The sequence below is a fragment of the Solanum stenotomum genome, chromosome 10 (assembly GCF_019186545.1).
Source record: "Solanum stenotomum isolate F172 chromosome 10, ASM1918654v1, whole genome shotgun sequence".
Taxonomy (NCBI): Eukaryota; Viridiplantae; Streptophyta; class Magnoliopsida; order Solanales; family Solanaceae; genus Solanum; species Solanum stenotomum.
In genome coordinates, this window is record NC_064291.1 from 24,557,037 (window position 1) to 24,627,988 (window position 70,952).

At 34.6% G+C, this 70,952-nt stretch overlaps 4 protein-coding genes and 1 pseudogene across 6 annotated transcripts; 4 read left to right on the plus strand and 1 right to left on the minus strand.

The window, feature by feature from the left end:
- The first annotated feature begins 6,378 nt into the window (after nt 1-6,378).
- LOC125842249 (solanesyl diphosphate synthase 3, chloroplastic/mitochondrial) lies at nt 6,379-18,957 on the plus strand. Of its 2 annotated transcripts, XM_049521507.1 has the most exons (12): nt 6,379-6,590; nt 8,234-8,326; nt 8,916-8,996; nt 9,073-9,144; nt 9,963-10,094; nt 11,245-11,331; nt 12,131-12,202; nt 13,847-13,932; nt 15,798-15,930; nt 16,644-16,733; nt 17,461-17,559; nt 18,591-18,957. In XM_049521507.1, exons 1-12 carry the CDS (start codon nt 6,468-6,470, stop codon nt 18,768-18,770), a joined length of 1,248 nt encoding a protein of 415 aa, XP_049377464.1. In that variant the 5' UTR covers nt 6,379-6,467; the 3' UTR covers nt 18,771-18,957. The 2 variants fall into 2 exon arrangements, with proteins under 2 accessions (XP_049377464.1, XP_049377465.1); XM_049521508.1 differs by lacking the exon at nt 17,461-17,559.
- A 6,088-nt stretch (nt 18,958-25,045) lies between these two features.
- On the plus strand, nt 25,046-25,922 carry LOC125842837 (protein FAR1-RELATED SEQUENCE 5-like; annotated as a pseudogene).
- Nucleotides 25,923-33,660: 7,738 nt separating this feature from the next.
- LOC125842244 (pentatricopeptide repeat-containing protein At1g09900) lies at nt 33,661-38,424 on the minus strand. 2 transcript variants are annotated; one of them, XM_049521501.1, is made up of 4 exons: nt 35,477-38,424; nt 34,743-34,856; nt 34,314-34,555; nt 33,661-34,225 (listed from the first exon to the last, which is right to left on the minus strand). In XM_049521501.1, the coding sequence occupies exon 1, from the start codon at nt 38,361-38,363 to the stop codon at nt 35,832-35,834; it is 2,532 nt and encodes an 843-aa protein (XP_049377458.1). In that variant the 5' UTR covers nt 38,364-38,424; the 3' UTR covers nt 33,661-34,225; nt 34,314-34,555; nt 34,743-34,856; nt 35,477-35,831. The 2 variants fall into 2 exon arrangements, with proteins under 2 accessions (XP_049377458.1, XP_049377459.1); XM_049521502.1 differs by lacking the exon at nt 34,743-34,856 and having other exon boundaries at nt 33,662-34,225.
- Nucleotides 38,425-40,792: 2,368 nt separating this feature from the next.
- LOC125842330 (putative hydrolase C777.06c) lies at nt 40,793-52,904 on the plus strand. Its single transcript, XM_049521607.1, has 10 exons — nt 40,793-41,119; nt 41,919-42,054; nt 45,235-45,362; nt 45,985-46,132; nt 46,221-46,326; nt 46,536-46,594; nt 51,504-51,539; nt 51,628-51,737; nt 51,835-51,896; nt 52,674-52,904. Exons 1-9 carry the CDS (start codon nt 40,947-40,949, stop codon nt 51,890-51,892), a joined length of 954 nt encoding a protein of 317 aa, XP_049377564.1. The 5' UTR covers nt 40,793-40,946; the 3' UTR covers nt 51,893-51,896; nt 52,674-52,904.
- A 2,469-nt stretch (nt 52,905-55,373) lies between these two features.
- On the plus strand, nt 55,374-58,971 carry LOC125842331 (uncharacterized). The gene is made up of 3 exons (XM_049521608.1): nt 55,374-55,704; nt 57,416-57,481; nt 58,335-58,971. Exons 1-3 carry the CDS (start codon nt 55,531-55,533, stop codon nt 58,848-58,850), a joined length of 756 nt encoding a protein of 251 aa, XP_049377565.1. The 5' UTR covers nt 55,374-55,530; the 3' UTR covers nt 58,851-58,971.
- The last annotated feature ends 11,981 nt before the right edge of the window (nt 58,972-70,952 follow it).

Sequence of the window (70,952 nt, forward strand, 5' to 3'; positions counted from 1 at the left end):
CGCTGAGATGACAAACAACTACCTCACAAATCTCCACATAAAGCCTCGGGAAAGAAGAGAATTGAAAGTATCACGACGATCCCGGCTCGTAACCTACAAAAATGTATGAGCAAGGGGTGAGTACCAAACCACACGGTACTCATCAAGTAAACTTCTAAACACAAGCTAAGGGAATAAAATACGGGTACTCCTTACACCCCAACCAAACCTCCACAACTACAACCTGCATAAAAACCAGTCCAACTTAACAATTCACAATTTACATAGCCCACAGCTCAACAACAACAATCTAACAATTACATATCCTCAACAACAAGCTCAGTATTCATCAATCATAAGTTCCACAGAAGGCACTCACAAGATCAGCAACACACAAGATCAAGTTCACCAATGATAAAGATGTACAAGACAATGAAATGCAATGTCAAGTACATAGTGATGCATGTCTGACCTAACAATACAAACCCGTTGTCTCACAGTCCGGGACCCATAGGGGACATATTTGTCTATGCATCCATCGCGGCGTGTGACACGACCCTCGATAATAAAATCCATTGTGTCGTGCGACACGTTCCACAATAATAGAATTTGTCGCGACGTGTGACACGTCCCTCGAAATATAGTATCAATTGTAGCACGCGACACGTCCTTCGAAATGGTGCATCCTCTTTAATTTCTTATTCTTCCTCAATTCACATAAAATTTGTCACAACCATATCTCAAAACCAATATAAATGACATGTTCACACAAATAATGCGGAGATGACTATTTTCATAACAATGCATAATTCACAACAACACAATCGTAATACAATATCAACAATGAATCAATTAGCCTTTCAACCTATTCTTAACACATCACACACCAATAATTAATCACATTGCCTTTTATTACCCCTTTTTCATCATTAGAATTATTCAATATGGACAAGTCACCCATCACCAAGTCCCATTACTTCCCAACAGATACCACAAGGAAATACACGATTATATACACTTAACAAGGGTTTAGAAATCCACTTGCCTCAAACAATCAAACAATTATTTCGGGACTTGAGTCTTCTCCTTTCGTTGAACTTCCAAATGAATGCAATCTATTCACCTAATAATAACATTAAGATTTTGAAACTGACAACACTCATATTACTATACGTCCAGCCTAGACCCAAAAACTCACTCAAATCTATAATCAAGTTTCTAATCTTGGCGCCAATTAATATTTCAACTCTCATATTTCTCAAATTCATGCCTAGGGTTAGGTCTTAATTGCTCCAAATATCATAAATGTAATAGACTTCATGTAATATAATACACCGAATATTTAATTACATATCTCAATATATCATAACCTAATTTATAACGTGATAATAATAATAAGGAAATTAACCATTTACGAAACATTAACTAAAACCAAATCTGAAAACCTCCAAAATACACATGCATTTTTGTCTCTCGTGTTACTTCAACCAAAAAGGACCCTACTCATCACTTACCATCAATTCCTTACTACAACCACTTCAGCCATCAATTTATATCACCCACGTTGCCTCTTTTCCAATCCAAATTCAGGTGCAGTGAATACTACTCCCATAATCATCTAAGCTTCCTCCAATGGGCCCTAATGATAGCCATACAATATCACATCTAATATGCTAATAATATTTTGCCTTAATTATCAAACCAACATCTACGTATACCAGCATAAAAAAATGGTTAAGGATTTCTCCGTACTTGGAGGCCTTCTTTTCTATGTTTCTCTTCGTGCACCTGTGTCGTTTGCACAAGTGTGGTTCTTTTCTCGCTTCTAATTCTTTAGGAAAAATAATTATGGACTACTAAATAAATAAATATTAATTCCTAATAATTTCTTCATACACATGGGCCATGTGGTAAGGATATTAAATAAAGAAAAAACTACATAATTAGGCATACTTAACTATCATATATATATACTAGTTAACATGTTCGCGCTTCGCGTGATCATAACAACTATTTTAGAGACAAAAATTTCTTATAAAGTAGCACATATTGAAAAAGAAGAAATATGATCAATACTTAGGTAAAAACTTTTAAATGTTTATCATAATTGTTTTAATTTATAAGATACAATTTTCTTTTTATTTTGTTGGGGGTGAAAAAAACATGTTTTATATTTTGAAAAAAAAATACTAACTTTATTTTTTGCTTAATTTTCTATTTGCCGTTGATCATCAAATGGAAAGTAAATAATTCGTCCTCCTCATTTTTTAAAAGAAGGGATGCTTATTTTTTATGAGAAACTATTGAACTTAGACATTTTTTAAATCATTCCTCAATATGATTTATTTAACAAAATATCATACTTGTTAGATATGGAATATTTTTTAAAAGTCTTTATTTTTGTGCAAGTTAAAATATGAAAAACAACAAAAGGCATGTCAATAGTAATACAAAGGAAAGAACGAATAACTATTTTCTAATCAAATAAAAGATAAATATATAAAATCCTAATAATAAAATTGAAAAGCAATTAATATTAATGTTTCAACAAACAACTCGATACAAAATTATATCGTCATTTTTATTTATTTTAATTATCAAAGAATTATTAGAAAAATAATAAATAATTAATATTTTAACTCTTGAGGAGTTAAAAAAACTCACTAAATGTGTAATTATTTAGAGAAAATCAAATTTTAAAAATAATGACAAAAAGCAAAAAATGAAAGAAAAGAAAAGGAGAAAAAGAATAAGTAGGACTCTTACTATATAATAGTTTTTGCTATTGTCTGTTTTTATACCATATCAAAATTATTTATAATTTCTTTTCCATCTTCACACAAATAAAAAAGTTTATCTTTATAACTCAATATATTTCACTAAAATAGTACGTCAATTCATTTTAGTGTGGATTTTGTATGTTTCGTTGTGGTCGTTTTATTTAATTACTAAAAAGTTAGAAAATAGAAAAATATATTTCATTATTTTAGTACAAACTTTAAAAATCTTGAGTGTTAATAAATAATATATACTCCCTCTATTTCAAAATAAGTGAATTGTTGAGCCATTTTTCATAGTTCAAAATAAGGAATTGTTCAAAGTTTAAGGGAGATGTTGAAAAATTCTTTCATTTTTGCCCCTCATTTACAATATTAAATAATTATAAATGAAATAATTTTTTGAATACGGAATATGTACACAACGACAGCATCATCAAAAAAATAAATCATTAATTTTTAAAGTTATTTAGAGCGCTCATATATGTAATAGATAAATGACTTAATTTTAAGTAATTTTAATATATGTTGTAAATGAAAGAAAAATGGGAAGAAGTCTTAAAAAGAGAGAGAAAGAATTAGGTAAAAGGGAATGGAGGAGACATGTTATTTAGGTAAAAAATATAAATAGATAAAGATTTTGTAAGTCATGAGATGGATCAACCAACTAATAAAAAGAACAACGCAACACAGTAGTATTTTCCTATTTTTTTTATAAAAAAAACAAAGTTAGAGTATGTCTTGTTACCAAAAGCTTACAATCACAAATAGAGAAAAAACATATGCATCTGTGAAAATGTTCTTACATGTAAACCTTGAATAGCTGATATGCAAATGATAGACTAAAATTTAAAGCCATTATATTTTGGGAAAACTAAATGTAGAGGTAATGAAGAGAATCATATAGAAAGGAGTTGAGGAGATTTTTCATTTAAATAGAAAATGTGAATAGATGGAGATTTTTGTAATTTATGAGATGTAATAAATATTATAATTTTTTTAATTATCAAACAAATTAATTAATGAAGAGAGTAAACTTATCTTTACAGTTTCATAATCAACTTAATTAAACAAATATCAATTTTCTCTATGTATAATTATTTTTCTACTTTTAGTATTTCTTAACTCAAGAAAATATGTTCATTGTAATTGGATATTGGCAGAACAAACTTGGTTCATTCGGACAAATTTTATTAAATTAAAAGAATTATATGTTATGTGAAAATTGAATCCAACAATCATATATATAGACTAATTTTACATAAGTGTTAACAAATACGAAACAAAAACTTAATGGAGGGGATCTCATCTCTTTTTTTGGTCAATTCAAATTTCACAAAAGAAAAAAATGTATTATATCATCTAAATTAGAATGAAAAGAAGCGGATGAAACTAAACAAAAGATGATGGAATCTTGATCGAGAAATTATGTCATATTAACATGTTATATACATAATATATATCGATAGAGTATGGATAGTATTTTCAAAAGACAAAAGTTTGTATGATGAAAATATCAAAAAAAAATTATTTAAGCAACAAAATAGTCAGTTGAAGATCATGTTGCCCTTGATACAAAAAGTGTTTTGTAATATAATCTTGTTCTTGAAGGGTACATATCTTGATGGATAAATAATTAATTGAAAAATTATATAACCAACAATAAGTGCATCTATATATTTGTAAAGTATTGAAACTTCTACTTTTTCAAATTATAATCTGACCAACTCTTGATGAATCTTCCACCGCCATTAAACTTTCTTCTTCATTTTGATGACTTGTAGCAAATTAATTTTTGATCATCTCTTTTGACGAATCTTACATCGGCTTCAAACTTTCTTGTTCATCTTGACAAACTTTTGTTTGGCTATTGTAATACAAGAAGAAATTTTAAAAAATATATCTATAATCTTCATAGAGCTGAAAAACAAAAAAAAAATAATAGTAACAATATGAAGTTGGAGAAAATATAAATGAACATGCAACAGCACCATAGATGATTGCTATTTATAGATGATTTAAATCATAAGAATTAAGTAGAAGGAAGTTGAGGAGACATGTTATTTAATTAGAGAATACAAATAGGTGGAGGTTTTTTTGTAACTTTCATATGTATAATTATATGTAATGAATATGATTGGTTTTTTTAATTATTTAATAAATTGATTAATGAAAAAACTCAGCAAAAAAAAAAATAGGATCCTAGGCCATTGAGAGGTGCCACATCACTTCTTTTTTATCTAGCTTTATATATATATATATATATATGATTTTACCTATAGTTTAAAAATATTACTCATAATACCACTTTTTTTTGATAATTATACCATATATTTTAAAAGGTTAAATCAGATACACAAATCCTTAAATATGATATTGAATAATTATCTTAAAATTCAAATTCCTTAATTAAAGGTACTTTAACAATTCAACCTCACTCAATCTCCTCCCCCACCCCCACGTTATCCACCATTTTTTCTCTCTTCCTTCATTCTTTCACCATATAATTTCTTCAGAATATCTATCAAAAATGATTTTTGTTCATCCTCTCAACAAAGACATGAGGATTACTCCTATTCAAACATTAATTATATTTAAACTAAACAATTTCACAGCCAAAACTTGCAAATTCTATACACAAAAAAAAAACCAACAAGGAGAGCGAAATCTTAGTAACTAGAATCATTATCACTGTTATACCTAGACTCGGCATTGGCACTACTACTTTCTTGACTATAACAGCTGCCGCTGCCGACACTGTCATCTTTGTTCAGCCAATTTCCTTCGCTTTCACCATCGACGACTATGAATTGTGTTTGATTTTAAATATCCTATGTATCTAGTTTCTTTTTTTCATGTATCTGATGTAATGTTTTTATGTATTTGATCTTTTATGTTAATGTATCTAAGCTTTCAATGTCTTGTATCTGCTTTCTTTTAATGTATCTAAGTTGTTAATGTATTGAATCTAATTTTCCTGTTAATGTATCTAGTATGTATATGAATCTGACTATTGTGAAAAAACAGGTTTACCGTCATAGTTTTGAAATGGAATAAAATGGCTATTGTGAAAAAAAATATAGATCAAGATTCGAAGAAATAAAATTGAATTAATGGAAAGAAGAAGATTTTATACACTTTTTATGTTTCTAAAAAAAGGATGAATGAAATTCTATATTTTTGAATTTTTTTTTGAAGTTGTTATGTTGCAGATCCTCAAAGGTCGTTAACAGTAGTGAATTGCTCTATTGATCGAGCAAATCAGTACAATCATTTAATTCAAACGCTTTAAAACATGTATCTAGCTTCAATTGTATCCCATAATTTACTCCGTTAATCAAGGCATTAAGTTACAACATTTAATTCAAAAGTATTTCAAACACGTATCTCAACCTTATACACCTTACTGATACACACGTATCTGACGTATCTCGACACATGTATCCAACAACTAAAAATGATATAAAATGTAATATCAAAACTATGAACTAGTGAGATTTATGTAGTTTAGCCAAAAAAAAAAAAAATCTCTTGAATTCGTCGTGTTCCAATTTGAAGGACAAATTAGGAATTTCCTAAATGGTTGCTTTTTGCTCACAACCCTGGGCCTGTGCACCGCTTTACATTGACCATTCTCCTCTTTCTTCTTCGCAACTCAAATTATATTCTCAAAACTCAGCACACACACAAATTAGAAATTGAAAACGAACGATGATATTTTCAAAGGGTTTATCTCAGATTTCCAGAAACCGCTTCAGTAGATGCCGATGGTTGTTTTCATCGCGTCCCATCCAACAATTACATCAATCCAATCACATCCACGATCCTTCAAAGGTGAAATAAATCTCTTTTGGTTTCGGAGTTGTAGTTTTATTAATTACTGTTGCTTCTTTTTTTTTTAGCTCTAACGGGGGAATGGGTATTCTGAACGAGTTGAGTTTGCGGCTTTTCATGTTTTATTATCATTGTTTTTGCTGATTGTTAGCTCCTGTTGCTTTTCTTTATCTGTAACTGGGAATGCTTCTTGTTTTTAGTCGGGATTATGCAATTTTTTAATTGGAGATGTCGGGGTTTGAGTTTTTCCATTTTTCCAATCGATCAAGGACTCGTCAATTCCACTATATTATTGGTTTCTGCTATGCTGAAGTCCATTTCATTCTACGAATTTAGAATTTAGAAGGGCACAATGAAAGTATACAATCTGTGTAGGCGAGATCAATTAGTTGTGTGTTTTAATCATGCTAATACATTTTCTTTAGGTCCTAAGCTTTTTAGGAGTCTTTTAGACCTCACTTGTTTTCATTAACATTAAGATGTCTCAATCTAAATGCACATTTGAATGATTAAGATGTTGTCTTGGATCTAAACACTGGATGATTAAAATGATTTTTTTTTTGCAATATGTGAATGTGCATAATTTATTTATTTGTAAACATAATAAATATGAAATTCAAATTAAAAAGTAATTAAAGTATTAATTTAATAAAATAAAATATTCATGTTTGCTAGTGATCATAGAAATGGTTTTTTAGTGGTGGTGGTGATAATGGTTGGTATTAGTGATTAGTAATGATGGCGAGGATAGTTGTGATGGTGGAGGTGGTTGGTGTTGTAGTCTAGCCTGATGGTGGCGGTTGGTAGTGGTGGTGGTTGTGATGGTTAAGTTGGTTGATGCTAGTTGTTGGTGCTGTTGATGGTGGTGATGATGAAGAATGTGTGCTGGTTGACAATGTATTCGCCGCAGTTGGCGGCACTGCTAGTTATGATGGTGGAGGTGGTTGGTAGCAGGAATTGGCCTCAATAGTGGTAGCGGTTGATAGTGATGTGGCAGTGATGGTGGTGTCTATGAATACAATTATAATGATGGAGGTCATAGGTGTGGTATTGTCTGACAGCTAGTAGTAATTGCCGGTGATGGTTGTGATACAAAGATGGTTGCTGGTGGTGGTGGCTAGTAGTTGGCGACTGTAATGATGTTTGTGATGACAAAGGTGGTTAGTGGTATGATTGATTATTGCAGATATAGTGGTGCTGAAAATTATCCACACAAAAATAAATGATATTAAGACTTTGTTTGAGATCTTAATGATTAAGACCTGTTCAGACCAAATAACTTCAAACAAATTGTATGATTGATTATTGCAGATATAGTGGTGCTGAAAATTATCCACACAAAAATGAATGATATTAAGACTTTGTTTGAGATCTTAATGATTAAGACCTGTTCAGACCATTCAAACAAATAAGGTTTCTTCATATTTACCAACAGAAAATTATAGAGAACTCCAGGTACTTTTTATTTTATATTTTGTAAAATATCAGGCTGGATGAGCTCAAATGGAGCTACCCATTGATATAGCCAATCCCGCTTGTAGCTATTTTTTAAAGACTGCATAGTTTAATTGCTGAATTTATTGTTATTGTTGCTAATTTGGGACTTTTCATGCTTTATCATCATTGTTTTTGGTGGTTATTAGGTTTTGGGTTGCAGAGTAATTCATTCATGGGTTTCTAATGCTCTTAGTGGTATTGGGCAACAAATTCATCAGCAAAGCACTGCTGTAGCAGAGGTTTGTATAGCATTTTCATTTCATAAATCTACATTACTTCCTGTCTTTTTGCTAACATCATATGTTCACTGGTGGATCTTATGGTTTATATTTCGTGTAATATGTTGTGATCAAGTAATTCAAGAAAAGACACCACAGCACCTACTCAGTGCTGTTATTTACTAATAAACTGATCTTTTACAGATAAAAAAAAAGTATTTCAAGAAGAAAAAGGTGATTATATGGTCTAGGCAATTATAGAAATATTCACAGTTGCTTCTCCATATTCTAATCAAGAGTATATGGGAATGAAGGCCCCTTCTCTTTATTCCTCTCCAGTTGTCTTAGTCTGCAAATCAAAATCAAAATACTTAAAGCTTCGAGGAAGTAGATGAATTTTCTTGGGATCGAAAATGACTTCGTCTGTGTCATTATTGTAGAGCTGCCATTTTAAGGTGTTTTCTGAGTAGTTCGAGTTTCTTTCTGATGCAAATCATCAAGTCTTTTATTTTCCTATCTTATTCGTCGTCGGGTTTTCTTTTTACATCTCCTTGCTTTATATAATTGTGGGTAATGTAGTTCACACTGTTCCACATTCTCTTTTTCTCAGGAGCAAGTAGACCCATTTTCCCTTGTTGCGGATGAATTATCCCTTCTGACAAACAGGCTGAGATCAATGGTAGTTGCTGAGGTATATAACTTGTTCTGTGGTTTGGCAGTTGCTACATTCATGATGATAGATGAGAGCCTGTTTCATTTGTATACAGGTCCCAAAGCTGGCTTCAGCTGCTGAATATTTCTTCAAACTGGGAGTTGAAGGAAAGAGGTTTCGACCCACAGTATGATTTGTGACTCCTAAGCTGAATTTCTATGCGTACTGTACATTTATCATTTTTTGGTGCATAGGCTTTTGCGGATAGTTCAAAGAGAGAAACTTTCACCTTCATCAAGTAATTGTTGGATAAGCAAAATCCACATTTCCATTGATGAAGGCTGCATAGCTTCCAAAAAAAAGTCTCGATTCTCTTACATCACTGAGTTCCTTTTAAATGCTGATGAAAACTAAGTGCTTGGTGTTACTGTTTAGTGAAGTTTAGAGGCACACATTTCACACATTTCTTTCAGAAGGCTTGAAACACGTTTTCCTATAAACTAAGGAAGAAAACGAATTTCCCTTAGTTGCACTTGTAGGTTCAAGCATGATGCTCCAAGAGAGGTGACTGAAAGCAAAACAAAGAATGTGAATAAAACAGGGGGAAACATGAAAAGACTAAAGAAACAAAAAAAGTTGGCAAACAAAATAGAACTGAGTTCTATTACTTTTAACAACTTGGGTCTCCTTTTTTATTTTAGTAGAACATAAAGTTTCATTTTATATATAAAAACAACACTTAGAGGAAATAATTCCTTTTTTATTAGATATGCAATTTCAAAGCAAGTACATGTGTGGTATCGATAGTACCCTCTTGAAACATTGTACTTTGGTGGTGCTTCTTATTTGCATTAAAGGTTATTGACTTATAGTGCAGTTGCTTGGGCAGATCCATCACAACATAGATTTGTCAAGTTTGTATCATGTCAATGTAACATCCATTTTCAACTCATGGTTTCCTACATTCTCCCTCGAAAAATAAATAGACTGGTGTACTTCTTGTAGGTTTTGCTGTTGATGGCAACTGCATTGAACGTACAGATTCCTAGATCTGCTCCCCAGGTGGATGTTGATTCCTTGTCCGGGGATTTGCGTACAAGGCAGCAGTGTATAGCTGAGATCACTGAGATGATCCATGTAAGTATTCCGTCTCTTCATTCTTATAGGATGGGAAGACCATCATGTTGATTGTAAATACAGCTAATATTGACTTTGATGACAAGATTTTAATATATTACGTTACCTGGACTTTGGTACGTGTGTTGGATACAACACAGATACCAAATATGAATACATTTAACTTAATCCATGTTTTACGTGTAATTTGAAGGTTCCATACAAAAGTACCTGACCGATGTCATAACTATTTGATACGAGCACCTGATTTAAAAAACCTTTTTGATACGAGCACATGAAAGGCAAAATGAACAAGTCAAGTGACATAGATGAACTACGCTTTCAGGTGGATTTTTGTACACAGGGATAGAAGATAAATTCATGAAAAGAATCTCATATATAAACCTGATTGGTAAGGAAGCAACAGAGAAACACAGGATTTAACTGATATATCTCACCTTATTGGTAAGGAAGCAACAGGAGGACGGAGCAATCTATAAGAGAATTTCCATATGGTATGATAAGTACTAATCTACCCATAACCATGCATGAAAAATTGCGTTCACTGGGAAAAGTTTGTGGAGTTCTGTTCTGAATTTTTTGGACAGCAGTTGGATGTTAAATTTTAAAGGGTGGCTGATCATTCCTTTCATTGGGAACGGTAGAGATGCAGAGTTGTTTGTTTTGGTCCAGTTGGTTGGTTTGGTGATTGTTGCTTTCTTGGTTTTATAAGGGTGACCTCTCTAGTTTTTTACTTTTCCAACAGAAAAGGCAGCTGCAGCTGTTGCCAGATTGTTTGATATAATTTCGTATTTAAGGCGAGTAAGACCGGAACACGTTTCTACGCCTTACTTCATCAAAAAGAAGAAAAAGAAGACCATAATACATTGCTATACCTCATAAAAAAAAAAAGGACCTAGACGCGTTTCTCTTCCTTATTTGGTATTTTTTCCTTAATGTATCATGTATTCCTTCATCCCTGATGCTCAATGAGCCAACCGCATGGCATTGTTGGCGCAAATTATATGAATGGGCCTGCATTCAGAAACACCAGCATGACCATTTAGTTGATATTTCATATTCTCTCTTCCTCTAGTTTATTAATTGATCTTAAAATGCCATTTCCTTACAACTTTCTTTAAGTCAGGTTTCTTTTTTCACTCTATCATAGGTTGCCAGCCTACTTCATGATGATGTACTGGATGATGCTGACACAAGACGTGGGATAGGTTCTTTAAACTTTGTGATGGGAAATAAGGTACTTAGTACTTCACTTTCCTTTTCTGAAATATGTTATTTCCTGTTAGTGTCTTCCATATAATGCAAGCAAACAGATGTTGTAGTGAGATTGCATTGTGTTTTTCTTAAACCATCTGATATCTGGATTTCACTGGCCCAAATAATCCAAATTAATGCCAGGTAGGTCCCATTACGAGAGAAGTGCCCTCTACCAGGAATTTCTCCATTTCCAAGGAGCTTAAGGTGTTATTTGACTTGTTAACTATTTTAATGGTCGTGGAAGAAAATATTCATCTAATGATGAAAAGTTAACATGATAGAAAAAATATCATTTGAAAGTATAAACTATTTATTGTTAAAAGATTCAAATTCTTGAAACTTGTGAAAGAGGTGTAGAAAAATACTATTAATGGAATAATGTCAAACATTTTGAGCTTGCCGTAATGAAAAAAATAAGGTGTTATATAAATTGAATCAAGACGGAGTATCTTATATTACCAAGTAGAACATTGGATATGACATGCTAACTGGAGATAGTGGTATCACTTTTTAATTATTAGATTATACGGAAGCAGTCATTTTTAGAACTAGAGCAGGCTGAGCGATAAAGGGGCATCAGGACCTATGCTCTCCTCTTGGTGGAAGAGCAATTGTATTGAAATGGATATTTTAATTTTTTTAAAAATGGATGGGTAGTAGAGCAATTTTCACGAATGGGGTTTATATTTAAACCAAAGTAACTCTTTGTAAAGTACATCGTTAAATCATGTTATCTTGGTATCTGCTGACCCTATTATCTCTTCTCCTATTTGATGCAGCTAGCTGTACTAGCCGGAGACTTTTTGCTTTCCCGAGCATGTGTGGCACTTGCCTCCTTGAAGAACACAGAGGTATACTTTGCCTTCTCCTCTTGGCTCTAGTAAACATTTAATAGTTTTGCACAATTGACAAGAGTTGGAACCATGCTGCTCGTAGTATTCTTACTAGTCTCTGGGTTCCCATGCGTTGCATGTTTATTCCAAAATACATAATATAAATTGTGTTGCAATTGGAAAATTTAAATGGTATATAACTATATATATTATTTGACTTTCTCTGAACAATAAAATAGAAATCAAACCATATAAAAAAGTAAGAACCCATATAAGTTAAGGCTAAAAATTCTTGCAAACTTGATGATACTTTAGATGACATATATAATACTTTAATTAAAGATAAATGCATACTCGAACATATATATAAAAAATCTTCAACAAAAACAATGGAAACTAAAATTCAAATGATGAATCATTTGGAAGGGAAAGTCACATGAGAGATATTTATATTAATGTGTGAAGACATGATGTTGGGAAAATTACATAGTAATAAAGAAAATTTCTAACGGAAAAAAGGAAGAAGACGATATAGTTATTTGATAGTACTTTTGCTGTGCGGCCATGTGTTTTTTTTTTTTTTGATGACAAGGGAAATCCGCAGCCGCTACCCTTTGGGTGCGCATAGGATAAAACTCCCGCTCCTATGCAATAGCTCGCAAACCACATAGGAGAGGTAACCCGCACTAGGCAAGCCCGGTGCGACGAGCTCGACCCAGAAGGCGTTACCCCTTGCTTTCGCTGGCAAGGGGTTTCGAACTTGAGACCTCCAACATGGAAGTTCCGAGCCCAAACCACTGGGCCACCCCAAAGGGTATGTGCGGCCACATTTAAATAATGCACTGAAGATGTAAAACAGTTCCATACATTAATTGTTATTAGTGTTGGAAGCTAAACCTTCAAATTGAATAGAGATAATTAAATGTGAGGGCTTTAATTTAAGCACTGAAATGTGAAAGAGCTAGGTGTTAAATATAAGGAGTGAGAAGAATATAAAGGGACGTCATATAGTTATATGTGTATTATAATTTAATATGATAAAATTAATTAATTAATTATATTAGATATTTTATTATTTTTTTATTTAGTGTAGGGGTAAAATGGTTCCAACTTTGCACTTTGGAGCTTCCTACTTTTAGTAGTATATGATGATTATTAAGGCTTGTTCTATTCCTACTTATCCAGAGTATTCTTTTCTGGGGATGTATTATCATTGTGCATTATTTCTTTCTATAAACTTCTTTACGGTCAACAATAAATAATTTTAATTTGTCCAGGATTATTGTTTTTACACACTTTAAACTAGTTAACCCATGTACTTTCATGCAAATTAATCTCTTATGGTTGGTGATTCAGTGATTCCTTTGTACCTTATACATTGTATCGCAAAACTAAGGTTTTTGCTCTTGTTTATTTCCAGCCGTACAACTATATATAAGTTCTTTTTCTCCTATTTAAAAATGTTCACACTTAATTTTCTGCCTGTTCCGTTCATGCATGAATTTTGATTCTCCTCCATTAAAAGAAAAGTAGAGAAATGGCAATACCAGCTAACAGGGATAGGAGTTAGCTAGAAGGTTGATATTAGCTAACCCTTCTGTTGCTTTATTTTAGTTAACCTCTTGTCATCCTCTCTTCAGTTCTGTCGCTCTGATCTTGTAGGTTGTATCTCTTCTGGCAACTGTTGTGGAACATCTTGTTACTGGAGAGACAATGCAAATGACGACTTCTTCTGATGAACGTTGTAGGTATGCTGGTAGAGTGCGGATTAGATTTTTATGGACCCTAATTGAAATTAAGTCAACTAAAAGACATCTATATCTCGAGATATTATAAAACTTCGTGAGTTCTTAAGTAGATTGTTACGTCTTCCCAAATTTGATCATATAAATTAGATCACCTTGCTCACTTAACTTCTTTTTAAAGGTAGTGGGTAGTGCAGATGCCGCAGCAGATAGGAAGAGACTCATGTATTAACAAGACTAGAACCTGTTCCCAACTAGTAGGTATCATCTCCTTAATGCTGAAGAATACAGTACTTGACAGTTTTTAAAAAAAAACAAAACTTATTTGTATCATCTCCTTAATGCTGAAGAATACAATACTTGTTTCAAAAAAAAAACTAGTAGGTATCATCTATATGGATATATTTCCTCCACTATGCCCTTTTTTAGGCAAGTCTGCAAAACTCTATATTTAACTAAAGATAAAACCATGTAGCTATAGATTAGACCTTGTTTTCAACTAGAAGAACAAATAAAGTCGGTGATGATGACAAGAAAGTAGTCAATTATCGAAGAGAAAAATGATATAAGGTTGTCAGAATATCTTTTGTGATCTACATTAGCTTCTTCCTCCTGGCGCATTAGCTTCTTCCTCCTGGCGCATTAAGTATAATCCAGCTTAGTAATTTATTCTCTATGTAGACTAGTCACTTAGACAAAAACTGGCTACAATATGCAAGCAGTTCTAATCTTCTTTCCCAATTACGTGTCCCACTTCCCTACAACTTCATGAATCCCATATTTGGCCTCCTGAAAGGCTGAAAACACTTCTCTTATAAACTTGCTGATAATATTAACAAAACAGTGTACAATAAAAGAAATCAAGAAGATGTGGAAGATGAGAAAATTAATGAATAATTTTTTTTCCTTCTCTCTTCATCATCTTTTGTAGAATTCTAGATATTTCTTATTATATTTCATTTATTTAAACCTGTTGTATCAGTTTGGTAGAAGAAGGGGATCTGGAGCGAGCTATGCATAAGAGCGGGGGTTTATCCTGTGCGCACCCAAAGGGTAGCGGCTGCAGGTTTTCCTTGTCATAAAAAAAACAAAGAAGGGGATCCGGAGTTAAAATTCTGGCTACATAATAATATTAGAACATTGGAACAGAGAATGGGATATCATTAAACCACATTTCTGTAGGAACAACACCTCTTTTCAAAATGCTAACCCTATGAATCAACTCAACAAAGAAAATGCTGCAAACAGATAAATATGAATGAACTACTGAATCATAATTATTTGTTTGAAAAATTAAAATGTTCTGATACTATGAGCAAAATGATGCTTACAGTCAGGAAATAAGACCTAGCTTATATATCTTTCAAGGACACAACATTGTGTTTAACTTTCAGGGTGTTAGGTGTTATGGCTCCAATAAATGGGGAATCTTGTGTCAGCTGATGCATACTAAACATGCACTTTTGCCTAGCCTTCTCACCTGATACCTTAGCTGGCGAGGATGTCAACTAACTTTAGCCATATCATCTCTGTTTTAGAACACCAAGTGTTTTTACTCAGTTGTCCCAGATGCAGATCCAAGATTTGAAGTTTGTGGGTTCCTATAACAATCTCAAATCAATATACCATAATAACTAGGTTCACAATTAAACATTTATAGATATTTATTGGGACACAGAGAATAGTTAGCTCTCTGCTGCGTAAGTAGTTTGATCAGTGAATACATGTGTTAATGACAAGTAAAATTAGTCATGTATGCGTTGCGCTAAAGGTTGCTTACAATCTGATTTATTATCTGCATCTATTTGTTTGTTAGACATTTTGACCAACACTTCTCTGAAATTAATGTTCTTAGTCATCTGTTGCAGCATGGAGTATTATATGCAGAAAACATATTACAAGACTGCATCATTGATTTCAAACAGTTGCAAAGCGATTGCACTACTTGCTGGGCATACTGCTGAAGTCTCCGTGCTGGCTTTTGACTACGGAAAAAATCTGGTCTGTATAATCTTCTGCTGCAAGTCCTACTTGACTTAATATATTCACTTTTAGGTTATAATGGTTCAGTAAAAATAGTTCTATGTTCTGACCTTTTCTCCATTGTTGCTGTCTGGGTGGAAATCTAGTATATAATACTCGTAAGTTGTTGATATGCGTCTTATAACATGACCCTTGTTAGAAATTTCAGTTCGGCAGATATGGTTTTCCTTGTGATTGGACAAATAAAGACCTGTTTAAGTAGTTCACCATAAGGAGTCGTTTAGTTTGAATACAAGTTATGATGGGATTAGTTATGATGGAATAACTTATGCTGAAATTAGTTATGATGGGATGATTTCTTATTGAGTGTTTGGTTTGTTGTATCCAAAACAATATGCATTGTATAAATTTTAAGAACAAATTATTTGTTTACAAAAGTACCCTTCATGAATGTGGAAAGTGATATATAAAAAGGGCTTAAAGGGATATCTTTGTCATTTACCTATTTTATATCGGGATAAGTTATCCTGGGATTACTATACCACCCGGATAACTTATCCCGGTACTAATTATTAATCCCGGGATAAGTTATCCCGGACTTGCCAACCAAACAACAAATTAAGTGGCACTATAATTTAATCCCATGACTATTTGGTGTTATCCTTCACACCAAATGACCCCTAAGAGTTCTCCTAGTTCTGATTTCTTGCTTTCTATGTCTGTTTATGCAGGGATTGGCATTTCAATTAATAGATGACGTTCTTGACTTCACGGGCACATCTGCAACCCTTGGCAAGGGTTCATTGTCTGATATTCGTCATGTAACTTCTCTGGCCTTGTCAGTTGTTTCTCATATTCGTTTACCTCAATTTTAGTTGACCTAAAAGAATGGCTACACAGTTTAGGATGTTGGGAGCATTGGCTTACCAACAGATTTACTCATTTTTCTAATGGATTTCAATTTTCATATCCTGGTCAGATATATGTTTATAAGTTAAGAATAGCAAGCAATTGTCACTCTATGGTTTTAATATCTTATTACCATTACTTTTGTTGTTACTATACTATTACTTTTTACTGCTACTACTACTACTACTGTTATTACCACGACCGTTACCACTGTCAACACGACTGCTCTACTACTGTTATTATATGAGAATTGAATTCAACTACTGCAATTGAAGAATTGAGAGTTTGGATCTTCTACTAGAATATTTGAACTCTTTAGAATTGTTTTCATTAGTGTAGAAGTGAGGCATATACTCTTCTAAGGCTTCCTTTCTCTCTTTATTTTTGTTCCAACAATGATTAGTGCTCAAGTGATTTTTTCATCTTATATTTCCAATTAAACTTTTCATCTGTGTGCCGTTCTTAGTTTCTCACTGGCTAGTGCTTCCAGATGCCATATGATGAAAACTAGTTTCATACTCTTTAGATAACCCTTTACATGATGTGCTCATTCACGAATTCAAGAGTCTTGTCTTAAGAAGCTATTCTCAATCACTTTTCCATATGTAGTGAATTTCTCTGGAATACTTGTGTTTGTAGGGGATTGTAACTGCCCCAATATTGTATGCCATGGAGGAATTTCCTCAATTGCGTACGCTGGTGGACCGAGGTTTTGATGATCCTGTCAATGTGGAGATCGTAAGCATTTTTGTGTTCATTTTCTCCTAGCATGTCCATAATCACCTTTGTATTCTTATAAACTTTGTGGTTGAATGTCCTTTATACCTTTTAATTTGGCGCTTTAATGAAAATGATGATAATGACTTTACTTATCCAAATGATAGAGGTGTGTTTACCCTCTAAATATGCCACAATTTTCTATCAAGTCTATAGCTTTAGTTCTATATAGGGGTGGTAATTGGGTGGGTCAAAATGGGTCAAGACAATAAACGGGTCAAGACCCAACGGAGTCCAAATTTGTTTGGGCCAAAATGGATTGGGTCAAAACGGGTTAGTAACGGGTCATAACCCAACCCGCCAATTTTTACTAAGTTTTAATTGCTTTATTTGTTATTTTATAAGCTTTTAGTACCTAATATTTTTTTTCTTTATTATAACTATATATAACATATAGAATCAAAAAAAAAAAAAAATTGACAAAATTTCTCAAAAATCAATTTGGGTTACATATCATCCCCATTTTTAACGGGTTGAGCTAACAAATGGGTGGGTCAATAACCAACCCAAACTTAAATGAGTTGAGTCGGGGTTGGGTTTGATTTTGCCACCCCTAGTTCTATATGAACCCTCATTTTCATTGAGTGTTTCCATCAACAGAATGCAGTGGTTGAGTGAATTGGTTATTCTGAGATCGTCCTTTCAATGTTCAATATTGGACTAATTTGTGATACAACCATTTGTTCCAAGTCTATTACCGCTCTGGGATTTGAGTTTTAGTAATGACTATTGTGGTGCGCATATTTCTAGTTCTCGACTTTTAAAAATGTTGGAACCGATGTCCTGTGATAGATTAATGCTCGGATCTTCTGGATAGCTGGATTTATTTTTATTAGGAGTACTAGTTTTTGCTAATGACTATCATGTTGTAAATGTGGTGTTGGTGACGCATCCTTTTGCATTCCACGTCCTGATTGACTATTGGTTTTCTCATATAATGTGTGAAATTTAGTTGTGATCACTCTACCAAAATCTGCTGATGAAAATTGTAGGCTCTAGACTACCTTGGGAAAAGCAGAGGGATACAGAGAACAAGAGAACTTGCCAGAAAGCATGCTAGCCTTGCGTCAGCGGCAATTGACTCTCTTCCAGAAAGCGATGACGAGGAAGTTCAGAGATCAAGACGAGCACTTGTAGAACTTACTCACAGAGTCATCACAAGAACAAAATAGGGGGAATAAAGGGAATCTATCTGGTGCAGCCACACATTCAATTAGCGTATGTTTTTTTTTCTCAACTCAACACGAAATCCTGTATTTCTAGGGACAACATACCCTAATTTTACATTATGATTTTGTTATAGATAGATAATTTATGATTCTTCTCATCCAATAATAATTTGTTAAGACCTTTGTTTTTGCTCGCTCTGTACTGGAAAGAATTGTGTAGATTAAATGTGATACACTTTGATGTTGTACAATCCAGTTGAAACTAAGTGGATACATAAGGTTGAAAAGGCTAATGGATATCTTACTAGGTATGCGAGTTGCGTTCAGTTTTGTATTTGTATTTTATTTTTCGATTTTGAGAAATTGTAATCTAGTCAAGGCAGGGGTGATGTGCTATGTCTTTTTTCTTCTTCAGTCTGTACTTATATTGTGAGTGGTGATTATTTGCAGTTTGTTTGTAATATATGTGGATAACAGAATCTACTTTGCAGAGGTGAAATTTGGTTTGAATGGGTGGAAAGAAATAGAAATGTGATGCGCAGGAGAAGTAAAGCATGGAATGGGGCTACGGAGGAAGCTAAATCCAACTTGTTTTGTTTCAGGAAGAAATAAAGGTGTCATTTTAGAAATTAAATTAAATGCAGGATGGCAGTTGGCATATGCTAAACTACCAAAGAAAAGCAATTAGAGGCTTGAAAATCTTATCTTTAAAAGTTTGGAGATTGAAGCTAGCACACCCACCTATCCCTATGTATTTTGAGTGATTATGAATAATTTATGATCATATTAAAGTGCAACTAAAAGGAAGGACCAAATTACATCTTTATCTCTACTATTTTTCAATTTACAAAAATTCCCTAAAATTGTTGTCATTTGGATACATCACATTATACAACTAATTTATGGAGATTAAATGTCAGTTCCCCAAATCATGCAAATCAAATTAATGTCGATCTCTCCAAACAACTCAAGTTTCAATTTTTCTTCTCTCAAATCTCTCCAAATTGTAACAAATTCAAAAAAAGAAGTCGCCAATTATATATAATTATGTATCATATACAAAAAAAACTATGAATATGATATACACTGATTTACATATAAAACAGTGTTGCAGATGCTTAATAGCATGTGATACATAACTATGTTATATACATAACAAAGTTATATGTCTCATATACATAACTATGAATATGATACAAATTGATTTTGTTATATAACATTAGTGTTTATGTATCAACAATAATATTTGATTGTGTCTACAGATGCCTAGCCTTCTAGTTGAACAAGGCTGGGTATATGTATTTGATAGTAAAAGATAACGAAATTTGTAATAGTTGTGTATCTAATACATTACTATAAACATGATACATTGTAATTTGCGTTTTAATTAACTAGAATTATGTATCAAAAATAATATTTGAAAATGATATACTGTACATGATAAAATTGTAATGTATCGTAAAGGTGAAACAAACGAATTATACATTAATTTAAGAATCAAAATCAACTAGATACATTAAAAGATCTGTTGAAAGCAACTAAGAATAAAAAAAAATTCAATAAATTTGATCTACTAAAAGCAAAAAAATAAAATAAAGAAATCCTTCCATACTTTCTCCTTTGTTATGTATCAACTCTTGTAGCTTTTTTTCACTTTCAACAATGGCGACTCACCCATGGATCTCGACCTAAAATTTTTACCGGAGCCACCATCAACCCTTGATAAAATTGTAATGTATCATAACGTTGAAATGAAGGCAATATACATTAATTTAAGAAACAAAACAACTAGATATATTGAAAAACTGAACCCATCACTACAAGAAATATGACTTTTAGCGATAGAAAATTATGTCGTTATAAGTCCAAATCTGATTGTTATAGGTCAATAACGACTGGAAAATATTTGACCGTCACCGGTAGCTAAAAGCTCCGTCGTTAAAAGTTAATGACCTGATTTTGAATCCGATCGTTAAAGATCCTTTATCAATGAAAAATTTTCCGGTCGTCATATATCTTCATTTCAACTACCGATTTACCCTACGCTGATTGTTAAATTTCCATTCGGTCATGCTCATTCAATTATTTGACAATTTCCCTATCCTACTGAGAAATTTTAGTACATATAATTAGATAAACATTTATGATTTTCACTATAGTTATTGAATAGTAGTAACTATTACTATTTCTTAAACTAGCATACACATGTATAGATACACATACACATCCAAAAATATACCAAAATAACTCACATTGATATAAAATTTTCATTGTATGAAATTATTCATAACAAAGAAGAGAGGAATCACATCACTAAAATATATACCCCTTACCAATTGTAGGAAATTAGTTTTAGCAAATTCTAAAAAATGAGAAAATAAAAATATAGCATACGTACAACTGATGCATGTGGATTAACAGATCCAGCAGAATGAACATTCCATATTCTGTTGCATTTGTATATAAGAGTTTGGATTTCTTGGTCATGACTACCAAATTCACTTGCTCCAACTATTGAGTCATTGATCTTGTCTATTGTATTTGTACTTTGTTCTAGATCTGCGAATAATAGACATTACAATCAAACAGGATAGGTCGTTCTAGTATAAATAACCACAGTAGATGAATATTGTTAAATTTACGAGAGTTATTATAGAATGGTAGATATCAAAGCTAAGACTACATACACGCAGAAAAGGGATATATTTATCAGAGAAGGAAAAAACAATATATATGTATACAGGAAAGGTATGGTGTTTAAGTTAAGCTATCATTCTGTAATCAGTGAGTAGTGTTTTAGCCTGTAAAAACGTACTGTTAGTTCTCTATGTGTTAAGAAGTCTAATAAGATATTTCCTGCCATTACTTGATGAAAATTGCTAGAAATATTTCATAGAGAGAAGTTGGATGCATAACCAGAAAGCATGCATAGCGCTATCAGCAGTTGGTGACCATGGTCATAAGATAGAAAGAAATTGATTTGACTAAAATTCGTGCCGCACATAGCCTAGGGTAGGGTAGATTCATTTTTAATTTGGAAAGCATAGCCAAGAAAATATGAATGTTGACGAGGTTTTCTTTTTCATAGCTAGCTCGATCGGGATATAAAACAATTAAAGGCTTGCCGAATCTGACTCAAAGGCTGAGCCTCAAACCTATAAATGATCAAGGCGACAAGCAAGCAGGCTGCATTCAATACCTTATTCAAGAAATTAATTTGGAAGTTGTTTAAAATTTACAAAATAAATATAAAGAATGATTTGCAGAAAGTTTTTAGTTTCAAATTATATATGCAAAGGGTTAAGATCAAATATTGTTTCCATTAAAATATTTCATTCGAGGGACCACCATGCATGCATGATCGTGAAAAGAGGTATTAGTAACACAGAGAATCAAAAGCACACATGAATGGAAATTTCATAATAGAAACAATTTTATTTGGATCACATAGTCGTCAACCATAGTACACATTCTAATAAGTATCTGGTCGAACTTTCTATCGATTAAACAGAATCCTTTGCACTTCTAACCCCTAACTAAGCATGATCAACACAGAAAATGAAAAATTAAGAACCCAAAGTACACAGAGTTAGGTAACTATATAATTAATAATTAGGTTCTCAGTCAATAGAAATCATATAATTTTATCTTCTAACACCCTAACATGAAGAATCACATGGAACCGGCCACACTAATGACTATATATAGTATTTCACAGCTTGACTAGCACTGTCATTGTGAAAAATGTCCATACAAAAAATTTGTTGAGATACATGCCCAAAAGTGTCCACAATTGATTAAATAGTCATACCTAATTAGCTTTCCAGACGTAAACATCAGTGTGCCACAAACTAAGGAATCTTGAAGCGGACTTCATATTTCATTGGAGGTGCCACATCCAATTCTTTAATTACCAATGGCTTTGCGCGGCTTCATATGCAAATGCAACTACACACATTTTCCTTCATGATCGAAAATTGAACCTTAAACGCGCGCTACAAAAGGTTAAGGTAGAAATTTCCTCTGGTTCTTAAGCTAAAATAGGTGCATCAACCTAGCTAGCTAGTTTGATTGCTTCTTTGGATACTCCCTTGCCCCAAATATAGTAAATTCAATTCGCACATTTGTGCTGATGATCTCAATAACATGTAAAGAGTCACAAGATATGCAGCTCATGACATTTTTCTTTAGATTACATATCAATTAAGTCTTAAAATTCTTACGACTTAATGCATGTATAATGGCATTGCAATGGTCATCACATAGTTAAAGATTAGGATAGTTTTAAGTGACATGTTTTACGAGTTTCACACAACAATCGGATTTAGCAGCAACAATGAAAATGTGTTAGTAGGTAACTAGGATTGAACATATATAAATATTTAAGTTAAGTTTGTTTTATTTTATTGAACATCTATATCTATATATATATATATATATATATATTACCTTAAAACCATGAACTCCTAACTTGAATGTTAAATTACTATAATATCCCTAACTTAGGTTGTGACTTTTTTGACGAGTTGTGACTTTTCCGATAAGTTGTGAATTTTATCAAAGGGTTGTGATTTTTCGATGAGTTGTGACTTTTTTAATAAGTTGTGACTTTTCCAAAGGGTTGTGACTTCTCAGAAAGGTCGTGACTTTTCAGATAAGACACAAAAAAACACTTGTTCATACTACCCTTTGTTGACTATAAATAGAGGGGTTTCCTCTCATTTTTAAACCATAATTTTTTTTAGGGGAAATGCATAAGTAACCCCCCCCCCCAGCCTATGCCCAAAATCCTTGAGACACACCTAACCTTTACTAAGGTCCTATTACCCCCCCCCCCCCCCTGAACATATTTTATATATAAATTTCTACCCTTTTTCGGCCTACGTGGCACTATCCTTGAAAAAATTGTCAACACGCGGTGGGCCCACAAGATCAAATCACTAGATCAAGAAAAGATAAAATGAATAATAGGTCAAGAATTTGTTTGTTCAAAAAAAGGATTTCGCTCAAAAAAGAGCCTCGAGAAAAATATACAATGAGATGAAACTAGAGAAGGGTGCAAAGTGTTGATATATTTGTCGAAGAAAGAAGAGGAAAAGTGGGTTGTTGCTAAGCTGGTCTCAACCCATAATCATGAATTTGGTTCTCCACATAGCCAAAAATTCTTGTGATCGAAAAGAAAAAAGTCAGAAGCTCAAAAGAATCTTATTGATCTATTAGATAATTCAGGTGTTCGTCCTAAAGTTGCATCAATATTAATTACTCAGGCAGGGGTGTAGAAAATCTCAATTTAACTGGACGAGACATTCAAAATTATCTAAGTACTAAAAGGCAAAAGAATCTTGAGCAAGGAGATGTCCAATTGATGTTGAAGTACTTTCAAAAGCGTCAATCTGAAAACCCGGGCTTCTTTTATGTAATACAAATGGATGTAGAAGGTCATTTAGCTAATTGTTTTTGGGTAGATGTTATATCTAGGATAGCTTATAAAAATTTTGGCGATGTTGTCATTTTTTATCCTACATACTTGACAAATAGATATAAGATGCCTTTTGTCCCATTTACAGGAGTTCATAATCATTATCAATTCATTTTATTTTGTTGTGCTCTTCTTTGGAGTGGCGGACACAGAATTTTCATTAAGGGGTGTCAATGGTTATAGTAAAAAAATTTATAAATAGGCTAGTAGGGCTTGAACACATGACCTCATGGAGTGTTTGCAATCCTCTAACCAATAGACTAAACCTTCAACTTATTTCAAAAAGTGTCGATTTATGTATTTATATTTATTAAACTAAAAGTTAATCACTATCTACAACATAATTTTCCAACGAAGGGGTGTCGCTTGACACCCCTTGGACCAAGGTAGGTCCGCCACTGTTCTTTGGGATGAAACTCAAGAAACTTTTGAGTGGTTACTTCGCACTTGGAAAAAGGCAATGTTTGGTGTTATGTTTCATACAATTATCACGGATTAGGATGCTCCAATTACAAAAGCAGTGGCAAATGTCTTTCCAAATTGTGCACACCACTTTTGCATGTGGCACATTGAGAAGAAAATTTCTGAATATTTAAGTCATGTCTATCATGACTTTGATGAATTCAAAACAAAGTTTAGTAAGTGTCTACATGATACAACAACACATGAGAAATTTGAAGTTGCATGGACTGATATTATAAAAACCTACAATTTGAAAGAAAATAGTTGGTTGCAAAGAATATATGCAATCAGTGAAAAATGGATTCCAGCATATGTGAGAAGGAATTTTTGTGCTGGAATGTTAACAACTCAAAGAGGTGAAAGTATGAACAATTTTTTTAAGGATCATGTACACTGATGAGTGTATTTGTAGCACAATATGATAAAGCTATTGATGCTAGGTATGATAAAATAAGGGAAAAGGAATATAAAACAAAATATTCAAAGACTATATTGAAGACTTTATATCCCATGGAGGATGAAGCAACAAAGGTATATACCAGAAAAATATTTCAAAAATTTCAAGAAGAATTGATTCAGTCTCAAAAATTTATTTCAGAAAAGATTGAGGTTCGGAATGGAATACATATCTATAAAATTCACTTGTTTAAAAAACAAACTCCTCCATACACGATTAGATTGAACCTTATACTGAAAGATGCTACTTGTTTTTGTCGTAAGTTTGAGTTCATGGGAATCTTATGTAGGCATGTGCTTATGGTATTTATAAAGAAAAAAATTTACTCACTTCCATCCTGTTATCTGTTGAATCGGTGGACAAAGTATGCAACCAAAGAAAAAGTTACTGACATTTCAAATGACAAATCACAAGTGAATAATTTGAAGCCTTCCTCTATAGATGGTTCAATAATATTATGATGCATTCTTTTGGTCTCTCTGAACGAGCTACACGGTCCGAAAGACATTATAAATTTGTGTATCAAAGATTATTTCAACTATGTAAAGAACTTGATGAACTTCCTTACTAGGCCGAGAATGATAATATATGTGATGGTCTAGTTAACGAATCAAATGTAGAACTAAACACAAGTGAGCAGAGACAAAACACTATCTTGATTGACCCTTTATGTGTGGTAACTAAAGGACGTCCAAATTCATTGAGAATGAAAGGTGGTATGGAAAAATCTCTGAAGGTTAAAAAAATGTTCTTCTAAGAAACAAACTAGTCAAATCAAAAGTTCAAAGAATGGCAAGGCAAAGGACAAAGGCAATGAATGAGGTAATCTCACTTTATATAGTGCAACACTTTATATAATGTAATAATTATTGATTATTATTTTTTGTAACTTTGATATTTGATGTATAGTTCAAGCTCTATAATTGAATTGGAATCTCAAAGCACATCACGACTGCTTAGTACAACTCCTAGTACAACTTTATAATGGTAAAATCTTCTATGTTATGTGTTTATTAAAATTTATTTTCATCTACCTCCATAAATTTATCTAATAAATTGTACTTCTTTTTGCTTTTAAAAAAAGCACTTCCAATCATATTCAGGATCATTTCAAGGACAAATTAACCATGGATATCATACCTCATTCACGGTAGATTTGCTCTTATCGTGTTCCTATATATTTATAACGTATTTGCATATCTATACATGTTAAAATGACTTTTAGTACTTTTTCAGGATCTGATGAAAACAACTTCATATCCATATAGGTAAGATTGATGATTTATGAATGTTAAACTTGTGTTTAGAGCTTCGAGACTCGAGCTTCAAGACTGATGGAGAGACAAACATCTAGAATTTATTTATTTTTCTTTTCTTTTGGTAGAAAATAATTCTAGGTTCTAATGTACAATTTTTTCCTTTCAAGATTTTGTTTTCAATTGTAATTGCAATCACTGTTACAGTTTTAATTCAAGTTTGTGCTTTATATTGTTGGTTTTGTATTTATTTACTCACATGAATTAGCAAGAATATCTCAATAAAATTAATGGAATAAAATCAAATTATAATAATAGGCATTAAATATATACACACATGCACAAAGATGTAGCTAATAAGATGTTATACATTTGTTTGCAATACATCACATTGTATGTAGATGTAAGAATTTTATTTATTAATATGAAGATTTGAATTGTTTACTATAGTTGTTTACACATGAAAAGCTTCTCACAAATCTACCCATGATAAAATCAAGAAAACTCCTTCAATAACCTTAACCTCTATATCCAAAATTAACTTGCAAGATTTGATCTTTTTGTGTTTTTGAACAGGTTGTCACATTTGCATATTGTAATATCTATTAAGAACAAAGAAAAAGGTCAAACAGTATTTGAAAATGGCAATACCCCTCCAATAACTTATAGGTAAAGTTAACTTCCAAGATTTGATCTTTTTGTGTTATTGGTCAAGTTGTCACAATGTTGCACTTTTGATCTAGAACAACTTCATATGCTGTGGAGGACAAATGTAACTGATTGGAGGGGGAGTTAGTTAAAGATAATAGGAAATTACATTTCAGTTTTAGTAGTTTAAATACTAATTTCATTAACTACAGTTTAGTTCTTTAATAGTTTTATTCTGCATTTACAGTCCTCTGGCAGAGTTATTATTTAGTACTATGAGTCAACTAGCATCCAAGAGAGGTCACTATCCTTGGACGGCTATATATTGTACTGAAAGGTTCTCTTTCCTTTCTTATGAATGAAATTATCTAGTGTTATCTTAGCTAGCTTCTTTTCCTATTTTTCCTTTTCTAGTTAATTATTATCTTAGTTATCACTATTCCATTGGGATTTTCATTTGCAAAAGCTCATTTTGCAACATTTGGTATTAGAGCACTCTCCTGAGCTCTGTGGGTATTCAACTATGGCTAATGATATGACAGAGATCAAGGTAATGTTTGATAGAATGACATTAGAGATGGCCAACTTCACTATGAGGCAAAACCAGATCGAAGAACAACATAAGAAGGCCATAGTTGCACTGCGTGAGTCTATCAACACTGCTACAACAAATGAAAAGGGAAAAGGGGTAACAAGTAGTGAAGCTCCTGGTGATATTTACACTCCTTCTAGAAACCCCATGGTTTGGGCTACTACTGCCTCTACTAGTAACCCCCTTATGTTTCAATCTCCTATGGGTTATCAATATGGATCTGGGCAGTATCACACACCAACAGGAGGTCATTACCCTCAAACATCAGGGGGTTATGGAGGACCTCAGTTTCCTATGTATTCGGGGCAGATTCCAACAACAGGCCAAGGAGGTAGAGGTTTTGTTCACCCTATCCCTCACTCACCTGTATCCCATGGTAGTGGATCTCTATCTCGACTTACAAAGGTAGATTTTCCTCGATTTGATGGGACCAACTTAAGAACTTAGATGTATAAGGTAGACCAGTTCTTCTCTTATGATGACATCCCTTATGCCCAAAAGGTGAGGGTGGTTGCCTTACATTTTGATGATATTGCTATTGAATGGAATCTCTCTTATATCAAGATTAGACCAAACATACTATATCCCACTTGGGATGAGTATGTGTATGCTTTGGTGGACAGGTTTGGTGGTGATTATGAGGATCCCATGTCGGAGTTTAAGTTGGTGAGGCAAGTAGGTTCGGTGAAAGAATACCAAAGGGAATTAGATAGGATCGTGACCATGCTATCTATACTGCCTGAGCATGCCATCAGTGGATTCATCACAGGGCTGAAACCTGAGATTGGCTTCACTGTAAAGTCTCACAGACCCTTTACCTTACCTCAAGCCTACCAGTTTGCTAGGAACATAGAGTCTCAACTACATGCTCAAATGAAATTGACTAAAAGCTTGATGCCTAGTGGGGGAAACCCTTACCAGAAGGGGTATTCTCCAAACAGTGAGAGTAAGGGTACAGGGTTTAAAAGGGAACCAACAACAAGTTTCAACAGGGACAAGGGTAGAAGATTATCTTAATCTGAGTTGAATGAAAAGAGACAAAAGGGACTTTTTTTTTCTGTGATGAAAAGTTTGTGCCAGGACACAAATGTGCATCAAAAACTCAACTACACTTGCTGGAGGTGGAGGAGGATGCTGAGATCATCATAGATGATGTTCCTGAGGATCAAGAACCCCAAGTGGATGAAGAATGAGAGAAGGAAGTCTATGAAATATCTCTCCATGCTATTACCGGTGTGACTGGCTACCACACCTTGAGAGTTACAGGTTACTGTGATCAAGGCTCACTCAGTATCTTGATTGACCCTGGTAGCACCCGTAACTTCATGGAGGAAGAATTGGCCAAGAGGTGGGGACTACCAATCCAGACTATAAGTCCTCAACTTGTCAATGTTGCAGATGAGGGAATGAGGCAAACAGTTGAAGTCTGCAAAGAGTTCAACTGGTTGATGGGAGGATCCACTTTCAAGGATGATTTTTTGCTTATTCCATTGGGATCATGTGATGTCATACTAGGGGTTCAATGGCTCAAACCTCTAGGTGATCTCTACTTCAATTTCCAGAAGTTGATCATGAAGTTTCAATACCAAGGAAGGGAATGAATGCTAACTGGCAAGGTGGAAGAGGTCAAGACTGTAGAGTCCAAAATATTGGGTAATATGGTGGAGAATGGTAGTAAGTTATTCATGATCAAAGTAGTACCAAAAGCTATAAGAGCAGAAATTAATGTTGAGAGTCATCCTCAAATTTTGGCTCTCACAGAAGAATTCAGTCAACTATTTGATAAACCTAAAGGGCTGCCACCTACTAGGGGATCCTTTGACCATAGGATTCCTCTACTGGGCAGTAGTAATCCAGTAAATCTTAGGCCTTATAGGTACTCATCCAAGCAAAAAGATGTAATTGAAAAACTTGTGCAGGAACTGCTAGATCAAGGTATTGTCTAGGCAAGTTTTAGTCCATATGCTTCACTAATGGTGCTCGTGGGAAAGAAAGATGGGTCATGGAGACTTTGTGTTGATTATCGGGCTCTAAACAAAGCAACAATCAAGGACAAGTTCCCAATTCCAATAATTGAGGAATTGCTTGATGAGTTGGGAGGGGGGGTCCAAGATCTATTTTAAGGTCGGGTTACCACCAAATCAGAATGACCCAGGATGACATCTACAAGACAACTTTTAGGACTCATTCTAGACATTATGAGTACCTAGTAATGCCATTTGGCCTAACTAATGCTCCATCCAACTTTCAAAGTCTAATGAATCATGTATTCAAGGCTCATTTGAGGAAGTTTATTCTAGTGTTCTTTGATGATATTTTGGTGTTTAGTAGCAGCTTACAGGAGCATGTGGGACACTTGAGAATCACCTTTGAGCTGTTGTTACAACACAATCAGGTTGCCAAGAAGGGAAAATGCACTTTTGGAGCTAATAGAGTGGAGTATTTAGGCCATTTTATGGCTGCAGAGGGGGTAGCTACTGATCCAAAAAAAAAGTGGAAGCAGTACGACAATGGCCTATTCCTAAAACCATCAAGTCACTACGAGGGTTCCTTGGTATAGCTGGCTATTATCGAAGGTTCATCAAGAACTGTGGTATAATTAGTAGACCATTGACAGATTTGCTTAAAAAAAGGGTTCAAATAGTCAGATAAGGCCACCAATGCTTTTGATTACTTAAAGCAAGCACTAACTACTGCTCTGGTGTTGGCCATGCCAGTTAGTTCATTGATGTTCATTGTGAAAACAAGTGTTTATGACTTGGGTGTTGGGGCAGTCCTAATGTAAGAGGGCCATCCTATAACTTTCATTAGCAAGGGACTGTCTGTAAGCACTTAAGCCTATCAGTGTATGACAAGGAACTGCTGGCTCTAGCAATGGTTGTGACTAAATGGAATCAGTATTTAGTGGGAAGATAATTTGTGGTCAAAACTGATCAGAAGTCCCTCAAATACCTTCTAGATCAAAAGCTACATACTGGATTTCAAATGAAATGGGTGGCTAAACTTATGCAATATAACTTTGAAATAAAGTACAAGAAAAGAAGGGAGAATAAAGTTGCAGATGCTCTCTTATTAGTAGTTGTTGTTGCTCTTGTGGACTCTTCATTGTTTGAAAGGATAAGGGACAGCTGGTCTAATGATGAAGGACTAGCTAAATTGATTGAGGACCTCAAGGAACAATTAGAGGGTCACAAAGGATACTCTTACATCCACCAGCAATTGAGAAGGCATGGGAAATTAATGGTGGGTAAGGAAGTCCAACTTAGGAGGGATCTGATTAGCAAGTCGCATGATACACCATCTGGTGGCCACTCTGGCATGGATAACACTTACGGAAGGTTGGCTGGATTGTTCTACTGGAAGGGCTTAAAGGAGGATGTGGTCAACTATATCAGACAGTGTGAGGTTTGTCAAAGAAACAAAAGTGGTTTTGCAGCTTCTCCTGGCTTGTTGCAACCTCTGCAGATTCCCTCTTCAGCTTGGTCCAGTATTAGTATGGACTTCATTGAGGGATTGCCCAAGTCCAAGGGCAAAACTACTATTATGGTGGTAGTAGATAGACTGACAAAATATGCTCACTTCATAGCCCTAACTCATCCGGATACTGCAGCTTCTGTGGCACACATGTTTTTGGACCAAGTTTATAGATTACATGGAATGCCCGAAAATGTGGTTAGTGATAGAGACCCTATTTTCATTAGCAGGTTCTGGCAAGACTTGTTTTCAATGCAGGGAGCTGTGTTCAGTACATCAACTGCTTACCACCCGCAATCCTATGGTCAAACAGAGGTTGTAAACAGAACATTGGAAACGCATTTAAGGTGTTTCTGTGCAGATAATCAGCAGGATTGGGGGATGTATCTTGCCTTGGCTGAGTGGTGGTATAACTCTACCTTTCATTCAGCAATTCAAACAAGTCCCTATGAAGCTTTGTATGGGCAACCTCTTCCTAATCATTTGCCATATCTACTAGGGGAGGCTGTAGATGAAGAGGTGGACAGGAGCTTGATTATTAGAGAGTTCAAGACTCAATTGTTGAAGTTTCATCTGGCCAAGGAACAACAAAGGATGTCTGATCTAGCTAACAAATGAAGGAGTGATAGACAATTTTCTGAAGGTGATTGGGTATACCTCAAAATTCAACCATACAGGCAGGTCACTCTATCCAATCAACCTTTCAACAAGTTATCTTCTAAGTATTATGGGCCCTATCAAATAAGTCAGAAGATTGGAAAGGTGGCTTACATGTTATGCTTGGCTTCTCACGTTGCTTTGCACCCTACATTTCATGTTTCACAGCTTAAGCCTTGCTATGAGATACCTCAAAATTTCAATCATCCACCAATGGTTGACATTGCTAGCCCTTATTGTGTGGATCCAATAGTGGTGCTGGACAGAAGGTGGATCAAGAGAGGGAACAAAGCAGTTGCTCAAGTCTTAGTACACTGGAAGGATATGTAGCCTGAACAAGCTACATGGGAAGACTTTGTTGCCATTAAGAGGAGGTTTCCAACATTTATTCCTTGAGGACAAGGAAGTCTTTTTAAGGAGGGAGAAGTGTTGCACTTTTGATCTAGAACAACTTCATATGTTGTGAAGGACAAACGTAACTGATTGGAGGGGGAGTTAGTTAAAGATAATAGGAAATTACATTTCAGTTTTAGTAGTTTAAATACTAATTTCATTAACTACAGTTTAGTTCTGTAATAGTTTTATTCTGCATTTATAGTCCTCTGACAGAGTTATTATTTAGTACTATGAGTCAGCTAGCATCCAAGAGAGGTCACTATCCTTGGACGGCTATATATTGTACTGAAAGGTTCTCTTTCCTTTCTTATGAATGAAATTATCTAGTGTTATCTTAGCTAGCTTCTTTTCCTGTTTTTCCTTTTCTAGTTAATTCTTATCTTAGTTATCACTATTCCATTGGGATTTTCATTTGCAAAAGCTCATTTTGCAACACTTGTATCTAGCCAAATCTATCAAGAACAAAGAAAAAGGCCAAAAGGGTGTTTGAAAATGACAATCTTGGATATGAAAAGGGACTAAAGAAGCAAAATTAACTTGCAAGATTTGATCTTTTTTGTGTTTTCTTCAAGTTTTCACTATATAGCAAAAATCTATCAAGAACAAATAAACGGGGCAAACGGGAGCGAGCGTTAGGTTGCCTGATAGTAGTGTAAAGGTGCACAAAGCTTATAAGAGTTTAGAAATAACGTACATATTATCCTTTGATCTAACTTGCGAGATTATAATGTTGTTATAACATTTGGTATCTAATGAAGTGAAATGCTATCAGGTTTTTGTTTTTCTAAAAATTAAAAAGTGCAAACCATTTTAGACAATCCAATTAAGCTCAATGCTTTCAAAAATTCACAGATTTTCTTGTTTTTTGTTTTGACCAATGAAACCAAGTTTCAATAAACAAACCCGAGACATGGTTTTAACTTAAAAATGATAGGAATTTCACATCATTCTAAAACAAAATGGTAGTGCCAAAATTACAAAGGAGAAACCGCTAATGTGTAGTTTCACGTCAAATAGATGAGGTCAGTAATGGGGTACTCAAACACAACATCTTTGCCTGAAAGCTTTCTGTTAACTGTTGAAAAGGTCTCCAACTTATACTTGGGGCCAACGTGATACTTCCCAACAATCTCTGCTGGAACAACCAACTCCTCCAATATGGCATCATGAACAGATGAAAGAGTTCTGCTGCGGGGTCGTTGCGCACCCAAAGAACCTCTCAATATTTTTGGAGAGCTCGAGCCATAGGTTGTACCCATAATTACACAACACATCCAAAAGATACGACTCCATATCACATCTGTAGGTGTCTGGCAATTTCCTGTTTTGTCTCATAACTCCTCAAGCCACCAAAAGATGTGAAAAGGCACCGCAACCAACACAATCATCATTAGGAATTCTGTAAAAGATTTAAAAGTAAATCAATGGACATCAACGAAACAATTAACATAAAACATAGGGAAAAACCAATTTCGAGAAGGTGGTGGAATATGAAAAGCATATGACACACACAACCAAAACAGAGGTCGTATGTCACGTGTTTATGAATCCCATATCCCATTTGATTGATTTGTGAATAAACATATCTCAGTCTTGCCAAATGAACCCACCTAGCTCTCCCTAATTTATCCTCTATGTCGCCAGAGAAAAGGAAACCAAACATTATACAAAGATAACTATTTGCACAATAGAATCTGACAAGCATCAAATCATTCGTTTCAATATGGGGCTTGGTCTGCAAAGAGCATGTTTTTCAATTTCCATCACCCCCCTATAGATGATCTGGCCCCTTGTTTTTCCTTATCAATAGAAGGTTCTCTTACGGATTACTTATCGCAAAAATAAAAATAAACCCCACGTACACTTATTAGGTTCCAGGACCTTTCCCTTCAAAGCAAGAAGTTCATTGACATTACCTTTAGAAAATGGTGCAAAGGATTTCCCACAGCCTTGCTTCACAATGTCAGCATCATCCGAGAGAACTAGGTGGAATTCAGAATTGGTACCCCAGAAGAAGGGCACACTGCCATCAACATCCTATAACACCAAAACTCATACATTTAATCCAAGACCGAGAATATCAAAGATAAGTCAAGATCAAGATAAAATGATAAAGAAAACTTACAGCTAGAAAGGTACTCTTCGAAGCACTATCATAAAGAACGAATGCAAACTTTCCATGAATATCTTTCACAACTTGATCTGGAGGATAAGGACCTCTATCCCTCAAAGTCCTGTAAGCCTCAATAACAATGATCACTTCATTTGCAGTCTTGTTTAACCCATACTGTTGCTTAAGATGTGCTACATTCTCGATGTGGCCTTGAAACATGCAAGGAATGTCATCCACAACAGCAAGCACACAACCTGGGAAGAAGAGGGTTTTCATGTTCAGATGAATAAGCCAAGAATCCAGAAGAACCAGGTTCAGATGAGATTGGAGATTGGAGATAACGACATCAGGTTGAAACATCACAAGAATCTATAATAGATTCAGATTACAAACATCTGCTACAAATTTAAAATAATTCCCCAAAAAATCAAAGGTAACAACCTTTTATGGATAATTTCACATGAATAAAAGAGATCATCAAACCCATGAGGAGCTTAGCAGCTAAGGGGAGATAGAAGTTCGGATAAAAGAATCCCAAGTCCGACGATTAGGAGTCTGAGACAGAGAAATAAAAATTCCGACGGTTATGGAGTATGAGAGAGAGAAAAAAATTACAGTAATAAATATTAAGAGATCTCAAATATTAAAAAGAAATAGATTAGAGGTTTAACTGAGTTTGGCTATTACCGTTAAACTTACCTAATTGTGTAAAAAAACTTTACACAGTCAGTGCACACAAGTTAATCTCTTAAAATTTAAAGAAGAAATCATACTAAGAAGTCAAGGGTTCAACCTCTACAATATAAATAAGATATAAGTTTGACCATATATAATGTAATTTTTCGACAAAGGGAATTCGGATAAACCCCTTTCGGTACCCTAGCACCGCCCCTCTAGTGTCTCCTAAATAAACTAGATATTGTTCAACCCAATATAAAAAGAAAACTCTACACAAATTCAAGTTGAATTCAACATTAATCAAACAACAAAAAAATTATGCTTGTATATATTTGGCAAACAATTAAGTCTATGATGAACACCCAAATACTGACAAACAATACTAGTTATGATAAAAAGTGATTAATCAAATCCAGAAGGAGATCATTGAACAACAAAAGAATATTGATTCAACAATTAGTGGTTATTATAGATTTAGAGACTTGATAGAAACTTACCTTGATGAGATGAAACTATTAAAATTCATCATTTTTTTCAATCGGAGGTGACAAGCAGAGTTGTTGTTTTAGAGCAGTTATCTTTATCCTTCAAATTGAATAAGAATTAAGTTTGCAAAACAGAGAGGATTAATGGGGACGTGTCCAAGACTTGATGTCCATATCAGCACTCTGATCTGACAAACCACCAGCATTTCAAGAAATCTTGGTATGCTTGAGATAGTGACTTCTTTCTGAAATATAATGAGCTACTGAATCATTTGCCTTTCGATGTCTATACTTTCCTATTGTAGCGTTGTCAGAACAGTAATATGTCCTAAAAACACACAATGATTTCCTCTTTACTATTCAAAATTCAAGTCCTCTGAAGCTGAGGCAACTTATGGCCACGCTCGACAAAGCGCAACATGAGCTTGTCAGCCTCTTCTACTCTGCCACCTTGCATCAATCTATCCCTCACCTTGTCACAGACCTTTAAGTCAGGAATAAGGTTCCGGTTGAACATTCGACACGCCACCTTATATGATGAAAGAGGATTCCCTCCCTTTAAATAGCTCTCTATAAGAATGTGGCAGGTATTTGAATCAACTCTTGAAGCTGTCCTGAGGACCTTTCCCAATAGCTTATAAGCCTCATCAGTATATCCTAAACCACAGAGTTTTTCAATAACCTGATTATAGGCAGTCTTGCACCCCTCTCTTGAAAGCATCTTTTCCAGTAATACCAACAGATCATCCACCCTATGTTGCTGACAAAATCGATGGATGACTGTACGATATGTCACAGCAGTGGGAAGCACCCCTCTATGAAGCATTTTATTGGACAGCCCAATAGCTTCCTCTATCCTTCCTTGTTTTCCTAATCCATCTATTAACGTTGTATATGTGACAACATCAGGGTGTTTATTGATTAAATACATGTCATCAAGGACAGAGAGAGCAGCATCCAACTCATTCTTTAGACAGAAACCATGAATTACAGTGGTGAAATTCACAACATTAACAGCACATCCTTTCTTCAGACATTCTACCATAAACCTCTTTGCTTCATCTGCTCTGCCCTCTTGGCAAAGAGATTTAATGATCAGGTTAATTTCAACGGGAGAAAGGAAAAAGCCCTTTCCAATCATTTCCCTACCCACCTCACAGGCTTCAGACAGTTTCCCTTCCCTACGATAACCATGCATTACCACACTAAATGTAATAGCATTCGGTCTCCACCACCATTCTTCACACGTGTTCATAATCTCCTGTGCCTCAGCAGACCTTCCACTCTGGCAAAGCCCGTTTAACAGGGCAGTGTATGTTACAGTATTTGGCTTGCAACCATATTTGTACATATGTTGAAGTAACTTTTTTGCTTGATCAATTCTCCCTGCAAGGCAAAACCCATTCAGTACTGCAGTGTAAGTAACCACATCAGGAGGACATCCTTTGGCAATCATTTCATTGACCAGTTCCTTTGCCTTATCTAAACTTCCTTCTTTACAGAAGGAGTTCACTACAGCACTATAGCCCACTTTATCCACTCGGAATCCTCTTTCTTCAGCTTCCCTTAAGAATCCTAAGGCTTCATCAGCATGACCATGCTTTGAAAGCATATGTATAATAGTGTTATAAGTAACCTGGTCAGGCAATAAGTTACTATCTTTAGCCATTTTCTCCACCAACTCCCTCACTTCATCAGTTTGTTTCTTCGTGCAAAAGAATGCAATCAAAGTATAATAACTAACTTTATCTGGGTAACAGCCCTTATACGGCATTTCAGCAATCAACTCTAACGCATCTTCAACGCGATGCACATCACAATAACCTTTGATTAAGCAATTGTATGTAACAACATTTGGTGTTATCCCAACTAGTTGCATCCGCTCCAGAAACCTCAATGCTTTCTCAGTTTTATCACCCTTCACCAAAACATAAATTGCAGTGTTGAATATAGACAAATCAGGCTCAATTCCTGCTCTTTGCATCACATTCAGGATCTGCATTGCTTTCCTTAAATGTCCAGCTCGACTAAAAGCAACCATCACACAACCAAAATCTTCAGGTCTCTGTGGAATTCTTCTTCGTGCCATCAGTTTAAGAATGCGCTTAGCTCCCTGGCACAACTTTGTCCTGCTTAGAAGTTGAAGCATCACATAGTAAATGATAGGGTCATGTCGGTACCGCCACTGCTGGTCTGCCCAATAAAAGAATTTCAAAGCAATTCTTTCATCTGATTGAGACGTTAACACAGCACAAACTTGGTGAGGCTTCATACTTCTTAGCAAACGCCTCAATTCTATTTCAAGCTGTGGATTCCAAGCTGACAGACGTTCAATTAATCTACATGTTTCCTTAACCAAATGATGTCCCATTTCCTCTTCAATTCTTCCAGAAATGCCAACATTTTCTGCCCTGTTGACTTGTTTTTTACTTTTACCAAATGAATCCAAAACCTTAAAATCATCATCAGTACAGACCAAATCACCTCCTCCATCTTCATTCTCTGAATCTTCAAACTCATGGACATGGTCAAACCTACAACTACTAGCATTATGTATATAGCAGCAATTTTTTCCATCATCAGTAAAACAAGTATCAGAAAGGCTCAAAACTTTACATTCCTTAATACCCAATTCTTCTTTTACAACATACCCATCTCCAGAATTACCATTTTGCAAGTATAATTTAGGGTTCGGATTAAATCTAGGGCTATCACTTGTAGAAAATAATGCAATGATTACTCCATTATAAGTAAATGGGTTTCCACGAAAATGGATTCCCGATAGAGAAGCCCCAAATTTTGCAGCATAAAGACGATTATACCATGAACCAAACCATAGAATGTTGCAAAGCTTTCTATGGCTAGGCAAGGTAGCGCATATATTCGAGTTCAACAACATCTAGTCAGAATCTAATGCATTTCTTGTACACAACAACAAAGTTCAGACGAGTTCCAATAGCTTACTTGGGATGACAGCACTTCTCTTTACTGGGGAAAGTGAAGCCTCATTCATTCGCCCTATTTAATTTTGACCTTTCAAGTAAAAAATATGTGTATTCAAAAAAAAATTTAAAAATGAATACACATAACTAAATAAGTTGATTCGATTTTTAATGTATTATAAAAATAAAATCACAAAATTTAACACATAAAATTTTTATGATTAATTTTTAAAATTATATTTTAATATACTTAGTTATGAATATATCTCCATGTATTAATTTCATATAGAAAGAGGTGTAATCATTTGATTTGAAAATGCAATGAGTATATTTGAAATTAAAGCATATTATCAGAGTATTCAATTTAATTAACCCTCAATTTTATTATTCTCTATATAATATGTGAGGTTTATTATCTATCAAATATTTTTTCATAGTTAATATGAATCTATTTATCGATGTATTTCATATAAAAGATATACATAAAAATATAGTAAGCGAGTTAATAATTCAAAAAAAAATAATTATGTTCTCATTCGAGGTTGAATATATTGAGACTTAATTATCGGGCGTAACGTTTTTAGATTACTTTCTGAAAAATTATATTTGGCGAGTGTAACATAACATTTATCTTTTAATATAAATGCAACCGAAGAATCTTAAATATCAATAGATGTGATGTATGCAAAAGTCATACAAACCTAAATTGTATATTTGAAAAAGGAACAAGAACGATTGAAAAATGAAATATTTAAAGAAGTTTTATCATATCAATATGACAAAGAATAATAAGACATGCTGATGTATTTTATTAGTATTTTTCAGTTACTTCAACACATAATTCTTAGATACTCAAGAAAAAAGGTACACCAAAGTATATGTTGTAATATAAAGATTCAAATTCGTTGATATTTCAATAAAATGTACTAAGTGACATTAAAATTTATTGTTAAATGCATGTTTAGTGCAATATAAACGAAACAAAAAAATTACTAAGAAAATATATCTTGACATATTGATGAAGAATGTACTATCCCCCATTTAATAGATTATAGATGCTAAATCTGTTTAAGTTTCATTCCAATCGCCATTTCAAAACGATCTTCATAATTAATATACAATTAAAAAACAAAGTGATAATATTACGTTTGGGCAATAGAGAGAACATATATAATTAATTGAAGAAAAAGTAATTCTTTAATAATTATTTCAAAGATCGCGTGAAGCGTAGTCAAATTCCCTAGTATTAGAGAAAGAGCAGATTTGTCAAATTGTATTTTATTTCTAATACTAAAAAATAGGTAAAAGAGATTGTTAAAAAAATCAAAATAATTAAAAAAGATAAACTTAATATCGCAACCACAAAAAAGATCAGTATGATAGAGCAATATCTAAGAGGAGGTCTATGAAATTATTTCTATAAAATATCTAGGTAAAATTTTCATTAAAAATTATAGAAAATACGGAAAAGGGTCAAAATTGCCCCCGAACTATATGAAATAGACTATTTATACCCTTCGTTATATTTTGGGATAAAAAATGCCCCTGATGTTATCCTAAGAGACCATAAATACCCTCAAGAGTTAACACCCAAATTTTTGTTGATGTGGCAAGCCACGTGGGACTAATCCTTCCACCTAAGCGTTGCCAACTAGGATTCACTACAAAAGAACTAGACTTTTAGCGGCAACAACAGTCGTCACAAAAGCCTAGAAAGTCGTCACTAAAAGTTTTTAACATTAAATTCTAATTTTGTGTTTTTTTCTTCATTGTTTTTAAAAAACCAAATATGATATCAATTAAGTAGGAGTTGAAGACACAATATGTTTTATTTTTATGTCATATGTAAATGTATAAAATGTACAATGATGCATTATATATATATATATAGTAGGAGATTTGAATCGAGAAGTAATTTTGATTATTTTTCGTAATAATATTGGATGTTTTTAATATGGATATTGCAAGTTATTTATTTTAGAAAATTAGGTCGCAATCGAATATTAATTATCATATTTTTTTGTTGAAAAAATAGGTTTTACTGGCGAATGGTTGTTGGAGCCTTAGTCGCCACTAAAAATCACTCATAACCTTTAGTGGCAATTTTTTGAGATTTTGTGGCGACTTTGTCACCACTAAAAGTCAAGTTCTTTTATAGTGAATCTTAGTTGGCAATGCTTAGGTGGAGGGATTAGTCCCATGTGGCTTGCCACGTCACTAAAAAATTGGGGTGTTAACTCTTGAGGGTATTTGTGGTCTCCTGGGATAACTGCGGGGGTATTTTTGATCCCAAAATATAATGGAGGATATAAATGGTCTATTTCGCATAGTTCAAGGGCAATTTTGACCCTTTTCCGTAGAAAATAAAATTGAATTGTGTGAGAAAATACCAACGGAAAAAAAAAGAAGAAACAATGGATCAACCGACGAACCCACCCGCTATATTTCCTTCTATTGGTCCCTCAGGTCTCCATTTCGAATAAATACCGGCACGTTCTCCTCATTCGAATTACACGACCCACATCTCCTCTCCGATCGAAATGGCCGCCGTCGAGAACGGCAGCGCGCAGCCGCAATCAGCGTTGATCTTCCTCGGCACCGGTTGTTCCAGTGCCGTTCCCAATGCATTGTGCCTGATCCGCCCCTCTGATCCTCCATGCACCGTCTGTTCTCAGTCGCTTACCATGCCACCTGTAGAAAACCCTAATTACAGGTTATTTCTCCATTATCTGCCTTCTAATTTTACTGCATTGTGATTGTTTTTTGAATAGTTGCTAACTTTAATTTGCTTTCCAGGCGAGTGATATGTGTGTGTAATTTGTATGTTCTGATTTAGGTTAGTCGAATCTAGCAATGTGTTTGATTAGTAATTGTTACATTTTCAGTATTGAGAACTGTTTAATTGCAGCTTATCGAATTATGGAGTAGTGGCTTATGATAAACCATTGCGAATTGATTACTGGTGAGAGCAGGTACAGATTGATTGATTGATTATTGGGAACTGAGAAGAAGCTCAGGAAGCAAGTACATATTCATGCTTTTCATTGTACATTTAATTATTACAGTGGAAGTCTTTTGATGATTGTTTATGCATAACTCTGTGAGATCTCATATAAAAGTTCAAGTTGTTAGATAGATACATTTATTTACTTATAATTCTTGTGTTTATTTGTATTATTGTTGATTGGTTGTGGTGAGATTTGAATCTAGAACCTCGATTTGATGTGGTACCATATTGAATTATGTGACCGTCTCATTATACAAATCTTACTAGAACTGTTCCTTTTTTATCAGTACTGTTACTGTAAAGAAAAGAAGAATAGGATGAATTGGACAAAGATACAAGTCTAAGCTGTTAGAGAAAGGAAATGCATAATTCTTATACTAGGTCTGCAACATGTTAGACAAGTATCAGCTATATACAGCAACATTTATGCACTGTGAGAATTGTTTAATTGAGCTTAAAGTTATGAGGTAGTGACTGGTAGTAACAGTTGTCTAATGGCCTGCAGGTGTAATACATCTCTTCTTATTGATTATTGTCAGGACAATGGTGAGCACAAGTACATATTAATTGATGTTGGGAAGACGTTTAGGGAGCAAGTACTTCGGTGGTTCACTCGTTATAGAATTCCTCACGTTGATTCTGTGAGTTCATTTTATGTTTATTGACTTACTTTCTCCAGTTGCATTACTAGTAGATTGAGGTTGTGTAACACAGTTAATGAGAAAATTTGTCAAATGTGCATTAAAAGTTAATTTGAGGAATAACTTGAACAATCTGGTTTGTGTATAAAACTTAGATTTACATGCTACAAGGTAATTACAACAACATACCTAGTGAAATCCCACAAGTGGGGTCTGAGGAGGGTAGGATGTGTGAAACAAATGCAACCACGCAAATTAAAAGTTCATTCATGTGTTGGTACTCTTATTGCCAAGCTTAACTTACCTATACAATATGGTTATACCTATGGATCCTTTGAAAGTTATAACATTAAGATATTTCTAGGTATATGATTTTTGTTTGTTCTTTTTTCCTTGATTATACTTTCTCTTCCCTTCTGCTACACATGTTTCTATTACATGCCTTAGCATTGATTTGCTTCTTTTAGTCTGTCATAATTTACATGGTTATCTGTAACTAAGAAACAAGATTGCATGTAAATGGTATGGATAATGAATAAAGGATTATATGTTTTTTTAGGATCCTTTAGAAATGGTAAACCATTTTTTGCATGCGAAACATGTTTATCTTTGTATTACTTCTCACTCATCCTTCATTTGATATGTTAATATGCTTGTAATATTTTGCGACTTGGAGGCATCACATTTTCCTAGCTCTGCTTCTTTCCATCTGTCTTCAGATTTTCATTTGATCTGCGTGTCATCTGTCTTCAATTATTGATAAAGATATAACATTGCCTTCAAACAAGGGAAATGTCGCTGAGATATTTCTTTATTTTGCCTTGAATATTCCCCAAATACTTTAAGATTGGAACAAGCACAAGAATGCCCTTGCACTAATACTTTCTATATGACCTCACTTGAAAGTCAATCTTTAAATATCCTCTAGTTTCTTTACTGTCCAGAATAACCTAATGGGTCAAAAGTTGACTTCATTACCCTTTTTTTACATTAATATCCAAAAGCCACATTACATTTGCACCATAAGTGCACTATATTTAGTTTCCCATCACGGCAAGTTCATATCCTAGGGCAAGGAGATGTTCTGTGTTTTTTGGTACTTAACTGTAAAACAATTTCCCCATTATTTCCCTAGACTATTCTGGGCAGAGTTTCTTTTATTTTAATAATGCTTGTGTTAGGGTAAGGTCTGTCTACACTCTTCCTTTCCCCAACTCCACTTGTGGGATCACACTGGGTATCTTGTTGTTTGTTGTGTTAGCATTTAGCAGAATATGCAGCTTATAATGAGTTTCCCAAGTTCCAAATTGCTAAGTATATCACTTTTACCTTGCTTAAAGAAAAGGCATCGATCATCATAATTCATATGTAACTTGATGACAGTATAGATACTTCAGGTCTTAGCACAAAACCTGTGTTTTGGGAGAAATTCATAGTATGTTGCTCTTTTGCTTGGGAATTGTAACTCAACTAACTTTCTAATAGTAAAGGAGCTTCAACATTGCCAAGCTAGGGGGTGCAAATAAGCTGAGATAGCAAGCTGATAGAAATTTTCGAACAAAACTCACTTTGTGATATGACAAGTATGGTGTTTCATCAGTCTGAAGCAAACAATTCATGAGGATTTGGGAAACCTTAGAGGTGGTATTTGGGGCCCTATTTATCTGGTTTAAGCATTCTAGGTATTTATTGAATTATGAGACCTCAAAAATGCTATGTTATCTGGAGCTGAAAAAACATTAGAAGATATAGCTATTTCAGCAGTTGTGGGAAGTGTACCGAATAAGTTGTTTGAGTTTCCTCTAAGCGTTTTGCATCTGGGCTTATTGATAGAGATATTAGAAACTAGGATGACGATGACATATGCTAAAATGCACATCCACGGGGTTTAAATCGCAGTACATGAAAAAAAAAGAGGTAGAAACATCTAGCAGAATTGATAGACATCAAAAGTTTCTGAATTTTGAAGATGATTCCTAAGTGAGGAAATGAACTGTGCTACCACTTAACAGAAGAAATCATCAAAACTATAAGTCAGACATACAACACTAATCTTATTCTCCAGAATTCTTCACCAAGATTAACAGTTTCAAAGGATTCATCATAAATTGGCTGGTAACTGGGAATATGGTTTTAGTGCCCATATGGATTAACTTATGTTTAGGTGCTTTTGACTTTTAAGTAGTTTCTTAGTTTTGTAGGTATTTGGAAAGGTTATAAAGTGCTTTTAAGCACCCACTTTTAGCCAAAAAAGTTTTAAAATAAGTTAAAAGTAGGGTACCATTTACTTATGACTTTTAGCTTTTGACTTATAAGTTACTTTTTATAAGCCCATCCAAACAGGCCCTTAGTCAGTCTTTTAGTCTTGTCAGTGATTTTAATATAGTCGAAATTTAGAGAACTCCTTGTACTTTTGTATTTTAACCTTATCGCTCAAACTTTTGGGGAAGGAACAAATATTGGAGAAATTCAGTTTAACACATAAAGGTCTGCAGGACATTTATTAGTTCAATATTCTTCCTTCAGCTTATGTATAGAATAAAATTTATTTAAGAGGTTGCATACATAGGGCATCTTGGATTTGATTTAACAGTTTCATGGTCTGCACCAGCTCGACTCAACTTGCCAAAAACAGAAACCTCAATAACGAAGGTCGAATGTTTTCGAACCAGAATTCTAGGTACAGAAAATAAAAAGAGAACATAAATTTTCTCAGTTTGAGAGAACACAGAATTTCCTAGTTTTTGTTCTCAAGAAACAAATCTGATATCTGATGGACTTAGTTTCTATTCGATGTAAACAAACTTTATTAACATATTTCAATATGCAAAATAAAAGATTTTTTATTTTACTTTTGGATATTAGCTTACATAGCAGATGGAGATCTGGTTCAACCATCTGCTTTGTTATTGATCAGAAAGCACTAAAAATACTAGTCATTACCATATTTCTCTAATTCTTTGGACTAAATTTAACTGAATGGTGGTGTTCTCCAATAGAAGAAGATGTAAAAAGTCTAGAGAACTGTGATAAGAGAGAGGTATATGATTGAAGCAGCTCACTGATTTTATCTTCGATATTGTTTTGTGAGATAGAAAAATCTTTCAATGTTTTTCTGTTCTATATAGAGCTGTCTATTTGGAACACAGTTTACTTAGCTGGAGGTTGTGATGTCATCAGATTATTTTGACTCATGAGCATGCTGATGCAACTCTCGGCTTGGATGATATCCGTGCAGTGCAACCATTTAGCCCAACAAATGACATTGATCCGACACCAGTGTACCTGACTCAATATTCAATGGATAGGTACGTTTATGAAAATTTTGCTGCTTGTATATGTCTACCAGTGATAACCAAAAAACAATAACAAGAGAAAGAAAGAAAGACTATGAAGGAGAAGATGGCTTGAAAGTCCGTGTGTCAATTCCTCCTCAATTTGGAAGATAACATTTAACATTTAGTTGAAGATCCTGTCATGATTTGGACTTTGTGCTTTTATTATTACTTCCATGACTGTACATTGTTTCTACTAATTTAGTGGTTTTCCTGTTGAAGTATGTGATACAGGTTTTCTTTGTACTATAAAGATTTTTTCTTCTTCAAGGTTACGGATAAAACTTCCCCCTTGCATGAAATAATGTAAAAGGTGTAATTTGTTGGGATCTCACTATTCCTTTCTGTTGTTACTTCTGCCATAATTTCCTTTTGTCCTAGATTCATTAATAAAAAGTACCTCTGTAGATTTCACTAATAAACAATTATTGCATTTACAGCTAAGTAATGACATTGAAAATATGTGCATGTGTACTAAACATGGCAAGCTCTTCTGTATCATCTTTGGAATTTATATATAATCATGTTTCATTTATGCACCATTTGCTTCTTGTGCAATTTTCGTGATTCTCCTAGAGTTCTTTATCTGAAACAGCATTGTTCAGAAATTCCCTTACTTAGTCCAGAAGAAACTTAAGGAAGGCCAGGAAATTAGACGTGTGTCACAACTTGATTGGCAGATTATTGAAAATGATTGTGAAAAGCCTTTTGTTGCATCAGGACTAGAATTTGTTCCGTTGCCAGTGAGTTTCACCATACCTCCTTTTATTCTAGTGCACTCAATATTTCCTTGTGTCTTGTCTTTTTTAAACTTGTAGACTTTGGATGTAGGTAATGCATGGCGAAGATTATGTGTGCTTGGGGTTTCTTTTTGGTAAAAAATTCAGAGTTGCATATATATCTGATGTTTCACGCTTTCTTCCAACTACTGTATCCTGTGAGTATTATCTCTATCCCTCTGGTATGTGGGGTTTGCTCTTTGATCATTGTTGATCTTACCTTTTCACCCAAGGGACTGAATATTCCATCCAGTCACTGGACTTGAGGATAGTGGAAGCCTCCTGGCCTAGTTCTCATTAGATGGAAATGTGTATATTCTTGATAAATGAAGGTCGAGTCTTGTTAAGGAAGAATTTTTTTTTGCAGACATTTCAAAAGATAGTGGTCAACAACTAGATCTGCTTATTTTGGACACTCTCTATAAGGTCAGAGACATTGTAAAATTTCAAGTATTTGATTACATCTAGCCGTTGAAGCCCATAAAAGCCTGTTATTCATTCTAAATTCTAATTCATGTCTATGTCATTAAATTTTAAAGCAATAGTTAATCTATGTGGTATATGACCACATGAACATGCTTTGGTTGGTACTAGGATGCATCGCAGAAGATTCTGTCTGTGCATTCTCATTGTTGGTTATTCTTCAAGATCTCACTTCAATAGCATAGTTACTAAATGTCCTCTTTATACCAACCCAATGATTGTCACCATGAGTGGAGTAATCATTTGCATATATGTTGTACTATAGATATATTTTTGTTTTTGTTTTTGTTTTGGATAACAGTGGTATTTAGATTTATATGTGCACGCCTTGGCTAATCTACTTAGCACCCACTTACCCCCACAAGTTCAAATAGTGGATAACTCTGTCCATCAAAGTTAAAACAGATGGAAAGAGAATAACCTGGCCTTTGCGTCTTCTGGGATTTGAACTTCGGTATCCCATGGTCCGTTCCTACTTCATTGATCACTAAGACACATCCTTGGGTGTTAGATATAATTTAGTTTTTTCTCAAATGATCCTCAAAACATGAAATACCAGCTTGGAGACTGCACCCAAATAACTAACTTACTATTTAGAAAAATGAAATTAGTCTTAAGGGGGATGGTTTGAGTGGTTGAGGAGTAAGGAGTAATAACTTGGAGACCCAGTTCTGATTCCTAGCTACAACAATCAATGTGAGCCCATTGCTCCTTTGGTGAGTATAGGTATACATGACACCTGTGTTTGGCTTGTAAACCGTAATAATTTAGCCGATGAATTAGTTAAGTATATGCAATGAGCCCAAGTGTAGTAATTTACCCAATGAGCACAAGTGTTGGAAGGCATACACAACTTGAGGCCTACAATGTTGAGAAAACGTTGCCACAGAAGACCAGTGACAGAGCAATGAAGAAACAGATGGCTAATGGATTCTGTTTCTAAACCACAAAAGGAAAGCTAGAGCATAATTAGAATCCCCTTCTCTTTAAATTCTCTTCAGTCAGGGCTCAGGCAAACCTCTCTTGTCACTAACCAGGAGAAACACACAACTTTTGTGGGAACCTTGACTTTCCGAATATATCTCCAGGGCCACTGTGCTATTTGCTGATGCAAATTACAGTGTATGGTAAGCAGAATTCACTGAAAAAACACCATCTTTGCCAGGTTTCCAGTAAAGCTTATCACAAGACTCTTACCCTTTGAAATCTTCTAGAGTCTTAAAAAATTCTAGAACTCCTACTTCCCAGTCATTTCGGGCCTTTCTAAAGTAATATTCCACCCTTGAATATCCCAGATTGTGTCTAATCTTGCTTCAGGGAGGGAAGCAATGTTGTAAAGGTCAGCGAATAAATCTTTTAGAGTACCATGGCCTAACCAATTATTAGCCGTTCAACCATTTCCCACCTTGATGCTGGAGTTGGCTGCAATAATTTCCCTGTGTGATCTGATAGACTTCCATACTCCAATCCTATAGGAACAACTGACACTCTTTCAGCACCATTTCCCATCTTGCTCATATTTGGCTCTGATTACCCTATGGCCTATTCCATAGAGCATTTTCCTCCTGATTATATCTCCATAGCCATTTTAACAATGTTGTGAGCCTGCAAATTTTTAATGCCCAATCACACTCTCTCCTTGCTAGTAATTAAGGATTTTTACTAAGTGGATTGCTTCTGTTTGTTTTCTTGCCAATTGAAGTTTCTTCTTAGTGCATTGATTTTGTCCTTAACTTTCTAGGTCCCACTTCTTGGGAGTGAAAGCCACTTGATTGTAAGGAGAGGAGCGGCTGTGAAACGGCAATTCCCCACTTTCCATTGAAGTAGGGAGGGCCTCCTACCCCACCATTCCGGCCTATCTTTACCGATGCTGAAGATAGCTTGCTTACCTAGCTGCCCACTTGAGAAGCTAGTCGCCAGGAAAGAAGCGAGGAGGAAGCGAAGCTGTCTATGAAGCTTTGATCTCCCCTTGTAGTCATAATACTCCAGCTTGCGCAGTACTTTCAGTACCCAAAGGTAAACCCAAATAGACAGTAGGTAGATAGCCTACCCCACACATCCCAAAATGGCTGCCAAGGTTTGAATACCCTCTGCTTCTTTAACGGAATAAATCATACTCTTCCTCCAGTTGACATGAAACCCTGAGACTGCCTAAAAATGACTAGAATTAGTTTTAGATACCATAATTGTTCTGCCTTAACTTTACAAATACCAATGAATCAATCAACATAAAGAAGATATGTGATCTCCACATTTTCCCCTTCCCTGTTAGAACCATTGAAGTCTTTTAACCAGTCATTCGGCTTGCACACTTTAGCATTTGATTCAGACCTTCCATGACAAAGAGGGACAAGAAAGGTGATAGCTCAAACTTCTCTGAGAAGAGAAAAAGCCTTCAAAAGGGAGTGTAATGTAAGTGAGGGTGCCCCCCCCCGTTTTTTTTTTTTTTTTTGTTAGCAAGAAGTGGTTGGACCCATTTACCTAAGTACAGAACCCAGCTGCCTTGATACAAAAAGCTATCCAGTTGATACACTTCCTGCCAAAACCCATATCCTTGAGAACCTTGACAAAGTAACTCCAGTTAACATGATCATAGGCCTTCTCAATATCAAGCTTACAAAGAATACTAGATTCTTGCCCTTATAATCTAGAGTCCAGATATCATTGGCAATGCATCCATGATCTGTCTGCCTTCTAAAAAAGCCACCTGGTTCCCATTGAACAGCTCATCAGCCACTTTCTTCAACATCTCTGTCAATTTTTTTGAAATAATCTTGTACACACTTCCTATTAAACTAATAGGTCTGAAGTCCTTAAGTTCCTTAGTGCTACTTCTTTTGGGGGATGAGAGCAATATAGGAAGCATTAAAGCACTTCTCAAAGTACTCATTGCATTGAAAGTTCCTGATGGTATTCATTAACATCTTCTTTCACAATCTCCCAGTACTTATGAAAGAAGCCCACATAGAAACCGTCTGGGACCAGGTGCCTTATCTGCTGGACAAAGTCTCAGACTCTCCACCACCTCCTGTTCTTCATTCTTTCTCTTTTGCTGAAATTCTAGTGCCACCTTGATACGAGAATTGAGGTCTCCAACTTTCTTTCTTTTTTTTAAGTAGAGATTATGATAAGACACAATCTCCTTCCTAATCCCTACTGGATAAGTGATTAGGTTCCCCTGTACCTCTAGCTTATCTATATGATTGAATCGTCTGTGAGAATTTGTCATTTTCTAAAAGACTTGGTGTTTTCATCTCCTTGCTTCAACCATAAAGTTTTGGACCTCTACCTCCATGAGATCTCTTCTTTCTTTTTTTCTTGCTATATCCTGGAATTCCATATGTAATGATGCCCTTTCCAGAAACTCATTTTCATTTAGTGGCCTTTGTTCCTGCAAAACATCAAAACTGTTAATTTGATTTAAAAGCCTGATCTTCTTCTTCTGCAGGTTCCCTTCATAAGCAATGTTCCATTCCTTCAACTTGGGTATTAACAGTTAAGTTTTCTAGCCAAGATAAAATCAGGCCTTCCTGATATTTCAAAAGATTTCCACCACCCCTCTACTCTCTCCTTAAATCCTTCCACCTCCATCCACCAATTTTCAAACTTGAAATAGGACTTTGTAAAATCCCATTCCCCACACTTTAAAAGGACAGACACACAATTCTTGGAAACAGGCTGTTTTTATTTTATTGAATTCCTCATCCCATTCAGATGAGAAGAGAAATCTATCTAATCTTGAAAAGCACTCGTGAAGATTTTCTTTGTCCCAACTCCCAAGTATGTTTCCCTCCAAGTAAAGGAGGATGGACAAGCTCCAAATATTCTATGGTTTCTGAGAATTATCTCATTGCCCTGGAAACCCCTCTGCTATTCTTCTTTTCTGTAGCATATCTAGTGATGTTGAAGTTCCCACAAATCATCCAAGTCCCTTCACATACCCCTCTGATACCATCCATTTCCCACCATAATTCTTCTCTCTCTTCGACTATTAGGAGTATAATTCTTCTCTCTCTTGGTCTATGAATCCTCTGCATTTCTGCAGTCATTTAACTTCAATATTGTTAATTAGTGTTCAAAAGACACAGCACTTTCTTCATACAATCATACATTATCAATAAATTTAGAAGCCTGGATTATACCATCATCTATTATCCATTAAATCGTAAGTTTGGACTCTCGTGGTGGAAAATAGGGTAAAATGGATTAACCCATTGAGCTCCATCCTAATTATAAATACCCCATCTATTCAGAATATAACAGATCTCCTACTAGCAATTTGTGACCTACCAGCCAAGCACTAATCATACTATGAATAAATGTTATGCACCAAGCTTCAATTGGTTAACAAAATGTGTTTGGGAAATTTGAAATTAGAAACTAGAAAGGAGGAATTGTAGCAATTCCATTTGAGGTGCTATTCATGGTTAGAACTAATTAAGGGAATTTGCAAGTGCTGCATGGGGCGGAGTACATAAGTATCCCTTTCAACTTGTTTTGAAGATTCAACTACACCTTTAAACTTTGCAGGAGACCTATTACTTCTTGTCATTGTTTGAACTGCAACTCCTGCCATCCTGAGAGGTTTATAACCATAATAAGATGAGAACATGGTGGTTTTGCGCTGAGGCACCCGACTATAAATGGTTGCTGGACCCTTATGAACCTTAACTCTCAGCACATTCAACAATTTTTTAAAAAAAATTCTCCTCTTTTTTTTTTTTTTTGTATATTTTCCATCTAGGATTGATATATACAAGACATACCATTGTAAATGATTGGGTGTTCTTTTTATTTAGGCTAGTTAGGTCTTATTCTCTCTTGTACTTGATTTTGTCTTCAATATGTGCAGAACGGTTCCCACAATGTTCACCTTTGCCTTACTCAGGTGTGCTTACTTTATAGGAACTCTCTATTTGACCTTTGTATTGTTCATGCCCTATTTTAACATCTGAAAATATATATTTTTTTTCCAGACTCTCGAGGCGTTGAAGATACTATGCCCAAAGAGGGCTCTACTAATTGGAATGACTCATGAATTTGACCATCACAAAGATAATGAATTCCTTGTGGAATGGTCTAGAAGGTATACTTTCTAATTGGTCCTTTAGAGGACGGGGGGGGGATGCAAATTTTATGATTTAGCAGCTTATCTAGAACTTCACATGATTATTTGCTTGCAGAGAAGGTATACCAGTTCAACTTGCACATGATGGATTGAGGATCCCTGTTAACCTATAAAGAGGTATGATAATATCTCTGACATGTCTTCCATGATATAACTTCCTTAAATTATCTACTTTCATTAGAGAATATTAGGAGTCATAGTATATGACTGTAAACCAAGAAGCATGTAACTTCTCAATGATTGTGGTATACAAATTAGCTCTTCAATGGTATATTGGATTTTAGTAACAATCTAAGCGACTGCAATGTTCTTATTCTATGCACTTCGAAACCTAATGATTTTGACATCATTTGAAAATGCAAATTATCAGTAGTACATCTGTCTGTATGACCAAAAGTATTCAACCATGACTTCAGTTATCGTTGATTAAACAGCTAGTCATGTGATAGAAAAGGACAAGCTTAGTGATAGTCTTTCACGGAATGTCAAACTATAGGCCTTGATATAGAAGCTTCTTCTGCCTTGTTATTACACTATTCTAGATGACATCTGATTGATTGGTCAAAGATTGCTCTGTTTGGCATGACAAAAAATGTTTTCTCAGTTTAGCGATCTAAACTTGTACCAATGTTGTTTTAGGATGAGAATTAGTTTTCTCTAGCTGTTCTATTCTTACAACACTCAACTTGCTACCTCCAACTATTTAGTATTGTATCAGTTTTTGCTACTTGGAACTAGTATCAATTGTTAGTTAACATATGTTACCTGCATTTTCACGACTCCCACAGTTACTGCCTTTTATGTAAAATTATTGGTGAAATAGGTTTCTTTTGTAAAAAATATATACATACAAAACATTCCATGTTATAGCGACTAACTCATAATCTCAACCAGATGATACTGCGGAATGGACAAAAGAGAATATGCCTAAAGACTGAGTAAAGGCTCTGAGAGCATCCTTTTGATCTGTTAGTGCAAGTAGATTATATACATGGAAATAGTTGGGACATGATGTAGCATTGATGTCGATGTTCACCAGATTATACTTGTGTATTTTAATAATTTTCTCAAGAATACTAGGTGTGTGGAGTTGAATATTAATCATTTGTTAAGCTTATACGAAAATGAAGCTTTTGATGGCAATTTCATTTTCATTTCCTGAATCTGAGAATTAGTCCTCCGCTCAGGAAATAATGATAGCTAGAGCCTAGAGAGAGGTGTCAAAACTGGACCTCGCGACTTTTGAAGTCATTAGTATGCAATGGCGTAGTTAAACTGGATTGGACCAATCCGTTTTTGCAGCTGTAATAATTGTAGGAGCATAAAGGACTAGCAAATATGCACATAGATCTAACTTCAATTGCTAAATATATCATTTTAATATTCCTGAATTAAGAATTCTTTCTCGAGTTTTATCAAAGTTGGATCTAGCTTTGCAACATGTTCCTAGTGGGAGAGGAGGGTGCTTAAGTTCAAGGGATGTTGGCATTGATTTAGCTGATTAATCTTGTACATAAGTGGCACAATTACTTGCTCTAAATTATGATTTTAGGGAACAAATGAATGATTTGTTTTTCATCATTATGTAATGATATAATAAAATAAAAATATATATTTTAAACTTAGGTCACAATACAATAGGATAGTGTATGTATATATAGGGAATATAATGTCGCAAGAAATTGATCAGGGTTGTTGAATTCAATTAGAGGGTAGGAGTTGTAGTTTCTGAATTCATTTCTACTCACAAACAAATACTTTATTTTAGGAATAATAAAGTAAAGATTAGAGTGGTCCAATGGATGAGGTGGCCACATTTGTCATACTATACATGGTGAAGTCAAGTGATTGATAGTAACTTTGACAAACTTGTTGCTTTTAATATCACATGTATTTAGGTCCTATGTTACAAACTGCTTTACGTTCACTATTCTTCAATGGACTCCAATATTTTATGTGCCATATTTAAGGTTCAAATCATTTTAATATATTTGACATAAAATCACAATATTATTTTAAAATTTTTTATGTCAAAGTTAAATTATAATCATTCTTATGGAGTAATATATACGAAACACACGCAATAGTGGTGACGGTACTAATTTTAAGTGATATTTCATAAGATTTTCTATGTGACGAGTGATGATGATGCAAGAGCTATCTTAAGTGGCGGCATGTATATTATATCATAGTATTGTTTATTTTAGTGATAAATTGTATTTGATTAATTTAGTTCACCTCCCCATCACATTTTCGGTCTTATAGACCTTATCCAAAAACATGAGTCTAATAGACCTAAACTTAAAATTATTAATTTGGCTAGAGTTTGAATTTTAACTTATATTTTTTCCCTCATCAAAAACATAAAAATTCAAACATGAGTTGAGCAGCTGTGTCCGTTTGAAAAAAACCAGTTGGTTTTGGGGTTTGTAAACTAGGCATTGATAATAATATGCAAAATTTAAAATTATGTGCCAAGTTTTGAAATTTTAGAAAATTTGAAGTTGAAAATATACAGGTGAAATTTTATAGGCAAGAAAAATTCTCTTGTTATCTTTTATTGTGGTTATTAAAGCAAATACTCAACATGATTTCTAAGCACCTTGAAAAACCAAGAACATAAATAATGAAACAATATTTAATTCTATACGCACTACAAAAGCATATAAATTAATTTCCAACAATAATGAATATGCTCAAGTTGATCATTCAATTATTAATCTTTTCTTTTTTGGGGTGAAATATGAAAGATTTCTAAATTCATATTAGTCTATCACGTCCACATTAAAATGAACAGAAATTACAAGTTGGCAGTCCAAGTTGGGCTGCGGGAATGTTCCAACAAAAGTTGCTAACAATTTTGACTATTTTTAATATGTTTAACCAAATTATTTGGAGTTGGATTTTTATCCTCGTACACACGTATTTATTTTTAATCTATTAGAGCATATTATTGATCGACTCATTTTTAATATAATAATCTCAATTACTTTGAACATTTACGTGAAATTATTTTTTAGGCAACTTGATAGTTTAAAATTTCTCCCACGGTGTCAATCTATAGAAGAACTCGTTATTTATGTACTAACAATGAATTATTTTTTGTTACATTATCATTTATCATGGTTACTTAATTGAATATTATCATGTTATTTCTTTAATTTTTAAGATTATCATATTAATTTTTCAATTATATATGGTATTAGCAGTTAGTACAACATGGTAATGAAATATTTTTAAAATCATGAGGATGCACAAAGACATAATTTACCTTTTGGGTCTATTTTACCCTTGCTATTAAATACTATTTATCATCTAACATATTTTTCAAAGCATTAAATTTAATAAAGTCAAATAATAATATAATAATATTACATAATAAGCCCAATAATAAAAGTGATAAAATTGAGAACAAATTATTCAAACTAGCCACTCTTATGATTCTAGTCAAAGTGCATGCAAAGACCAAATGGGATCCTTCCAATTAACATGCTTGTCTGGTAGTACTAAAATTCTTTAAATACACCATTGGCCAACCAAAGAAATATTATTAATAAATGACTCATTGCATGCCTTGTTTGAAACACAAACTAATCAATCAGTCCAACTAAATCCAAATTTGAAATATCCTTTTCTATTTCTTGAACAAATACAAATGAATACATGATTAGAAGAGAAGCTAAGACAAAATAAGAGAGGAGGATCATATATTAAAATTAAGTTAAATCGAGAAGCTAGAAGAATATAAATTATGGCTTGTTTTTTTCCATATAATAGCAGAAACTTGGATACAAGTTTCTTCATATTCAGGCCAACAATAGTGATTGTGGATGATCTTGTGGAAGCTCTCAAGCATTTCTCTTTTTCTACTCAAAATCTTGGATGTGTGCAAAGTGCTATTTTTAGAAGCATTCATGGGAATATGGTATGATCATCCTATTCACTATTGAGTTGAATTCTCTTTTACTTAAATTCTTTTATCAAGTTTCTGGAAATAAATTGCTAGGTGGTAGCTGTCTTGTACAGTTTGGAGTAATCGGTGAACGTGCATACTCCGATCATACTAGGAAAATATTTGACTATTGAATATACAAGAAATACTAGGTAGCATTCTATCGATGTCAAGTCATGGACTTGTTTCTTCAGCTATTTTTCTATATGTTGGTGCTCTATATGACTGGCATAAGTGATAAGACTCGATTAGTTTAATATTATAGAGATTTAGTAAGCATAGTGTCAAATCTCTCTACTATTTCCTTCTCTTCTACTTTGGCCAATATGAGTTCACCTAGTACTAGCAACTTTATTTCATAATTTCTCATTTTAATTGGAGCTTTCCAAAGAAATAGCTTAGTAGTCGTATTACCTGTGCTTGAGATGAGTTTGGACGTGGCCTATTGCTAGTGGCAAATTCAGCATTTGAAGGTCGTGGGGTGCTCACCTTTCTTTAACATAAAATTGCTAGTGATCACAGAGTACATAAATATATAATAACGCGAGCACGTTAATAAAAAATTACATGATAAAACAACGGTTAATCTATCATCACCAAAAATAACTTATAATCACAAGTTACAATAAAGAAAAAGAGACCAAAAAGTTTTTACAAATAGAAAAAGTAAATATAAAAAAAAAACTAAATGACACTGCAAAAAATAAAAAAATAAAAAGGAGAGGACAAGTATGAAAAAAGAAATATTAATTGGTAAGAAAACGTGCGATTTGGAATTAAAAATATCACTAGTGAGATCAAACTAATGACTAGTAGGCACCTACACACCTTAACATTAGGGTCAGAACCAAAGCAACAACTAGTTTTTTTGTTCAATGGGTGCTTCTCTAGTTTTTATATCCGTTTTTCATAATTTCTCTATAGAATATATACAAAAAATTTGTCGGAAACTCAAGCACCTCTAATGCTCCATGTATATCCCCACCTATTGCATTTTGGCTGTTATATCGCGCGTGTGGTTAAAATAAATAAATCAAAATTTTAAAAAATATATTTATTTTCAACCTAGTTTTCAATAATGCTTCGAGATGTTTACATCATTTTTAATTGAAGACTTTTTTGAGATAAATTGAAAGAGCAATCACCAAGTCACAAACTTTATAAGGTACTCATTCAAAAAAAAAACAAAAGGGGGACAAAAATATACCATGCCTTTAGAAAAAAAATTGCAAGAATATAATGCCTAAAATTCGAAACTATTACACCCTAAAGCAATTTGTGACCCACATTTGCCCCACTAGAAGTTTACGTATGTCAAAGGGGATTCAACAATCCTGTGTGTATATATATATATATATATATATATATATATAATGTTTTTATCGTATTTACATTGTATAATTATTTGACGAAGAAGATTGAATTGCACCCTTGTGAACAAAGATAGGTATGTATATGCAGAGGCGAAACCAAGGTTAGGAGTTTGGGGGTTCTAAATCAATTCATTTGGAGGTTCACAAGTTAATATACATAATTTATTTAATTTTCTAATACAAATATAAGGTCTACGAAAAAAGCTAGTGGATTCGTCCGAACCCATGAACCTCACCTAGTTCCGCCTCTGCATATATGTAACAATTCTTTTGTAGCTTGATTGTTAATAGTGTATTTTTGGGGAGTGCAGATGGTATGGTATGGAGCATGGATAAAGAGATCTACTGAGAATAAGGACTCATTGGCTGCAACTCTTGTAAGTCTAATTTAATATTCTCTTTTGTTTTACCTTAGTCATCAACTCATAATCTTAATTTTTCATTAATTTATTATCTGCTTGAATTGGAAAGAAAATTATTGGAGAGAATTAATTGATTCATGTTCTAGCTCTAGGACTCTAATTTCTTGGTTATCACCTTAGGCTTGCTACGAAGAGTTACTCGTTGATTCTAGTCAATATGTTGAAGGGACCCTCAAAGATTGGGGTAGGATGGACAAAATTAATTCTCTTCACTCTTAATAAGAGGTCTTGAGGTTCGAGCCTTGAGAATCAATAAAATCTTCATAGGGAGCCATTTTCTCTTTTATGCCAATATGAAAAAGTTCCTCTTTTGCCATTTGCCAATCAAACAAAGAAATGAGGGATATCTTTAACTAACTTCCTTTCATTTATTAGTTTCAAACAAGCCACGATTAGGAGTTTGGGGGTTCTAAAGAAGAGAAAAGGAGCTTGGGGTTCTAAAGAAGAGAAAAAAATATTGCAAAGTATGCTTTCTTTTGAAGGAAGAGAAACTTTTGCCAAGAAATTTTGTTGAAAGTGGGGTTTGAACCCCCAACTCTAGCGTGGGAAAACATTTTTATTGCCCCTTCCGTACCACTAAGCCGTTAGTTAGTTTTGTTAGGGGGTTACAAGTTTATATATATATATATATATATATATATATATAATTTTCTAATACAAATACAGGATCTACGGAAAAGCTATTGGATTCGTCCGAACTCATGAACCCCACTTATCTCCGCCTCAGTATATATTACACTTTTAAGGTTTGAGTGCATAAATATGTGGTGATTACATTGGTAATGTTACTCCACTTTGCTTTGATCAGCTTTCAATGTTAACAAGTGTATCAAGCATGGCAATCCTACTAGAACATGGCTTCTTTGATGCATATGCTGGAGAATCAAAGGATCATTCCCCCGCTGCGAAATTCTACACAGGGGACATTGTTTCCATGAACTCTGCCTCTTTCTCCCATCACGACATCATGCCAATCGAAGACTTTACATACGCGTGCTTAGCCATTTTTAAGGACCGGTTCCACAACATGAATGGCGCCGTTTCTGGGGTTTGCTTCAAGTCCCAACAACTATCCAAAGTAGCCGCGGTTTTCGTGTGGAAATCCTTACAATGTTGCTACAGTTACATCTTGAATCAAGATTCCAGGAGTGTTCTTCCTTATTTTGATGGCTTTTCACTAGATTTAAAATATGATGTGTTTAAAGTTGTTTATGTTAGTGGAGATAGTGCCTTAAATTTTCATATTTTCCCTCCACACAAGATGTTGGAGGGCAAACAGGGGTTGCACAATGTTGCTCAAGAACTTAATAGAATTTCTGAATAAAAAATGAAAATAAAGATTAGTAGGTAAGTACTACTAGTATTGGGCATAGAGACATCATGTGGATCATGCCTTCAATTTTGGTATGTAATCCATAACTATATTATGAGGAGAATGGAATTTTTCTTTTTCTTATTGGAAGAAATGATTCAATTAGTTGCTATTTTTCTTAGTTCAGAATCATTTTGTGCTCTACTAGTTTAAATATTCATAGCTCCTCATATTTGATCAGAGGCGGAGCTAGGTGGGGTTCGTGGGTTCGGACGAACTCAGTAGTTATTTATACTAAAAAATTAATTATATATATATATATATGTACATTAATTTGTGAATCCCTAACAAAATTGATTGACGATTCTAAATGAAATTTAGAACCCCCAAACTCTTTATTCTGACTCCGCCTCTGTATTTAATAATTTATTTTCTCTCTCACCATTTCAAATTCATGTGTCCAAAGTTCCTTTTCTATCTCTAGATTGTTTATTGCGTATGTATTTATGAGGAACTTCTTCTAAGAAAATGACTTGTATTTTTTTATCATCATTGAAAGTAATATTCAATGACACAAGAATCTTCTCGTAGCAATCTCCACTATGATTTCAACACAATAATGTGGGAAAATGTGAGAACTTAAGATAGGTAACAAAATCAACCCACTAGGAAGATAGAATAAAAGAAAGTATTTGAAAGAGGTTTAATCATGTAATCAGAATAAAATTAATCGGAAATTATATTGCAATAACCGTTGATGATGACAGTATCACCATAATTTATCTAGCTTTTAAGACACACCAAAGAAGAACTCCGGATCAGAGTGTTAATGATATGATCCAAAACGAGTCATAAGTGACACCCACACTTAACCTTTTAGGTGGACGAACCACGAATTCAAAGTCCAACTTATACTAGTTATTCAATTTATGAAATACGACAATAATGCGGAAACTCAAATCTTATTAACGTGAGAAATAGAAATCTACTAGAGTCTATTAAATATCATTCCCAAAATTCGAAAGTCATCACATCAAGGACATCTAATTCCAAAATACTAAGTCTAAGAGTTTTAAAGGCACTATAATAAATAAATGAAGCAGTTTGTGTCCAAAACCTAAGGACATCATGTCATGACCGAGAGAATCCAACATGAGCTAGAATGAATAGCTCACCCTGAAACCTGATGTGCTGGAGACTAGCTAGAGTTAAGGGCGAGTTGAAGTCGCTGGTAGACTCGTTACACTTCACAAAAGGAAAACAAAGAAAAATACAAGTAGGGGTTAGTACAGGACAACTGTGCTGAGTAGATATCATCGGCCGACTCAAAATAGAAACCAATATGCATAAAGTAGTAACATGAAATCAACTATAGCACTTAGTAGGTGGCAAACAACAAACAACAAACAACAAAACAAGTGACAACAATAATAAAACAAGTGCATAATTAGTCACAATATCAAAAACATACGTGAGGACTCATGCCTCCACACTACGATCTTTTGGAAAATGGGTTATTTGAGATTGAGTGCATTAAGTTATTTAATATGTTTTCCTTTAACCATATATAATGTGCTAGCTCGTGGCACCCGATCCAACAATATAGTTAACTTATCATTCTGTATCATCACTTTCCACTTCATTAACACTATTTCATCATGTCTTCTCTATTCAAGGCATCACTTTGATAGAGCAAGTTCAAGATTATGAATTTCACAGTCTTAGAATTTCAGACCAATCACAACAACACATAAATCATCCAAACAACAACAATTAAGTACATAGAAAACTTCACAACATTACTCTATGACTATCGATCACTATTAAGAGTCTCTCTATCACATAGAAAAAAATCATAACTTACCTCAACCGAAGAACCGAAGTCAAACAAGTTAATTCCCCAATGTTTTCCCTTTCCTCAATGCCTCAGAAAGTTTCTAATCTATCAAGTATACAATATTCATAAGCAAACGAGTCTGTAGACACCCATATTACTATATATCTAGCCTAGACTCAATAACCCATCCAAATCTATAATCAAATTCTTAAATTTTGATACCAACTAATATATCAAATCTCATATGTTCCTAGTTTTTCAAGCCTAGGGTTAAGTTTTAATTCCTCAAAATAACAGAACTCTTGTGAATTTTATAATATAATATACTCAATATTTAATTACTTATTTTAATATATCAAAACTTAATTTATAATATGATAAGAAAATAATACTATTTAAAATTGAAGCCACTGGTTACCAAACCAGGTAACCAGTGGAAACAATCACGAACTCAATTGTCAACTAATGATGGAAGACAAAAGTTTGTCTCCCCAAAATTAACCAGTAATCACGTTATATCAATTTCAATTCATATTTAACCATTAAAGATATAATAATATAATAAAAAAATCCCCCTCCAACCATTAATACATATGTAGGATAATCTTGGAACTTATTAAAATTTTACCTGAAGGCAAGCCGTGTTCCGACCCCACAGTTAATGTTTCTGTTTCGCTCTTTACTTTCCTAAATAAATAAATGTGTAAAAAGTGACAAACTCTACTAAATTATTTTAATAAATATGGCCAAGTAGTATAAGATATTAAATAAATTTTATACTTGGTTGTAACACCTCAAATTTAGTAAAAAGGGAAAATGCAATTTTTGGACTGAGGTCTATGTCTACGGGTCCCATCTACGGACCATATAAACTTCTACAGGTCGTAGATGGCAACCGTAGGAAGTGGGAAAAACAATCTTTTTAAATCAGTGTATCCTTTTTACGGTTCACCTGAACGGTCCGTCACCCTATGTACGAGTCGTAGGTAGATCTCGTAGGTGAGTCCCAGACTTAGTGAAATTTTAAGGCCAAAAGTTGGTTTCTACGTTTGGCATGCACGGAACATGAGAAGACCTACGAACCATACATGAGATCAGTCAAAGATGGGTGAATTTTAAGGTCCCAGTACTTGGTCTACGGTTGACCAGTACAAACCGAAGAAAGTTCTACGGTTCGTACGTCTAAACCATAGATCGAGTCGATAGTTAATTTTTAATTGACTTTTGGGTCTTTCCTAATTGTTTTAACCCAATCCTATGTTGTTTTAACTTCTACCCTAATCCCTAAATAAACGTTTTAACCCCCAATTTACCCATTTGAACTCATTTTCCTAAATTTCCTAAACTTGACCAAATTCATCCTCCCAAATTCTCTCAAATCTAAGGAAGAAGAAGAAGAACTAGGGTTCCATACAAGTCTCCAAATTCTCTATTTTCTTGGGCTTAAAGGATCAAGGTATGTGTGTATTCACCCATGTAGTCCTTTCCTCCATGGGGTCCCCAAAGATTTCAAGTTCCCAATTCAATCTTCAAATTATCAAATTAGGGTTTCAATTCAATGAATGCGAGTTTCCTCTAATTATGATTGATTATGATTAATTAAGTTTTCTAATGCTCTATTTGATGTTAACCTATGATGTTCAGTTGAAAATGCACATTTCCATGCGTAAATCATGCTTTTCAACCATGATCTTATGATAAACCCACGAACTATGAATTATGAATTTATGAAGATACACATGTTTTCATGAAGTGATTGTAAATAAATTGATGATGCTTTGAAAGGAAAGTATTGATGCTATTGTGGAAAGATTTCTCACTTACTATGATGATCGTGATTCTGAAAGGTATTTCTCACAAATGAATTCACATTGGGGAAATGTTTTCTCATTGATGTTGAATTATGTTTAAGGAGATATTCTATGTTTTGATCTTTAAAATGAAAGTGGATTGGTATTGATCATTGTCTTTCACTATGTTAAATTGATATTTTACTTTTATATATTCCGTTGGGATTTTGACTTACCACCGAGTGGGCTTTGTGGTGGAGGCTCAACTAGGGTAGTCTCTAGTAGCAACCTCTAGTCCTAAAATATGTCCCCCCATAGGATATGTCTTAAATAACCTATAGTGGATCCACTTTAGCAAATGATGATATGTACAAATTGTGTCAGTCACTAATTCACTATTAACGTGAACAAAGCCACGTTGTGCCGGTCAATAGGACCATGTGAAGGAAATCATGACATTTTCTTTTGTGGAAAAATACATGTATACTTTTATAGCTATTATTATACAATACATATACACCTTTAAACACGTTTATACATATATGCATGCATTGTATGTATGATGTATATGTTATGAATAACCATATATCTACCTTGGCAAATAGTTTTCCCTTCTTTCAGTATGAGGGATATACCAGATTCCATGATATAGCTCTCATGGTCTTATTGTAGGTTAAAGCTAAGATTCCACAAAATGAATATATTTTCTTCAAAGCTTTTCTTATGTCCTTTATGTTAATGTATTTGACTATGTTTTATGATCTTCATGTCATTTCTTCTCAAAAAGCTTATAAATGTTTTATTATGATCATGCATCTTCGTTTTCAGCCATTTATATTATCATGTTCATGTTTATGCATATTGCGTTATACTAAGTACATTTCATATACTAATGCATACTTGTGTCTACATTGTTTTACAAATATAGGGTTCGACGCTCCTACCTTTCATATTCGTGGTGAGTTGATTTCATAGACCTTGAAGATCGATGAGTCCTTATGTTTCGAGGTCCAAGATGCCTTTTATTGCTTTATGTCATTTATTTTTAAACTTTGTATATGATGTATGAGTTACATCCTAATCACTTTCCTTATGATGTATTAGATGACTTTAAGACTTATGTTAGAATTGTGCTTTTGTCAAACTCTTTTGTATGAAATGCTATCGTTTGAACTCTCTACTTCTATTATCTTGTATGATGTATGCTAAGTGGCTTGTGTAGGACCTCTTGGGGTTCTATATGCCATGTTACGCCTAGGGTATACTTTGGGTCGTGACAAACTTGGTATTTAGAGCTCAAGGTTTAGAAAGGTCCTAGGATGTATCATAAGCCACATCAAGTAGAGTCTTGTTCATGAGTGTGAAGTGCGCCACATTTATGAATAAGAGGCTATAAGATGTTTAGGAAATTTCACTTCTTTCACCATTCTAAAGTTGTGCGATAGAGTGTAACTCTATATGTATCTCTGCTAATCCCTATCTGATTATTTTTAGGATATGGCCCCTCGAAGAGCATACGTTAGGAGGAATACGGGTGAGAATATGGAAAGGCAAGCTCCTCAAGTTTCGGCCAATCCTTTGGCTGAACAAGTGACTAATGCAGAGTTTTGAGCTGCTTTTCAAATGTTGGCTCAATCCATGACGGTTCAAGCCAATAGGGAGGTTGTGGTCCCCGTGAAACCAAACATGGGTACGATGGAATCTAGAGTGAGGGACTTCACTATAATGAATTTCCTGGAGTTTTATGGTTCTAAGGTTGAGAAAAATCCTCAAGAGTTCATTGATGAGGTATACAAGGTGTTGATGATCATGGGAGTGACGCCGGTGAAAAAGGCAGAATTGTCCACTTATCAACTGACGGATGTTTCTCAAGTTTTGTTCAATAATGGAAGGAAGAGAGGGCGGTTGATGCGAGTCCTCTTGATTGGGAAAAGTTTAAGGGTGTTTTCCTTGATAGGTTCTCCCCTCTTAAGATGAGGGAGACAAAAGTACTTGAATTAATCAACCTTCGTCAAGGGAATATGAGTTTGAAGGAGTATGCCTTGAGGTTCACACAACTTTCTAGGATGCTCCAACTAAGGATGTCGATTCTATGGCAAAGATGAGCAAGTTTATTTTGGGTGTGTCCGTTATAGTAGTTAAGGAATGTCATCACCATACTCATAAATGAAAAGGAGATTTCTCATCTAATAGTGGATGCTAAAAAAATCGAAGAGGAGAAACTTAAGGAAAAGTTTAGGGAGGCAAAGAGGGCCAAGACCAGTGATGGTGACTTTTTACATTCAAGGTCCTAATGGACATGGTCATTCTAAGTTCCGACAAAGGTTTTCCAGTCAAGGTTCCTCTAATGTTCCAGCTTCTAAGTTCAGCAAAGAGAGGGTGTCTAACCTTATGACTCAAGGAGGAAATGGTGGTGGAAATGGTTCTTTGTTTCCCACATGTCAAAAGTGTGGCAAGAGTCATCCTAGAAAATGCTTGATGGGTACATATAATTGTTTTGGTTGTGGCAAAAGTGGTCACCACTTAAGGGATTTCCCATCTAGAAATGACAAGGGAAAAGATGGTAGGCAAGCTCAGCCTAGTGGTTCGGGTTCAAGTGCTCCGAAGCAAAACTAGTTCTATACACTTCAAACTTGTCATGAGCAAGAGGGTTCTCCCGATGTTGTTACTGGTATGTTGAAGGTCTTCCATCTTGATGTTTATGCTTTGCTTGATCATGATGCTACTTTGTCTTTTGTGACACCATATGTGGCTATGAGGTTTGATGTTCTTCCGGATGTGTTGTTAGACCTTTTTCTATTTCTACTCCTATAGGTGAATCTATTGTGTCCAAGAGAGTCTACATAAATTGTTTTGTTTCCTTATCCCGTAGAGTCACTCATGCTGATTTAGTAGAGCTTGATATGTTAGATTTCAATGTTACTCTTGGTATGTATTAGCTTCATTCTTGTTATGCTTTTATTGATTATAGTTACTGAGTGGTCAAGTTTTAATTTCCTAATGAGCACGTCCTAGAGTGGAAAAGGGGAAATTCTATGCCTAAGGGTCAATTTGTTTCTTGTCTTAAAGATAGAAAAATGATTTCTAAGGTTTGCATACATCATCTTGTTCGGGTTAGGGATACTGATTTTGAAACCCCTACCTCTGAGTTTGTTCTCATTGTAAATGAGTTTCTAAAAGTGTTTCCTGATGATTTACCCGGTTTTCCTCCTAAAAGGGAAATGGACTTCGGTATTGACCTCATCCCTGATACCCAACCTATCTCTATTCCTCCTTACCGAATGACTCTGATAGAACTTAAGCAGTTAAATGAGCAATTGAAAGGCTTGTTGGATAACGTTTCATCCGACCGAGTATCTCTCCATGGGGTGCTTCAATTTTGTTTGTTGGTAAGAAGGATGGTTCACTTCACATGTGTATCGATTACCGACAATTGAACAAGGTTACCATTAAGAGTAAGTATCCTCTTCCAAGAATAGATGATTTGTTTGATCAACTATAATGAGCAAGTTACTTCTCTAAGATTGATCTTTGGTCGGGTTATCACCAATTAAGGGTGAAGGAAGATGACATTCTGAAAATGGCTTTTCGATCTTGGTATGGTCATTATGAATTTTTGATAATCTCATTTGACTTGACTAATGCTCCGACCGCATTTGTGAACTTGATAAATAGAGTGTTTAGACAATATCTTGACATGTTTGTGATTGTGTTTTTCGATGACATCTTGATTTACTCAAGGAGTGAGGATGAGCACACCGATCATTTGAGAATTGTGTTGCAATTACTGAAGTACCAACAACTTTTTGCAAAGTTTAGTAAATGTGAGCTTTGGTTAAGATCCACTGCTTTTCTTGGTCACATTGTTTCCGGTAAGGGTATTGAGGTAGATCCCAAAGAGATGGATGCAGTTAAGAGTTGGCCTAGACCCCTATCCCCTTCGGATATCCGAAGTTTCTAGGGTTTGGCGGGTTATTATAGAAGGTTTGTTGAAAGGTTTTCTTCGATTGTCTCTCTTCTAACAACATATTGACTCAAAAGAAAGTTAAGTTTGTTTGGTCGGAAGCATGTGAGAAGAGTTTTCATGAGTTGAAAGATAGACTTACCTTTGCCCCGATGTTGACTTTAATGGAAGGATCTGATGGGTTTGTTGTTTATTATGATACTTCAAGGATTAGACTACGGTGTGTCCTTATGAAAAATGGGAAAGTTATTGCTTATATTTCACGGCAAATTAAAATCCATGAAAAGACCTACCCTATCCATCATTTGGAACTCGTGGCAGTTGTGTTTTCCTTAAAGATATGAAGACAGTTTTTATATGGTGTTCATGTTGATGTCTTTACGACTACAAAAGTTTGCAATATGTGTTCAAGCAAAATTATCTAAATCTTTGCCAGAGGAGGTGGCTTTAATTACTAAAGGATTTTAACATGAGTGTCCTCTATCACCCTGGAAAAGTGAATATGGTAGCGGATTCTCTTAGTCATCTATCAATGGGTAGTGTTGCTCATATTGAAGAAGATAAAAATGAGTTGGCTCGTGATGTTTATAAATTCGAACGAATGGGTCGATTGGTTGATTCCACCAAAGGTGGTGCTATGGTTCAAAATGGTTCAAAATCATCTTTCTTTCAGATGTGAAAGCCAAGCAAGGTCTTGACCCGATCTTGCTTGAGTTGAAGGAAGCGGTGCTTAAAAAGTTTGTTAAGGCTTTCTCCCAAGGGGTAGATGGGGTGCTTCAATATCAAGGTCTCTTGTGTATGCCCAATGTTGATGACTTGCAAAAGAAAATCTCATTAGAAGCCCATAGTTCTCGATATTCCATTCACCCGGGAGCCACCAAGATGTACCGTGACTTATGAGAGGTCTATTGGTGAAAAGGGATGAATAAGGATATTGCAGAATTTGTGGCTAAGTGTCCTAATTGTTAACAAGTAAAAGTTGAGCATCAAAATCTAGGAGGTTTGTCCCAAGATACTAGTATTCCTACTTGGAAGTAGGGAGATCTAAATATGGACTTTATTGGTTGTTTACCTCGCACCCGGTGGCAACATGACTCAATTTGTGTTATTGTGGATCATATGAAGAAATTGATTCATTTCATTCTCGTCAAGGTTTCTTATTCGGTGGAAGACTATGATAAGTTGTACTTGAGGGAAATGGTTAGGTTGCATGGAGTGCCCCTATCCATTATCTTCGACCGTGGTACCCAATTCTTTTCTCAATTTTGGAAATCTTTCCAAAAAGGGCTTGGTACTCGTGTTAAACTTAGTACAGTCTTTCATTCTCAAATCGATAGGCAAGCGGAGCGTACTATCTAAAATTTGGAAGATACGTTAAGAGTTTGTGTGATTGACTTCAAGGGTAATTGGGATGATCGTTTGCCTTTAATTGAATTTTCTTACCGTAATAGCTATCATTCAAGTATTGGTATGGCTCCATTTGAGTCTCTTTATGGTAGGAGGTGTAGATCTCCTTTAGGTTGTTTTGAAGTTGGTGAGGTTGCTTTGATAGGTCCCGAATTGGTACGTGAGGCTATGGAGAAAGTTTGGCTTATTAGAGAAATATTGAAAATGGCTCAAAGTCGACAAAAGTCCACGCCGATGTTGGAAGGAGATATCTTGAATTTGATATAAATGATTGGGTCTACTTGAAAATCTCACCCATGGAGGGTGTCATGAGGTTTGGTAAGAAAGGGAAGCTTAGTCCCCGCTATGTTGGCCCATATTAGATTTTAAGACGCAATGATAAAATTGTTTATAAACTTGATTTGCCTAATGATTTAGCATCGGTGCATCCGGTTTTCCATGTCACTTTGTTGAAGAAATGTGTTGGTGATCCGACATTTATTATACCATTGTAGCGTCTTTGTAAAAGGAGAGTCTCTCTGATGAAGAGGTTTCGGTTGAGATTTTGGACCGGCAGTTAAAAACTTAAGGAACAAGGAAGTTACATCTGTGAAAGTCATATGGAGGGATCAAAGAGTTTGGGGTGCTACTTTGGAGTTCGAGGCTGATATGATGTCTCGTTATCCCCGTCTCTTTGCCTCTGATCCTACTCTAGCTAGAGGTATTCAATTCCTCATGGTCCATCCTCATTACTTAGTCATTCTCATGTTTCCTTATGCATGCATGCTCATGAAAACTTACTTTTTGAGATTTTGATGTAGCTTAGATTGATTTCTCTATGATTATGTGCATTTGAGTATGATTTGTATGTATGCCTTATTAAATGATGTTTTAAGTATGTTTGAGCTTGGAGTTGATATTACTCCTTGATATTGTGCATTCGAGTTAGTTGCATTCATGTTGGGCTATTAGATCTTCCCTATTCTCCCCATGATGTCTTGAGTTTCATTCAAGGACGAATGTTCCCAAGGCAGAGATATTGTAACACCTCAGATTTGAAAAAGAAGAAAAATGTATTTTTTTTGGCTAAGGTTTGTGTTTACGGGTCCCATCTTCGGATCGTAGAAGCTTCTATGGGCCATAGATGGAAGCCGTAGGAAGTGGGAAAAATAATCTTTTTAGATCAAGCCTAATATCCTTTTTTACGGTTTACCGGGACGGTCCATCTCCCTATGTACGAGTCGTAGGTAGATCTCGTAGGTGAGTCCTAGACGAGTCGTAAATGGGTGAAATTTAAGGACACAGTACTTGGCATACGGTTGACCAATACATACCATAGAAATTTCTATGGTTTGTTGGTCTGAACTGTAGGTCGAATTGACAGTTAATTTTCAAGGGACTTTTGGGTCTTTTCCTAATTGTTTAACCCAATAATTTGTCACTAATTTCCTTCTACCCTAAACCCTATATAAACGTTTTAAGCCCCCTATTTACCATTTGAACTCATTCTCCTAAATTCCCTAGACTTGACGAAATTCATCCTTCCGTATTCTCTCAAGTCTAAGGAAGAAGAAGAAGAACTAGGGTTCTATACAAGTCTCCAATTTCTCCATTTTCTTGGGCTTAAAAGATCAAGATATGTGTGTATTCACCCATGGAGTCATTTCCTGTATGGGGTCCTCAAAGATTTGGGTATCAATCCAATGAATGTGAGTTTCTTCCAATTATGATTGATTATGATTAATTATGTCACTATTCGAGGCTGCCCCCTTGACGTAACACGAGACGTAGGATCACGATTGACCCCAAGCTAACCCGAGATGGGTTGGCAATAAAACAACCATTTCATTTTTTTTTACGCAATTTAAAGATTAAGGAATCGATCACTTCTTCACTTCACACTGGTGAATTTGGTAAAGGGAGATTTTCCCTCCGCTTTAAACGTCTTTTCCCCACCTGTTCAAGGCACCTTTGTACTTCACTTCCGTTTCCTTCCTAGGTATATTCCTACCCTACCTATCGAAATGAAAAAGAAGTCCCCTTTACCAGGCTCAACACGAAATCATTCTAAAAAAGTGTGTCTGACATATCATAAGCATACTGAAAGATAACTAAATAAAACATGAACTATGCAGAAGATAGTTCAATAGATAACTGAAAAATGTGGGAAACTCAAATAGTCTGAATTTATAAACCATACTAAGAGTTTAATAATGGTTGAAAGATAACTGAACCATTCAAACCGATTCTACTACTATGTCTGAAAAGCCTCTAACTGAGTTGAGTTGCTGGGACATGCCCCCCAACTAACTCTAACAAAACTGAAATGTAAAGACTGAAATGAAAGCATGTTTATTGTCCTAAAATAATAAAGACTCACCACTGAAGCTGTTGAAAGCGGACTGATAGTCGATCTAAGCGTGATCTGGATGGTGAGTACATGAACCTACGTCATGAAAGGATGTAGCGCAGAGTATGCGTCAGTACCTGAAATGTTCTGATCATATATGATATAGTTAATAGCTGAACAAAATATATAAGCTGAACAAAGCATAACTGAGCAAATGACATAAACTGAGCAACAATGTAACTACTGGAACATAACTGGAAAGCGAAATTTAATGCAATGACCAAGTGAAAATCATGGAAATAGCATGATGAATTGAGTGTTGTGGTATATACTGAACACCTGGTCAAATGCACTAAGAGTCTGACTGTGGGAGCTACTATTAACCGACATAAAACTACGCGAGCTAAACGTGGAGTCTGATGTATACGCCTCATCGAGAGGACACAATACACCTTGCCAGGGGTATAAAGGCATGACTGACGTGATCACCAAATCTGATGCCCAACAAAGGGGACTTATAATCCTACGGGGGTGAAATGACCCAAAAGGTTCTTAAAAATGTGCTTTGGAAGTTACCGGAAACTTGTTTAGCTATATAAAAAAAAATCCATTTCGTTTTTCGAAAATCTGACTTCATATTCTTGTTTAGGGGGTCAAATTAAGTGGGAAATGGGTCTAACCCAAATTTTAGAGCAACCGTATCAAAATCCGAAATTTCAAAGTGAAGCCTTTTTCGAGGGTCTACTTTGGAGGGTCATATCTCCTAGCACACAAATAATTGGGTGGC

Excerpts from the sequence above, each read along its gene's own strand:
- LOC125842330 (XM_049521607.1), top strand. The coding sequence starts at position 40,947 with ATGGCCGCCGTCGAGAACGGCAGCGCGCAGCCGCAATCAGCGTTGATC. Across the intron at positions 41,120-41,918 it reads GTAGAAAACCCTAATTACAG|GTGTAATACATCTCTTCTTA; the intron begins GTTATTTCTCCA and ends AATGGCCTGCAG. Across the intron at positions 42,055-45,234 it reads GAATTCCTCACGTTGATTCT|ATTATTTTGACTCATGAGCA; the intron begins GTGAGTTCATTT and ends TGATGTCATCAG.
- LOC125842331 (XM_049521608.1), top strand. The coding sequence starts at position 55,531 with ATGGCTTGTTTTTTTCCATATAATAGCAGAAACTTGGATACAAGTTTC. Across the intron at positions 55,705-57,415 it reads GAAGCATTCATGGGAATATG|ATGGTATGGTATGGAGCATG; the intron begins GTATGATCATCC and ends TGGGGAGTGCAG. Across the intron at positions 57,482-58,334 it reads ACTCATTGGCTGCAACTCTT|CTTTCAATGTTAACAAGTGT; the intron begins GTAAGTCTAATT and ends TGCTTTGATCAG.
- LOC125842244 (XM_049521501.1), bottom strand. The coding sequence starts at position 38,363 with ATGTTGTTGAACTCGAATATATGCGCTACCTTGCCTAGCCATAGAAAG.
- LOC125842249 (XM_049521507.1), top strand. The coding sequence starts at position 6,468 with ATGATATTTTCAAAGGGTTTATCTCAGATTTCCAGAAACCGCTTCAGT. Across the intron at positions 11,332-12,130 it reads ACTTTGTGATGGGAAATAAG|CTAGCTGTACTAGCCGGAGA; the intron begins GTACTTAGTACT and ends TATTTGATGCAG. Across the intron at positions 17,560-18,590 it reads ATCCTGTCAATGTGGAGATC|GCTCTAGACTACCTTGGGAA; the intron begins GTAAGCATTTTT and ends TGAAAATTGTAG.